Genomic DNA, 71,907 nt, shown 5'->3' on the forward strand with positions numbered 1-71,907 from the left:
AACGGCCTTTAATAATTTCTAACTGCTTTTAATCGCTTTTGTCTCAACTGAGACTTGGACGTCCTTCAACGCTCACATACACTCTCTCACATACAGTATAAATGTATTATCTATTTAACAGTCTTGTTTTAATGTGATTGTATGTTTTGTTAGGTTAGTACATGGTAATAGGTCTGTTTCTGAATTGAATACGTCAATGTAATGTATTAATATTTTCTGGATGGGTTCACGAAGTTCGCGTTCACTATGATTTCTTCTCACTACGGTTTTAAGTTTAGCAATTTGATCTAATTATTTACTGTTATCAATATCGTTAGAAATTTCATGATTTGAAATCCTCACCAGGATTGAAGAAGCATACTCGCGTTGGTTTGCCTTCGAGGTAGATGGTTCGAACTCTCTTTTCGCCTGGTCGTATTGTTTCTGGTTTCTGAAAGTATTAAATGTTATTTCCTAGTTTTAATTTATCGTTGGAGATTTCGTATTGGTACTTCTCTAAACAAGCTAGTCCTATTATTCCACCTTCTATTAGGGGAAAGTCTTCTGGTACTATATAAAATTTATGTTCTTTGCCAAACATTTTGGATCTAATGAATTCGTTAGTGGTATATTTGTCTTGTCCTATGTAGAATATTCGAGGTTCATCAGCTTTGAAAGTTTGAGAGTCTACTTTGTTTTTCTTCAATAGGTTGATTCCTGCTCCTGTCGATGAGGTGTGTTACATGTCCCGTTCTTGTGTTAAACCGTATTGTGAGGAGTTTGCCTGGTGTTAACGCTTGGAATTTTTCTTGATCTTCCGTCGTCTTGTTGTGAGTTTCTGTTTCTATGTAGGTTTGATTCACTCGGTCTGGCGGGAGGTTTCGTTGGCTGGCCGATTGAAAATTTTGGCATTGATTGGCAAGGTGTCCCATTTGGTTGCATTTGAGACACCGTGGTCGGGCTCGTTCTGTTAAGGGTGCACGTTCGGTTTGTCGAAATGCAGTATTTGGTTGTTAAGCGAAAGCATGTTGAATCAGCCTGGGTGGTGTGGACTCGGAATTTGTTACTGGTCGTGGTTTGTATGGTAGTCGATTATTGAGGCGAACGGTCTGTTGCTTGCGCGTTCTGTACTCGTGAAAATATCTTTCGATTTCGATGGCGCGTTTCTCGCCTTCAATAAAATTGTGCGGCGGAGCGGTAAGTAGAATTTGTCCCATTTCTATTTTTAATCCTCAAATAAAGTCTGTTATTGAATCTTTCAGAATTCTGTCGCTCACGGCGCGTCTGTTTCTTTCGTCTAGGTATTCGTTGGTAATGCTGTACTGTAATTCGTTGCACGATTGTCTAAAGCGAGTAATCTAGCTTTGTACGCTTTCGTTAAACCCTTGTCTAGTGTCTCGTAATTGATCTTGGTTTTCACGAACCGAAGTTCGAGTTGCTACGTTCTATGGTAATGCTTGATATAAATGTGCGTATTCTGAGATATGCACATTATATATTGTCATAGCTGCTTTTCCCGAAATTCTCTCAGTCTTAATCATTTTTAACAGTAAATACTACACATTACCCTCATCTCTTTGACTTCTCTAATGAATTCTTCCACTCCTATATCGTTTTCGCCGTTAAGTTGTGGTATACATCTTATTGCGTCTGTAGCTTTAAGCTCTGGTTGTGTAGAACGATCAGGGAAAATTCTGTACTCGAGCGGTTGAGGTGATGTCTGAGGCATTTCATCTATAGTTATTAAAGAACTGGCTCCTGATACATTCCCCGTGGGTGCTCTTGCTGGCCTACCCTCCATTTCGTCTATACGTTGTGTGAGAATCTTAATTCCTTCCTTTTGTTCCCGTATTTCGTCTAATATAGCCTTTAACATTGGGTCTACCCCACTACTAGTTGAAGCGGTGTCAACAGTTTCGGTTTCATTTTCTCGTGGCGTTGCCATTATTATACTAGTTCTACTGTCTGTGGTATCTGTACTTGAATTTTTAGTTGTCTCTTCCCGTTCTGTATTTGGCGAAAGAATCCAGCGTTTGCTCACCTTGATGGTCTAGCCCGTAGGAAAGGTTCCGTTGCAGTGTTCCTTTGTCGACACGTCAATAGTGTCTGCTCTATTGCAGTGATTCGCTGATCCTCAATCTTCAAAGTTGACCGTAGCCCGAAATGCGTAATTTCGTTTTCTTGAAGTTGATGGACCCTGGCAGGATCGCCAAAATGTCATGTAATCTTGAGGGTTAGTTGATAAAACAGGAAGATTGAGTCGTAACACAACTACTGTCTTTATTTTCTAATCAGTTTTATTTATTGGCACAGTACAGGTTTACAATAATTGAGGAAAGCTCGGTGTGGTTGTGCCCTTTTAATTAACAACGCCGTCTCGCTGTTCGCACCTTTCGTTAGGAAAAGTGAAGGTAACGATCCACGATGCCAATTGGTTATAGGCCACGTTAATAAATGAAGGTAGGAGGAAGCCTCTTACCAAGGTGGCTAGTAGGTGATATTGCTTATGGGAAAAACCAGCTTTTTCGTTAGTTACGTATTGGGTTTTTCTCATTAGGTAACTACGTGCTTTCCCCGTAATTGATAAGGACGTATAATAACCTAAGGACTGTTTCAAGGACCATCCATAAACAGATAACCTAAAAAAAAATAAACTTAAGTAGTTTAAGTTTATGGTGGGTTCCTGGGGTAATTGAGGGTACGCGGTGAAACCTGCACACATCCGGACTCTGATATGAATTGACGTTACGTCAAACCCACACTCGCACACCAGTCACACACGGTTTTCATGATCTCAGCTACTCTTCCACTCACGCCTTTATTCTTCTTCACGGCACATGTGATTGCCAGGTCATCTGCAAACGCCTTGAACATCACCCTGTAGTCCAGCCTTTCCAATAAACGGTCATAAACTATATTCCACAGGAATTGTCCCAGCACAGATCCTTGTAGTACCCCAGCCGCAACCAGGTACTCCACTGTACCAAACTGATTGCTGATGATTATCCGTCAGATAATTTTTAACGAATCTAATGATCTTCCACGGCAACTTCCTCTTGGTCAGTTCATCAACAATGTTGTCCCAACCAATGGTGTTGAATGCATTCTTGATGTCCACCGCAATCATCAAGCATATCATCCTTTTCTTCTTGCAGGTGTCTGCAAATTTAATCACCTGTATAATCGCGTCCACCGTACTCCTTCTTTTCCTGAACCCGTATTGTCTCTTGTGAAACGGGTCCACTCCCATGCATCTTTCGATAATCACCTTTACACACTTTTCCCACACATTGCTCAAGGCAGGGAGTACACTTATTGGGCGGTATGCATTAGGGAGCCTAGGGTTCTTACCCTGTTTGCTGAGCAATATTACTCTCGCTGTTTTCCAGCATCTCGGGATACTACCAGAGTCCGTGATACTGTTAATCACCTTAGTGATACGTTCCGTTCGGTTATTTACTAACAACTTAACAATATCACCTGGGACCCCATCTATTCCCACCGCCTTCTTTCCGTTGATTCTTCCGGTGATATACTTAACGTCTTCCTCGTTGAGCTTCATGTTATAGGTGATATCCTCCCTATCCTGTTCTTCGACTTCGCTTAGCTCCGGTCTGTGTCCAATGATAAATAATCCATTTAAAATTTCCCTCACCTTGTTAACAGGCATGTCATTTGGAAGCCCTTTCTTGCTACATCTGTTCATAATCGTGCGATACGGCTTTCTCCACGGGTCCCTTTCTAGTATCTCACAGAATCCGGCCCAGGCTCTCTTTTTACTTTCCGCTATTTCTCTTTTCAACTGTCTTCTTAGCCCCTTATAGCTACTAATAAGGGCTTCGATCCCACTGTCCCCCTTCCTCCTTGCTCTAGTTATTTTCCTTAATACTTTGTGAGCCTGTGTTCTCAATTCTACGATCGCCTCATTCCACCAATGGTTGCTGTACTTCTTGTTTGTCGTACAGCTCACCTTCTTCAGCATCTTGTCACATGTTTCCACCATACATTTCCGTAACATTTCCGCCTTGTCCGCGTCGTCCGTCGTATTAAAATTCTCTACGGTAGCGATCTCATCAAATTTAGTTAAAAATATGTCGGGTGCAAGACCCTTCGTCACGTATTTAAAGAATTTAGTTCGATCACTTACGGTCCGTGTTTTAAAATTGTGAAATATGTATAGGTGGTCCGATGCTGTGAAAGCATTTAAAACCTTACTCCTTACGTGGAGGTCGTTAACTTTGTTTGTTGCACTGATTATATCAGGGCAACTCGTTCTTCCGTTCCTATAAAACGTACACTCATTGTCTAGCCTTATAGGAAACACACCGTAATCGCATTGGGATCCATCAAAATTCTTTCTCGCTCATCTGGGGTTTCTCCTCTCCAGCAAGTGGACTTAGTGTTAACGTCGCCAGCCACAATCAATTTCTTGTTTCTGCTTACACGATTCCTTATCTCCGATGCAAGCTTATTTATATACATCATGAATTCCTGTATCTTGATATTGGGGGAGCAATAACCACTGAAACAGGGGATATTACCTACACCAATACCCACTAGTCCATCCTTCCTGTACAGAAGCGTTTCATCCGGTACTCGACCATTGAATTGCGTGACCCAAATCGAAGCATCACCCTTAGTATCATTATACCAGTAAGGTAACTGCCTGTACGGTTTGGATGTTATTACCACATCCGGTCTGGCCTCGATCGCGCTTTGGCACATTAGACTTTGCGCCATCCTACATCTATTTAAATTAATCTGGAGGATTTTCATCTCCTCCCTTGTCTACCTTGTTGTAACATTTTCCTATAACTGGGGCATGCTAGGGACCCCGTCACATGGCCAAATCTAATACCCGTCTCCTTGCTGTATATCGCACAGCACAGTAAATTGGGGCATCCTACTGTTGTGTGGTCTCTTCCTCCACACTTTCTGCATACCTCCTTTCCTGGGCTTACAGCCTTACACTTGTTTGCAGTATGCCCGAACATGTGACATCCAAAACATTTGGTCACATTGGGCAACACCCTGACCGTGGCTATGGTTAGGCCCGTCCTAATCTTAATATTATCATCGCCTTTATCGATGTACGCTTTCGGCAGAACAATGATCGCCGATTGCGTGCCCCACGGCGCCCTTCTCATCGTCTTGACTTCCAATTTCTCGATCTCTTTAATTTTTAACTCTTTCTTCAGGAACTCGACGAGTTCCTCCTTACTCACCAGGAGATCCACTTCTTTTATCTCCACCGACACCTTGTCTTGTAAAGGCGTCGCTCGCACCTTGTCGCCAATAAGCTCATTTATCTTATTGGCAGCGACTTTCACCTCGCTGCCAGCCCTCATTTCTATCAGGATGTTCCCAGCTCTTGTTCTACGAATGCCCGAGCTTTCCTTAAGAACATCCTTTGCCACCATAAGATCTTTGTATACCTGAAGCCATTCCTTACCCTCTCCTACTTTAATAAGGATGGCCTCCGGCCTTCTACGAGCTCTCAGCATCTTCGGCCCTCGATTCTCGGTAGGCGTCAGCAGCTCTTTGTCATATCCTATCCTTTCTTTTATCCTCCTTTTCTCTTTCCTGCTCATTTGGACCATCCACTCGTCTCCGGATTCGCAGGATTCAACATGTCCAGTGTCCATAGCACTCCTCCTCTTTGAACCACATACCTCTACATAAGAGGTATCGCTTTTTCCTATTCTCTTGTTGATCTCTTTTTCCTTAATTTTCAATGGAGAAACCGTGTTCCTTTTATTTCTGGATTCTGAGGACATCCCTCTTCTGCTGTCCCCATTTCCTCTTCCTGTCTCCTCCATCAAAGGGGAAATTTGTGTGAATACCTCTTCTTCCTCAGGTCTCTCCACTCATCTCTTATCTCTCATTCCTTTCTTATTTACTGTCGTCATAAGCTTGGCCCGTGCTTCATCCGTCTTGCTATTAGCCGCAGAAGCAAGCTCATGAATTTTCAGATCCTTCTTGAGGATGAGGTGTAATCTTCTTACCGCATTCTTTAGATCCTCGTAGGCTCCCCTCATGAGCTCTATCATCTCCTCGAACTCAGCAGGCTTGACAATAACACACTTCTCCACCTTTAGTTCCAGAGTTTTCTCGACCCTCCTTGCAGTTTTGGCGCCAATTTCATTTCTCTCTCAGCCTTTTCAATTTTCCTGCGATCGACGAGGCGCTACAGCTGCTTTCCGACATGGACACATCCCCTTCGGAGAAGTTACCCTCAGCTGTTTCACTCGTTGATTTCGCGGCGATACTGGACCACGTTATCATAAATGTACTTTCTTTACCTTTAACTCCTCTCATTATGGGAGCCAGAAAACTATCTCTTCCTGATGCAACCCCATCACTCTCGATAGCACCCTATCGCTACTTATATTCTGGATGATCCTCCTCCCAGGTCCTTCTTTTCCATCACTTCGTTGAAGTCGTCTTTAAACTCAAGAAGTTTTGTGTTCTTCTTGGGTGATCGAGAACTTCCTTTACTCCCTTCACTCCTCTTCGCGCTGCCACTCGCAACTTCACCGTCACTCTCATTGCAGCTGTTATGGTCCCCGGTCGTATTTACCGAACGAGAAGAGGCCCTGGGGCCGACCTTCCTCCCGTCGTTTGTCCAGTCGTATGATGACCGTTGCGTCGAGCCTGGGACGCTACACGACGAGGCTTGTTGGCTCCGAAACCCCCCGCGCCGTAAGTTTTTTATCTTTACTTAGCTTATCCATGTTATTGTTTCAGTACATAGTCCGTGGATATAGCCGTAGTCGTTATCAGCCTTGCTCAAAAACCGTCCGAATATATCCAATCATAAACCAAAAACTCGCCAAATCGTCAACGAAGCTACCCGTAATATGCATGTTAGTAATTGATATATAGATACATAATAACCCTAATTACATATAACTATAATGTGTTAGAACTAAATAATATTATATAAAACTATAATCTGCATTTCATCAAACTGAACGCCTGTCGTTCTAATAATAGACCTAATGATGCGTGCGTAAATCGCTACATATATAAATAAATAATAAAATAATAAATAAAGGATGATGATAACAAAACTAAATAATAATAAGTAAAACAACATGCAATAATAAATAAATAAATAATCAATAATGAATAATAAATAATCAGATAAGTACGTGAATAAATAGTTAAATAAATAACCAATAAATAAATAAATAAATAAATAAATAAATAGATAATAACTAATAATAAATAACAAAATAATAAATAATAAATAAATAAATAAATAATTAAAAGAATGCACCTAACAGTTGCATTCTCCAACATACTAGTCGCCACGCAACTCAAATAAAATCTTATTTGATTACTTATTTATTTATTATTTATTTACACTTATTTATTTACAAAGGAAGTTCGGCTCGAGTAATAAAATAATTAAAATACAATAAAATAAGGTAATTTATAAATAGAGCTCTAGTCGTGTAAATTCGCACGTTCGTGGGGAGACGCGATCTCGAAGAAGCGCGCCAACGGGAGTCGTAAATTCCCGTTACGATTGACTAATCGACGCCACGAAGCGTTCGATCCCCTATTTCTTGTGGGATAATAAGGGTAGTTAACTTGAATATAACGCTGCTGTTAACAGGTATTATATATTTGCACAATCCAACAACTTCGCTGTAATACAAATGAATGGTTGATATAAACTGACTACGAATGAGTACAACCTGAGACTCTGTTCGTGTTGTCGCGTATGATGTGTTGTGTCGACTGACTCTATTCGACTGTTGAGTGGATCCTTGGTGACGACTGACGTAAGCTAATGTTTTGTGAAGACTGACTAGAACTGATGATGGATCCAGACTGGCTCTTCGTTCTTAGGGTTTGCCGAGGGAAAGCTTGATGTGGGTGTGCCCTTTGAACGAAGAACGCGGATTCGTTATTCACACCTTCGTCAATGAAGTGAGGGTAAACGTCCGCGATGCCGATTGGCTAGACCCATGCTAGTGCAGACGGGGATGAGGAAGTCTCCCAACAAGGTGGGTCGGGGGTGATTTCATTTCTGGGAAAAACCCAGTCGTTTTCGGTGGACATGTGTTGGGTTTTCCCAGTCTACCTGCTTTTTCCATGATTTATAAGAGCCTAATAAACTCAAGGACTTTTCCTAAATCCGGACATAAACCGAAAATACTTCTAGACATTTAGATTGCTTGGCAACATGTGGAAGTAATTAAGCTAGAAGTTGAGGTTTTATGATGGGTCCTTGAGTTTATTGAGGGTCGGGAAGAAGGTAGGTCGGCCGCTGGCTGCCAGGTAACGTCGGCTAGGGTGCGGATGCTCCGTGCGACGTAACAGTCGAACCGACTTTATTCCTTCATAATAGGAACTTACGTTGAGAACATACTCTCGAGCGATGCCCGTAAGGTGGCGACGCCACGCATCGACGCGGCGAACCACCTCACCTGTGCATCGCTCCACGCAAACGCATGCGTCCTAACGCTACCCGTCACGCAAATGGCGTCCATTCTACACACGTGCGCGTCTTAATAGTAAAACTATTTCGCATATTTACCGCTTCACAAAGTGACGTGCCATCGCGAGTGTTATAATAACTCCACAATAATTTAAAAAACAAATCTTACTCGCATATCCGCCCGAACTTGCAATCTCTACGGCGGATAGGGAAGCGTTCCCAGGAAGTGCACGTGTATGTTCGTATTTAGTGAACATCAATTATTACTAAAATCCCATTATCGCTTATGCATTACCCGCAACGCGTGAATATCTTACATTACATGTTACTCAGTGTGCTGTTAGTTCTATAATGACAAAGCGAAATACCCTCCGTAACCCGCGTATATGGTGAGAAAAATGATGACAGCAGAGTCGAACGCAACATGAACGCGTATATTCTAATATTCTCTTAGACCTTTTTATTTCAATTAACATAAATAAAGTAAGAATAGTACTTACAGGTCTCCACATAACCTCCTACAGCCACTGCATTGCCTGACACTTCTCCATCACATTGCGTCCTACTTCTCCATCAGAGTTATAAAATACTGCACCACCTCACGCCCGCCAGCAAATCTCCATTTTATAATCATCCAAATCACCACAGATATCACTTATAATAAACCTCCTGTGTAAGCATTTGCACCGAGTACCAGGCTTTCATTGCAGAGATCTTTACCCTCCGCTAACTTACATAAGCTTTCTACGCAATCATCAACTAGTTTGTCATTGCCTCTAAAGTAAGTACGTCCCCCATATATAATTATAAGTGAGTAGGAAGTAAATATACACATAAATATCTATTTGTCAGGATAACATATAGTCACTATACCTAACTCATCACTATATAATGAAATAGCCTAATCTAAAGATAAACTAAACTACAGTACTATGTGGATGGCCAATTACTACATAAACTAAGTGAGTAAGCAAGTAATATAATCCTCTTCACTAAAACCTTATTCAATACCTATTTACAGACATCAAAATCTCCTTCGCCTGACGCAGGTACACCAGAATCTTTTTTTTGCGCTAGGAGGGGAAAATGCTATTACGCATACCCAGTGACACGCGTCACCAGGTTATGTGGGACTCGGCCAGATGGCACCGTCATACCCACTATGACCTCCCTCTGCTACGGTACTCGAGGTATCAACCCGCTACAGTCATTCGACATTACTTCGGGTTGGCCTCTACACAACGTGCCCAATCTTTATGTATCTTCTCTCCTCGACTCTGGTCCTTCTTCTCCTCCTTCCTTCCCTTCTTCTTGTGACCTCCATCCCCCTTTCTATAGAAATCCGACATTTCATCGCCTTTGTGCAGAATTCATAAAACCTATTCCACAACCGTTCCTCCGCGGTCATCTTCTCAACGACCCGATTCTACAATATCAAATCTTCACCGATCTCGACCTCCAACCCCGTTCTCTCCACCGTCCATCTAGGGCACCAAAAGAGCACATGCTCGGCGTCATCCAGCACCGCACCACAATCCCAACAACTGCTATGCGATTCTTTACCGATCCTATGACGGTATCAGTTAAAGATACCGTATCCCGTAAGGATCTGCATCGTATAATCGTTGATCCTCCTCTTTATTTTGTAGAAGATCAGCGGATCTTCTACCAGTCTCCTAGTCCAATTGTAGGGGTTGTGGAACGCCCACTCCAATCTCCACCTGTCCTCTGCCTCCGTCTCTAAATCCTTCATTCCTTCTTCCCCAACATGTACCATTTCTTCAGAGCTCTCGTTGATCCCCCCCTTCACTCCATACTGCTTCCACCGCAACCATTCCTTGATGTAAATCGGCATGCCACCGGTAAGCACACACAGTGCCCCATGTGACACCGTACGGTAGGCGGTAGACGTACGAATCAGCACCGCCCTTTGTGCCCTTCTCATAATCGCCCTGTTTGTGTCTCTTCCCAGGGAGGAGGCCTCTTCTTTGTTAAGAGGATAACCTCCGTCTTCTCCCTGGCCAGGTGCAATCGTCCCGTCAGTGCACCAGTATTCTCCTCTCAGTCAAAAAGTCCCCTAACAACTCCTGTAGCCGTCCCGGTAGCCGTCTCCTTCGAACCTCCTCCAATATGCTCTCTCACCTTAGCGTGTTGAAGGCATTCTTCACATCAAGGGCGACCAGAACACACACCAGGCCCTTCCTTCTGCACTCTTCAGCAACTGCGACCGTCCTTTCCAGGGCTTCATGAGTCCCCCTCATTCTCCTGAAGCCATACTGGTCCCTATAGAAGGGATCCTGACCAATGCTCCTCACAATGAGCATTTTAAGCGTGTGCTCCCACACCTCGCTCAACGCAGGCAGTATGCTAATCGGCCTATACGCTGATAACATCGCAGGATCATTGCCAGGCTTGGGTATTAGTACCACCCTAGCCTCTTTCCATAACGCCGGTATTTTTCCATAGGTGTTTACTCCGTAGAGCACTGTCAGGTGTACACTAGGTCTTTACTCCGCCAATAACATCACGACAGTGCCAGGATTCCCATCCACTCCAGCCGTCTTCCTGGGATCGCATTTCCCTACGGCCATCCTCAAGTCTACTTCCTCGATGAGTAACCCTCCTTCTTCGCCAGGCAGGATCGATGTCTCTTCCTGCGTAGGCGGTCGCAGTACCTGCCTGGTGACAAAGAGGTCATCCAGGATTCCCTCCACTCTATCTCTTCCAAGGGGCTCCATTGGCGCCAACCGCATCATGTTCTTCCTCACTACACGATACGGCCTGCCTCATGGATCCTGATCTAAGGTGGCGCAGAAACCATTTCAACTCTCCCCCTTGCTACGCCCGATCGCCCTTTTCAGTCGCCTCCTAGCATCATTGAATTCGGCCACCGGGAACTCGACGCCATCTTTGCGGGCGCCACCGCACGCAGAGCTCTTCTTCTAGCTCTTAGAGTTTCGCTCATTAACGTAGCGAGCTCATCGCTCCACCAATAGTTGGCGTACCTCTTCGCACTCGCCGGGTATCTCCTCTTCAAATCCACGGCACACGTATGCTCCAGACACTTCTGCAGTCGTTCGCCGCATGCCGTCTCGTCAAATTTAAAACCATTTTCGTCATAGACTCCGTCAAATTTGTTTAAGAAACCCTCTACGTCCATCTCTTTTGTCAAGTATTTGAAGGCGCCACTGGTCACCCGCTTAATATTTTCTCTAAATTTATGTTCAATATAAAAGTGGTCTAGTCCTGGCGAATTCCTTCCATTTCTCAGGAAGGAATAGTTTCCTGTCGTCCTAATAGGTATATGCTAGTTCCTCGTTATAACGTCCAGCAGGCATGTTCCCCTACATTCCATCTTAGAGCCGCCACCTTCACTAGGATTTCGCATTAAAGTCACCGGCAACTACAACCGCCGGTGCTCTTTTCATCCCTTCCTTTATGATCCCTTTCAGTTCCTTCAAATAATCGTTGAACTGGTCCTTACTCTTATTAGGGGAACAATACCCACTGACGCAAAACACGTTACAAACCCTGACTCCTACAGTCCCCACATTTCTTATCAGGGTCTCGCTCGCCGCATGTTTTCTATTAAACAGAGTGACCCATATCGATGCATCCCCACCCTCGTCATTAAACCGATAAGACAACTGCCTATAGGACTCGGAGATGACCACTATGTCCACCCTGCTTTCGCATACACACTGCATCATCAGGCCTTGCGCAAACCTGCATCTATTTAAGTTTATCTGTAAGACCCTAATTGGGCCCCCGTCTATTCGTAACACCTAAGCGCACCATAGGGCACGCCAACGAACCCGTTATATGTCTTGCATCTATGCCACCATGATTCAAACACATATGCGCATGTCGGCTCTTTATTGGACTCTTTCATGATATGCTCAGCGCTGCCGCACCTCCTACACAACTCTCTGCCAGGACGTGCAACAGTACACCTTGCCGCCACATGCCCCAACATGTGTCACCTATAACAACGCTGAACATTAGTTAACTGCCTAACAAAAGCTATTGTTAGTCCGGTTCTCAGCCTCCTTTCTCTCTCATCACTAGGCACTCTACTCGCGGGAGGACCGCCATCGCCTCTTGCGTGTCCAATGGTGCCGCTGTTATATATTTGAGTTCTACATTAACATTTTCCTTGATTCCCCACTGCGACCTGATATCTTCCACCAGCTCTTCACCGCTTGTGAGGAGATCAATGTTCCGTATTTGTAGGGTCGCCCTGTTCACCAGAGCGGCCACCTCTGTACTATCACTCAAAGCGGCTCTCAATTTGGCCGCCGTCTCGCTAACCACCACCGTCCTGTCGAATTCAGTGAGGGTGTGGCCCGCTCTCGCCCTACGTACCCCCGTGGCTCCCTCCAATGAACTTCCTCACCGCCATTATCCTCTTATAAACAGGGCGCCATTCGCAACCTTCCTCCACCTTAATTAGAATGACTTCCTTCCTCCTCCTGTTTCTTAGTACGCCTCTCTCCTCGGCAGCAACCTGCCGGTTGTTTCCCGGACGCATCATCGGTGTAGCTTGCTCTAAGGGAGCTCTCCTCTCCCTCTCCCTTTCTTCTACCCTCATCCACCCTTCGGAGTCCTCGCTGAAGTCACCCCTTATCGCTCTGATCTTCCTCCCAGACGCCTCAGCGTATGTGACCTCTCCTCTTCGGAGCCTCTTATACTCCTCAACTATGATATTTTCAGCCGGCGATACTATCTTTCTTTTTGGGTATCCGCCCTTAGCTATCGTCACTTCCCTCTTCATCTCTGCCCTGTCTGCCCTTTTTTAACCTCGACAGGCTCTCTCCTTCTCCTTCTTCTTCTTTCCTTGTGATCCCCACACTGCTCCAAGGATGACAGGATGCCTTTCACCAGGCTACCTATCTCCCTTATCCCCTCATCCTTATCTTTGTGCAATTTCAACTTCTTCATCACCACGTTGAACATTTTAACCGCTCCTGCCAGGGTTTGCGTGAGCTCTTTCAACTCAGCCCTGGAAATCAAAACGTCCTCGTCATCAACGTCGCTCGTCTGCGTATCGTCTCTTGCACCATCATCGGCTTCGCTAACCATAGCCGATCTCGTAGATTTCGCGCTGACGTTCCTCTCAACCACCCTCCTGGCTAGCATTCTAGCGTAGGCCAGTCCTTTCCCTGTACCGACGTACTGTGGTCGCTCCCTCTAATTCCAAAGGAGCCCTCCGATTCTTCGACCACTCCTGCCTCCGTCCTTTCACTAATCGTAAGACTCCTCTGAAGTCTCCTTCTCGGTTTAAAGGGGCAGAAATCCTCACTCCCCTCCCCCCCCATCTTTCCTCGGAATAACCGAGATTGTCACACTCTGATTCAATTTTACATCCGAAACCATCCTCGGTTTCTCTCCTCCCAATATCGCCTTCTTCAACTTGCCCTTCTCCTTCTCTTTTTCCTTCTCCTTCTCCTTGTCCCCAATAGCTCTTACCGCACAAGGGGGTGCCTGGGGTTCCACCTCCCCGCCGTTCTTCCAGTAACTTGATGACCGTCTGGTCGAGCCTGGTAAGCCACTCGTGTCCCCGACGGGGCCTGGGGGCTCCGAAACCCCCTGCGCTGTACGTTTGTTAACTTTATTCACCTTGTCCATATTTATATAATTAAATAGTCCATAGACATCGCCAAGTCGTCAACATGCTGCCCATATGCCGTCCGAAAGTATCCAATCGTTGTCCATAAACTCGCCAGGTCGTCAACAAATAAGCCAATCAGATGATAGTAATACTGTGCTAATAGTAATAAATACAGTAATATTGTGCTATCTACGATTCACTTGTCAATCTAACGCCTGCATTCGGCTAAAGACCCGATGATGCGCGCCCAAACGCCACAATATATATAAATACAAAACGATATATACTAAATAATGAACAAGAAGCAATAAATAATAAAATAAATCAATAAAATAAATGAAATAAATAGTCACGTAGGCAGATGAATAAAGAAGTAAATAAATAACCAACAAAGAATAAATAAATAAATGCATAAATATAAAATAATAAATAATAACTAACTAAATAAATAAATAAGTAAGTTAGTAAATAATTTAAAATAATAGATAATAAATAAATAAAACAAATAAAGCAATACTAGTTAATAAATACAAAATTATAAATAAATAAAATAAAATAAATAAAAATATTAAAATATTAAAGTGGTGCATTACATCCAACCGCTACATACTCCAACATACTAATCGCCACGCAACTCCTACAGCCTCCTCATTACACGGCACACCATTACTTATTTATTGATTCCCAAGAACTTAGTTCGGCTCGTGTAAACAAATAAATAAATAAAGTATACAAATATAATATAAGTATAAGAACTGTAGCCGGCCCGACTTTATTCCTTAAAATAGGAACTTACATCGAGCCGACTGTACATGCTCACTGACGTTGCCTGTAAGGTGGCGACGCCGCACGTCAGCGCAGCGATCTACCCCACCTGCGCAACGTTCTTCTCCATCGTCCGCGTCACCAAGACATAATGGCGTCCATTTTATCCACGTGCACGTTACAATAGCACAATTATTACGCATTTAGGGTTTTCGCACGTGTCATGCCATCGCGAGTGCATATAAATCTCTCTACACTAGATGCTATTTCACCCGCTAATAAACCCAACTATAATCTCTACAAAAAATATAGAATCGTCACGCAAAGTGCACGTGTGTGCTCATACTTAACAATATTATTTATTTAATTGTAAATATCCAATATCACGTATGTATATAAGTAACAAATTCCGCGACGCGTGAATATCTGCCATTATAGTCAATGGGGCCTTATCTGATTGTTTATTTGACTTTATCCCAGGTCGCTAATAATGGATAAATTCAAATTAACGATTACTAACCGTTCGTTTCTCGCACACTTCCTATTATATCCTCCACTTACTTATTCTTGTTCAGTGAGGATATTACCACCCAATTACGAACAATCGTCTTGCAGCTCACCCACCCAATCATCATACCCGCCAACTCTATTACCATTGCCACACGCTCACTCTCCCCCACATCACCCAACAATATTCCACTCCCATGCGTTCTCCTGTCACCTCAGTCCACTCATACCCCTAATTTCATTTCACTGCTTCCTTGCAATTATTATTACACTTCTCGTCACATTAACCCATTATAACCTATTAGAATTACACCGAACTAAAACACTCCTACATCCTCGTACATACACCCGGCTAGTGGGAGCAACCCGTCAACACGTCCGCTCTCGAACGCGTCCCGAGTGAGAACCCGACGGGATCTGGGGGCTCCGACACCCCCTGAGTCGTAAGTTCATTATAACCTAACCCCAATCGGCACCTCGAAGCCATTAAGTTTATAGCTCGGGGAGGACACGTAATTCGGAATTTCCTAAAGAACGGATAGGGCCCGTCCGAGCCATAAACAGACAGCCACTCAAAATTCCGAACAGTTTATATTCAGTTGAAATTGCGTCATCAACGAGCTTCTATCGAAATATTCATAGCATTGTTTAAATTATTATATATTATATTTCAGGCTGTTTTTTTTTTCATTTTACGGCTTATTTAACTATACTTAACTTATAAGAACGCCTCAGTGTTACTCTTAAGTGTTGGAAATATAAACTTTATAACCCTGTTAATCGCAGCGTTATACCACCTCAACCACCCCTATTATCTCAACGGAAATCTGGGGATCGATCTATTCGCGACGTCGATTATTATAATCGTAACGGGAATTTACGACTCTCGTTGACGTGTTTCCTCGCGATTGCGTCTCCGGCGATTGGTCGAAAATACACAAACTTCACCTTAAAACAATTTGATGGAACACAAAAAGCCACAGATTGGATATCAGAGTGTGAAACAGAGTGCGAAGAACTAAAAATCCAAAATGAGAAGAAGAAATCAAGTGCTTGGAGATGTATTTGGAAAAAATAGCACTAGAATGCTATCAAACAAAGACGTTAAAGAATAAAGAATACAACTGGGAAGATTGGAAAACTTCATTTCTAAAACTGTGTTTACCAACAAGAGTTCCTTAAGTACGCCATAAAAAAAAGAACGATTAATATTGGAAATAGAGAGAGAGACGGCGGAAAGCACAAGAATAAATTTAATCGTCATTGGGCTACCTATTCAAATTAAAGATAGAATCGACAAAGAAATGATACATTCAACGGATGATTTCATTAGAATGTTGGGGCAGTATGAAGAAGCGTATCATAAGAAAAATTTCAGTAATAAGGAGCAGATGAAAGAAAAAGAAATGCAGAGTAGAAGTGTACGTCCTGTCAGAAATTCAAATCCAATATTCAAGAAACAACCGTACCCGGTTTGCGAAGCGCTGAATTTTCTTGGCCAATCCCACCCCGTGGAAGTATGCAGAAATATAAATAAAAGTGCTCAGAAGAATTTCAAACAAGTAAATTCAACTCAAATATTTACATCCGAAAACGAGGAGTCTATAACACAGAGTGGGAGCGAAAAAATAACTAAATGCCCGGCGAAGTACGAACCACTGATAAAACTCCGAGTTATAATCAATAATCAGAAAGAAGTTTGAAGATGTTTATGACACTGGAGCCAACTCAAGCTATATTAATTAAAAAAAATATCGATGAAATAAAAGCAGATCTAATCGAACATAAGAGTATTTTCAAAACTATCAGTAGCAACGATTTCAAGAGTAGCCGGACGAAACTTAAAATGAAGATAAATAAAATAGAAGAAGAAATAAATGTTTTCGTAGTACGCAACGATAACTTCACATACGACCTTACCCTAGGATTCGATGCCATAAAGAAATTCAAATTAAGACAAGATGAAAACTTAAGTACTACTCAAGAAGTAAATCACAAAGAAGGAGAAATAATATTCAAGAAGAAAGAAGAAAGAAAGAATGATCGGGAGAGAAAAAAGATAAACAACACTGAATACATGTGGACAGACAAATTCGTTGACAACGTTGAAGCAGATTCACTTTCTAGGAACCTTGTTTTAGAAAACTCTGAAAATGAAGGAGATGTTCTGAAAGTGGCAAATCTTATTACAAGGCAAGAAATAATTCAGGATCAGGAAGTAAACCGGAAAAGTATTGGAAATACTAAAAATGTCACACGAAAATCGGAAAACGATTCATGATTTCTTTGGCCACACTGGAAAAAATCATATTTTGAATACAATTTGACCCTTTTACTATTTTACAAATGTGGATCGGATAATCGGCAAATTTTCTAAACTGTTCTCGCGTCTCAACTGGGACCAGCAAAAAAACCTTTCGAAATAATGTCATTCGATACGGTTGCAGGGGTCTCCAATAGAAATTTACTCAAAAAGTACATGCTCGTTCTCATTGATCATTTTTCAAGGGTCGTTTTCATGTCCACGTCAAAAACGCAGCACTCAGAGGATATTATAAAACTCATAAACTCAACGGGAAAGACTGATTCCATAAAAATTATTCTCGCAGACCGATCGCAGTAATTATCATACATCCAAAGAAATCCAAGATTACATGAGAGAGAAAGATATCAGATTAATTTTTACTTCAACAGACTGCCCAACTTCAAATGAACGAGTAAATCAAACCTTGGTAAACCGGATCCGATGTAAAATTAATTCAAATAAAAAGAGAAACTGGACAAAAGTTGCAGATGAATGTGTGGACAAATATAATAACCCCAGACAGTGTCACTGGATTCTCACCGAATCATTTGCTACATGGAAAGGTAATTGAGATCGTCCCTAAAGGAATAATTGAAAATAGGATAAACCTAGAAGATGACAGAAAAGAGGCATTCCAAAATTCAATGAAGAATTTCATAATCAACAAAGAACGATATGATAAGACAAGAAGAGAACACGAATTCAAAATTGAAAATATGGTTTTCGTTCATAATGGTAACAAATTAAACAAAAATAAGTTGGATAAAATTCGGAAAGGCTCTTTCAAAATTCTGGAAAGGATTTGGAACACAATCTATGAAGTGGATGATAATCGTAGATGTGGTGGGAATTGTTTCCATGCGAGCAAATTAGTTCCTTATGGAGATGGTAATCACCAAGAAGGAATTGACACGGGGTGTCAGCACGAGGAGGGCAGGTGTAAATTCCATAGAATTTAGAACACTAACCGACTGTTTGACTTTCCCTGTGTTTACTGGGAGTCGATCGAACGGTATAAATAGAGAAGGACGGGGACTTAGGACAGAGAATAACACAAGGTTTCAAGAAGCGAAGATTGAACAAAGAAGAAGAAAGGCAAGTTAAAAGTTAGAAGGAGAAAGAGAGAAGAAATTAGAAGCGAGGAGTTTTGAGGAGGTGCGGAAGAAGACTTAGAAAATCGATTGAGTTTTCACAAATCGATCGCCTGATTCCAAAATTATTACAACATTACATACATATAGTTTCGCACGGTTTGTGTTTGATGTGAATAATTGTTCTGCGTTTATTAAAATCATATTTAAGCGTTTTCTCCGGTTATATTTATGTTATATTTCAGTGTTCTTATACGTGGTATACACTTAAAGCATTTATCACGTGATTTAGATTTTCCAGTTTTAGTACTCGAGTGTTACCGAAATTTAATGACACGCGTTGAAAAATAAAAGATTTTACTCGTAACGGGAAACTGCACGCCAGTACCGAATTCTCTTCTGGTCTATCACGGAGAAGTGATTCTTATAGTCTAGTGATGAGGATGAGTAATATGGGCAATATTAATATGCTCAGGGAGTAATGACGAGAAAAAAAGGGTCGAAGTTCGGAATGATTCAGGAAGGAGAAACATAGATTAGGGTGTTTGTTACAGGATGAGACTATGATGTTTGTTGCAGTATGAATAAGGAATTGATCGTCCAACAGTTAATTATTCAACGAGAATATGTATATATGTGTATGTAAGTACAAAACTGCCAGCAAATTTTTCGATACATGCAAAGTGCGGGCCCATCGGGAATTAAACCGATGACGCGGAAGCAATTATTTGATATATTGCTGCAACGCACAAATGAAAACATTCATGAAAGAATTTAAGTATCTCGAGAACACTTTGCTCAACCAGGAGAATTCGAAATTATTCGAAAGAAGTACGCCGAGCGTTTCAGCATAAAATATCTTACATAAAATATGAATTTGAACGTAGATGGTTGTTTATAAGTTATAAGGAACAGGTTTTCAAAATAAGATAAGAAAGTTGGCTCTAAGGAAAGTAAAAGTACCCGTTGGCAAATCTTGACCTGAATAGACAACGAAATCTTTCACTAATTTATAGGAACGTGGTAAACGACAAAAGACAGGCCTCCGTGAAAATACAAATATTGGCGAATTAATATTTGTTACCCAAGAAAAGCAAAGATCTCCTGACTAGATGGATGCTTCAATAATATTGAAAGAGATTACAGAATGTCCTGAGCGAGTGACAAGATATAGAAAAAGTTATTGGAGTATTCACCAAGAAAGAAAACAGTTGTCAAGTCTGAAATTTCTCTCGATATTTGTTGATGCGCAACTATGAGAACAACGTGATTAATTATTGGAACAAGCGAAAAGAGACTATAATTATTTACATTCAAATATATCCATATCAAGATGTATTCTTAAAAGCAAAAAAGAAATACTATCCTATGTCAAAGTCATATACGATAATTGCAACCACTGCTGGGGTATATTTACAGATTTGTTAGACCATATAACTGCACACTTATTAATCTATTTGGAGGATGTAGTAAACAATTTGCCTTGAAGTGAGTGTAATGCTTTGGGCTCATTAATAAATGGGAACGTGACGGATTTTAGCAATTCCAATTTAAATAGAAATTTGGAAATAACTATGATTTAGATTTATATGTCGGAGATGAAAGAACACCGGAGTCTTTGGAATTTTGGATAATCCCGCAACATTGTAACCTAGAGTTTACTGTAGCTGTAATTGAACAATTGTAGTTATTCAATCCGATTGTAATTGCTCGAGAGTTGTGATAATGAGCTTGGGCTCGAGGCGACAGTCAGTCGCCGAACGTAGCCGCGGTCACGGGATGAACGCTTTGTCTAACAAAGGCATGGAGTAATTCTATAGCTCTCCTTAAAAAGGAAATAGTTGTAACACTCGACAGTAAACTTTCCAACGGTCTCTGTCCCGTATCTCGCCACACGCAGACCCTATTCTTCGAGTAAGATGATTGCCAGATGTGGATGCGTCTCCGCAGTACATGTTCAGCTAGTCCGAGGGCCCGTTATAAATCTTAAGATTTAGCCAATTAAAGTCCTTCAAACAGACAAACAGTCTTTGTCCCAACTACGGGAAAATAGGGGAGACCTATTTTTCAACGAGCGGCGTCTCCCACTAGCAACTTTCCCTCGAGGACAGCTAACATCTTTTTCTAACCACCGATATGGAGATTGACCAATTAGCAGCAACGCCAATTTCCCTTACTTTCTGAACGAAGGCTTTTCTCGACGAATCCGATGATCTCGTGTCCTTGGACACACCCCATTATAGTTTTCCTCTGTGGCATCATCGGGACGGGAAAGGCATTCTCGCTCGCGATCTCATTGATGAAAGGAGTAACCCTTTACGACCAGTGAATATTACGCGTCCGACTTAGATTTTGTGAGCACGTTCATCTATCATTCCGTCGACCGCGGATTCCTTATTGAACCTGGGATCATTGTCATTAGTTTCTCGAGTACCTAACTATCACGGTTACTTGTCCGGTTCTATGATAATCGTATTTGCACTAGTGAATGTCTTCTCTATTACATAACGACAACGTGTAACCCAAACGAAGATTCGTTTCACGCCCCTAACCCTAATTCTAATGTAAACCCGACATATATATATTCCAAAGTTCATTTGTAGCATTAAGATTTAATCTGCCTGTCGCGTTGCTAGTACTTAGTGGTTCACGACTTTTAAAATGGACTGTATAATAGTCTGTGAGTTCAACTCAGAGATTGAATTTCGATATATCCTGTTCGAGGATTTGCATAACTATCGCCAAGTGTCTAGAGTTTCGAACTTATATCCTTCTTCCACTTTCACAAGGATACTATATTCCTGTCCCGAAAGGTGGCTGAAAGAATTAATTAACTTTATTAACATTGAGGGCATTCAAGTAAAAAATGAAATAGGATATTTGTTAATATTTTTATATTGGAATCTCTTTTACTATTTACTTACATATGTCGATGTTAAGTAATTTTTTATTTCAATCGCAGTTGCAGATTACCTAGAGACATTTATATTTGTAGTTTTGACTTCGGTATCGAGAACGACCAAAGCGATATATTGTCATCTGAATCAATGCTTTGCGGCCAGAATTTTAAACCTCGAATCCAATAATGTATTTAGTACATAAAAATTATTATCTTCAACAGCTCTTGTGTAATAATCCATACAATATATTAGTTGTTGTCGCAAGGTAAATATATTCGAAGGATGTATATAATGGAATTGTTAATTGTTTTTTAATGGCTATTATTTTAGACAAATTTATTTTATCTCTATCAATTTCCTCTGTGAGTATGAAAAATATCACTAAAGTGGGTGCAATTATGCTAAGGGCATTCCACTCTAAATCTGTTAATAATTCAAAATGATAATATTAATGTTGACAAAGTTAATATTGCAGCCCATTGCTGTTCGATTAGTCTATTGAATATTTGATATGTAGAATTCCATCTTGTTGTCACTTCTGTTATCAATTTGGTTGGGCACATTGACAAGATTCTGCATTCTTTGCAATTTGTCTTTTGTTACGGTGCTGCTATATTTGATACATGTCACTAAACTTCGACACATATCACTGGTAATGTTAGGTCGTTCAAGCATTCTGATTGCAGCTTTAATACTCGCTGCGTTATCAGAAACTACAGTTGTTATTTCACTTTACAATTGCCAATTCTGAAATACAGCCTCTAAACTATCCGTATTTATTTTGCCGGAGAGAATTCATATTAATATTCATATTTGTACATAAATCTATAGTGACACAAGGTATTGTTATCTATCCAATTCGCCTTGGATTCTTCGTATTCTGATTAACCATTCTCTTAAAATTACATGGAAGTTTCCATTTAACCGAATTTCATCACAATTAGCAGTCGACGTCGAAGCTCGATCTCGCGGTTGTCGAAAATGTCCTCTCAACTGATCTACTAAAGTTTTTATAAATCACAGGTGGTTAAGTGACCTTTCGTTCTTTTTCTTTTTTACTAATCTATATAGAATATATAAATTAATTAAAGAAATCCCCCCCCCCCACAAAATAACTCGCGCTACCACTTCAATGACTTCCCATAAAACAGTATGTCGCAACATACTGATCAGCCCGATCAACTTCTCCCACGAACTTGATGTAATATTTATAATTACAATAGCTTCTTTGACGACAGTCCAAGTTCCATGGCGGAAAGTTCTTTCCACAATACCCATCTCTGCATTATGCCAATTTGTCAATAATGTGACGATCCTTTTATCCTTCCACGCTAGAATCAAATTATTATTCATGCGATAAGCTGTCATCGGTATTTTTTTCAGATTTAGTTTTTTTATCCCATCTGGCAACTCTTTTCTATTTATCAATATTGCGCCGGTCAAATAACATTTTAATTTATGTAACTCAGTAGCCAAAATGTAACTGGTGTAATAACGGTCTGTAAACATATGATGTCTTTGCGATCTGGGTATTTTATTCAATAACATTATATACAAGTGTAATGGAATTCTAGTGGATACTGGAAGGTCCGGTCTTATCAATGTTTGTGTTGTAAGGCTCTCATAATAAGGCAGAATTCCGCAAATAAAACCCGGGAATATATAAATATTCTCTCTGCAAAGTAAGTGCGGATAGTTTAGAGGCTGTATTTCGGAATTGGTAATTGAAAAGTAAAATAACAACTGTAGTTTCTGATAACGCAGCAAGTATTAGAATCTGCTAATGTATAGATTCATACCCCGTTTTGTTGGGTTTTTTCGGCTTGTACGTGATAAACGAAATTCGACCTTTGAATTGTACATCAAACTCGTCGACGGAAATTTACTCGCTCGTTATAAAATAGTTCAAAAATTTGGAGTTCATATAATCAAGATAACCACTTATTAGCTGCAAACATGTTGTAGAGTTAGCACCTTGTGCTGAAACTATTCTCACATGTAACATCCGAAAAATTTGCGTAAATCTATCTCTTGTGAATGTATCGGAATAAAATGGAATGTGGCTTGCTTGGTGCCTTGACCAATATTCTTGTATATTGGCCACTGGCATCGTCCCCATATTTATAATAACTGCGATGAATGTCCAAAATTCTTCTTTCGTGATTGTTTGTTCCCTCATTTCTGTTAGGATAATAGAGGTGGTTGAGTTAGTATAACACTGAGGTTAACAGGTTATAATATATAGCGGCACATGATTTAGAGAACAATTAAAATCATGTTGTTGTTTTGCTTCGGAGTATCAAGACCATTAGGTTCCAAGTAATGTACGAACAAATAAACTCCGGGCAAAACAATGTCGCCGCTTCGTGCAACCGTCAAACGTAGATGAATTCGAATTTTCCGGTTCTGCCCCGACCAGTATTGTTGAGAATTGTGGATCTTTGAAGCCGAAATAATGTTATAGGAACACTAAATTTACACTGAGAATTCATATTAAAATAGTAATATATTTATTTCATGGACGATTTCTCATATATTCATCGATACACACTTGCACGCGTCTCAGCACTTTCTTCCATACCCGACTGTTAACCGACTGACTAGTTTACACTCATCTGTTTTCAAGACGTCGCGCACACACACACACCTCCACACACCGACACTCACATACAAGCATCTCTACTACACATTTAACCCAGTCCAGCACAGAAAACTATATATATCTCAACAAGTATAAATAAACGGATGCGATCGCAAGGAAATGAGTTACAGTCAGTTGTCGAGCAGTTATCAACCAGTTATCAACGAATTATCAGCGATCTAATTAACGAGTCATTAGCGATCCATTAGCTGACCAACCGCCCTCTACACATAAACATCTACAAATTGGTAACCCCGACGTGAGTTGAACATGAGTAAACAACCTCCACATTGGTGACCCCGACGTGATAGAAAACATTAAGATGGCGACTACGAAAGATGTTAAGGCTACGGGTAGTGTCGCGGTTATAATGCTTCCGCTGTAACCTTCCAACATTACTGTTTGGTTTGCATTGTTGAAAACGCAACTAGACGCGGCGGACGTTACGTTCGATAAGGCGAGGTTCGACGGCCAGCTCCTCCAGCAGGTAGAGGGCGTTATGACGGATCCGCCAGCCACTTGACGGTATGTGAAATTAAAAAATAAACTCATTCGCATCCTTACGGACTCGGATAGCAATGGCGTAAAATAGTTGGTGGAGAGTGAAGAAATGGGCGATAGGAAACCGTCCCAATTTTACCACCATCTGAGGAAGCTCGCCGCCCGCATCAGGCGCATACGATGCGATCAGCGGACCTCATCGCGGAGGAGTTCAAAGGAGATACGGGACATACTTTGCAGGTAGCAACGATAGCGGACCATCCGGCGCACGCGGAACCGGCTGAGGCTCCCTGGCTCGCGCTTTTTAATACGTTTAACGACCAAATGAACCAATTAAGGGCCGAGGTGAGCGCGATGAACATTAACCACCGTCCGCGTCGACACTGGCGGTCAAGAGGTCGGAGCCGTTCCAGGTCGCGAGAAAGAGTGTAGTATGAAAGGAGAGACGTTTAGCACTCCCCTAGATAAGGATGGAACACATATAAATGGTAAGGCACAGGTCGCCTTTCGGAGGCTCTTACCAGATTTTTGTCAGCGCCCGCTTAGCCGCGGTGGAAACGCTAGTTTCCCATCGATCACGAAGGTTAAGCAACGGTCGCTGTGGCACGGACAAGGATGGGTGACCGTTCGGCGGGCGCTGACGAAGAGGAAGGAGGAGGCGCACCGAAGCCATTTTTCTGAGACTATCCAAGGAGCACGAGGCAGGCAGAAGCCCCCGGGACACAGGACTACCCTGGGAAACACCGATGGATCTGATATTTCTTATAGTCGGGTGGCGGCTGGCCGGTGTCCGCGGCACTAGCCAGTTCGCCCATCCGGTGCGGAGAATTTCCGAGAAGTTAGTGGGCCCCACGCCTGTCAGGACCACTCACCACCTCATCACAAGGGGCTCCCTGGCACACCTGCACCAGTTCTGACCGGATCAGGGTGTGAAAAAGAGTGAGCGGCACCAGGACAGGACACATCGTTGACGACCTCGGCTAAAAACCAAAATAAGAAACATGGATATTGAAAACGTAAACAACAAAGTTTACGGTGCAAGGGAGGGATACCCCAGTACCGGCGCAGCCGTGGGTAGTGAAGTGGGGCCCACTGCGTCGACATCTCGCGACCACGGCCGTTCGAGGGTGGACCGCCAGGCCCCCGGACGTGTTTCTACGCCTGGCGATGGAACAGGAGACAGGAGGAGGACAACAGGAGGACAACCGGATAACAACATGATGGAAACGGCGGAGGAATCTCCGAAGAGGGTGACAAGACGCTCGCTAAGAGCCGCGGACAGGCCGGAGGGCGTCTTTCTGGCACCAGCGATGCTGGACGATGGCACGTCACCGATGGCAGGAGGATCACGGGCGCGAGCGAGGTCCGACGACGAGGATTCGGCCGCCTCGATCACCTCGCGCTCGGCTTCGGCGGCATCCAGGGGGAAGAAGAGGAGAATAGCAGCCACAACCCCGGAGGTGTCCAAAGAATTAGGGGCGCAGGTGAGGACGAGCTCCCCGGCAGACATCAGCGCGGGCCTGACGATGCACGTGTCCGAGATAATGCATGTCGCGACGACGTCATCAAACCTCAAGGGGACCTACATTAGATCCCTGAAGAACGCGGCGAGTTACATCACCGCCGCCTGGAACACGGAATCCTCGAGGAGGACGAGGCCAGCTCGAGGCACCGACGACGTAGACACGAGGCTGACCGTGCTGGAGGAGGAGAACGCAGCCCTCCGCCAGGAACTGAGGAGACTGGCTGCTCGCGTCAACGAATGCCCGCGATGCGCCGACGCGACGCCCGAATACGACCGTCCTCCACGAGAAGGCGGAAACGACAGGACACGCCTAGATGCCCTGGGAAGAGTAGTCTGAGAACTAAGACCCTCCATTCTCAGGACCATAGAGGAACGATTCGGGGACACACGATGGCAACACCCCCCCGAAGCACGACCGAGCAAGGACCGCTCCGTCGATTCCCGCGCTGTGCAACCGACGTCGCCCCCAAGGGAACAATTAGTGTAAGCGAATAAGGGCTCGGCTTGGGGCCGACCGCGCCATTCCTGGAGTGTAAAACTCATACTGGCTTCGCTCTATAGATGTTCGGTATTTATTATCCACTTCCTGACGGCCAATGCCCGGGGAACGGCGCGCAGGTGGTCAGCGCGCGACTTGGAAAAACCCTGCCCTCTCCTTTCGGGTCATTGGACAAGTTGAACCTGCCCTTTCGGGCGGCAGCTCGCTTAGCCGGCGCGGCGCGATGCGCGCATCTCGCCGCGCCGTTACCAGCGGGGGCCACGAGGAGGCTGAGCTGCCAGCGTGTTGCTCGGTCCCAGCAGGTTGGCTTCCAGCCGATTATCCCCTGCACCGTCACAGTACTCATTTGCATGAGTACCGCCTGCGCCGACGGTCGCAGGGAATCTGTCCTGGATCTGGATCTTGCTTGCCTTTCCCTTGTCTTGTTCTTTTCTTTTGTGCTATTTCTTGCTTTTGTTCGTTTGTATTGCGTTCCTCTGTCTAGAGTCCGGTGTCTTCATTGGTCTCTGTTTCTGTTTCTCTCAGCGTCGCGGGTTCTTCTTCTTCTTCTTCTTCCTCTTCTCCTTCTCCCCCTCTGCGCTGTAGGGGCGGTCTCCGTGCCAGCCTTGTGCTCCGTCTTGGAGGCCGGTCTGTCGGTCCACTCGGCTGTGGTGCTCCTCTCCCTGAGTTTTGTCCGTGTGGCCGGGGTCCCTCTGACTCTCTCGGAATCCCCCTTTTCTTCTCTTCCTTCCTTCGCAGGACACTCCTTGTGAACTGGAGGAAGTGGGGGTATACGTCCTTCGTTATAAACTCCCACTTTTCTTTTGGCCAGTCTAGCTTTAGTTCGCGTATCGCGTTCCGCAGTGTTTGACGGTCTTCTTCGAAGAGAGGACATTCCTCGAGAATGTGGTTGGGGGTTTCCTCGTTGCCGCAATCGCACGTGTCCACTTCGCTCAGGCCGAACTTCTTGAGTTTGCTGTTAAAGTCCCCATGACCGCTGATGAACTGTGTCATATAGTGGTCGGGTCTCACCCAGCGATTCCCAAGCCTGTCCTTAATGCTGACGAAATACTCATAGGTCGTTCTTCCCTTGCTCGTGGTCTGCCAGCGATCCTGCCACTTCTCTATTGTTTGCCTGGCGATTTCCTTTTCGCTGCTCGCGTGGTCTTGGCCTTTTTTCCATCTGTATTTACTTGTTCGGGCTTCGATGAGGAGGTCGATCGGGATGACTCCGGCGATAACCTGGAGGGCCTCTGTTGATGTTGTTCTATAGGCCTTTGTCACTCGGAGGAGTGCCATTCTCTGCGATCTTATAAGCCTGCTCCTAGCTTTACCTTTCAGCAGGTCGCTCCAGCCGGCTGCGGCGTATGTGGCTATCGGCTCGTACAGCCCTTTGTACAGGGTACGCATGGCCGCGTGTCCGAGTCCCCACTTTGCCTTGGCCAGTCTCGCGAGGCTGTTGAATAGTTTCTGGCATTTTTCCGTGGTCTCGTGTACATGCCTGTTTATTTTCAGGCCGCTTTCTAGGTACACTCCCAGGTACTTGATCGCTTGTTTCATTCTTACGCTTCTGCCATCGATCTTGATGATCGGCGGCCTCTCCGCGTCTAGCTTGCCCTTAACTAGTATCATTTCCGTTTTCTCCGCCGACAGCGTGAGTTTCTTTCTGGCGCACCACGTAGCAACGCGCGTGACTATGTTCTGTCCCTTCTCTTGCAGTTCGGTCCTCGCGTTCCCCGCGACCAGGATCACTATGTCATCCGCATACGCGACCGGTTCACACTCTACCGCGCTTGCCGTAAGTTCGGCTAGCAGGTCGTCGAATATTAGGTTCCAGAAGCTTGGACCCAGTACCGACCCCTGCGGGCATCCCTTCGTGACGGGTTTGCTAACCGTGTCGTTTTTCCCCGCGATTCGCACGGCTCTGTCCGAAAAGTAGCTCCTCGTCAGTCTATATAAGTTGGCGGGGCAGTCTCTTCTTTTTAGTTCGTGCAGCACGTTGGGCCACCACACGTTGTCGAACGCTCCTGATATATCGAGTGCGATTGCGAGTACGTACTTTTCATCGCTCATTCGCTCGACTATCTCGCGGAATTTTGCGATCGCGTCCACTGTAGATCTTCCGGGTCGAAATCCGTACTGCCTGTCCGAGGACAAGGCGTGGTCGTGGAATATGTTTGCCATCCTAGTAGCCATCAGCCTTTCCAGTAACTTGCCCACCATTGATAGTAGGCAAATCGGCCGGTAGGACTTCGGGCTACTCTTATCCCGTTCCGGTCCCTTCGGGATAGTGATGACGTTTCCCAATTTCCAAGCCTTTGGGAAGACTCCCCAGGTGAGGCAGCTGTTCATGAGCCTGAGGAGTTCCTGATGGATACCACCCCAGGCGCGCTGAATCACTTCGGCCTCGACTAAGTCGGGTCCGGGACATTTCCCCTTCGCTAGTCGTTTTACGGCGCCACTAAGTTCCTCGTAGCGGAACTCTGGGGTGTCCTCGACATTCGGAGGTGTCGTACTTTCCCGTCTGATCGCTGTCTGCTCCGGCGTGTCCGTTTCTTCCTCGTCGTCGGGTAGCAGGGCGGCCAGCATCGCCTCCGCGGTCGTTCGCCAGTTGGAGGTTTCCCCTTGTGGCGTCCGCAGAGTCGACACCGTTTCTTCCCTTCTCAGCTTGCCCGTAGCTGTTCGGTAAACAATGCCCCAGGGTTCCGCATTGCCCTCCTTCGTTACAAATTCTCTCCAGCTACGTATCTTGGCCTTGGTGATTGCCCTTACGTACTCTTTCCTGATTTCCCTGTACCGCAGCTTCTCCTGCTCCCTCGTTGCGGGATCCCTGGTCCCTTGGTATTTTCTCCTCGCCCGGTAAACTTCCCTCTTTGCTCGTGTGAGCTCAGGCGTCCACCACGGCACCGATCTGTGATACCATTTCTTCCTCGGAATGGCAGCATCGCAGGCTCTTATGAGGACCTCCTGCATCTGCTCGGCCATTCGTTCAACCTCGCTCGGCTGCCGGGGGGTTGTCTCACGGAGTGTCTCCTTCTCCTCCATGATCACTCTTTGGAAAACCTCCCAGTTGGCAAGCCGAGTGTTGTATCTCCTCTCCTGAAGCTGCGGCGGGGTACTTCCTTTGTTAAAGTCAAGGCGCGTCTCCAGTATCCTGTGATCGCTGGAGGTTCCGTCCTCGTGTACTCTCCATTCCTTCACGAGCGGTATTGCTTCCGGAGTCGCCATTGTCAAGTCTATGTTCGATCGTCCTCTCGTCGTCTCGAACGTGTATGCTTGTCCCGGTTTGTTGAGGATGTGGAGGTTATACTGTGCAATGATAGCCTCCAGGGCCTCACCTCTGTCGTCGAGGTCCCTGCTGCACCACAGCGGTGATTTGGCGTTGGAGTCCAGGCCGATGATGGCTTTCTTCCCTCTGAGCCTGTTTAGTACTTTATCAAGTTGCTCGAGGCCGACTTCAATATTCTCGGACGGCGGAAAGTACTGGCTGACGAAGTATATGTCCGTCTCTCCATCGCCCACTTGTACACAAGCGCAGTGCGTTGTACATAGTCCGGCGATTTCAAGCGGCGTTAACTCCTTCGATTTGACTCCTACCGCCGCCATTGGCGGGTCGCCCTTCGATCCTCGACAGACGATCGAGATTCCTGTTCCGAGTCCGGGTATTTTCCCGTCGATGCTGTATGGCTCTTGCATTAGCAAGATTTCGTCGCCATCAGCCTCCATCTGCGTCCTGATTTCGTGGGGGACGGTTTTGGATCGCTGCATGTTGTGTTGCAGGATCCTTATACCCCTTCTGCCCCCATGTCCACTTCCATTCTTGTTCGGAACTTTACTCATAAGTGGTACGTGAGATGCTTATTTCCAGCGCTTTTTTGTGCATAGGGCAGTCTACGTTAGAGGCCGCGTGATCGCCTTTTTTCCCTGCCTTCTTGCAGTTGACGCAGCCGGCGTTCTTGTTTTTGTTCGGGCACTCCCTAGTGCTATGTCCGCTTTCTGCGCAGTGTGCGCAGATTGCGTAGCCCAAGCGGCAGTATTTTGCCACGTGCCCGTAGCCTTGACACTTGTAGCAACGACTAACGGCTATGTAATCCCGAACCCGACAAGCATTCCACGAGATGAATATCTTGCCGGTTAATAATTTATCTCTTACCTGGGGGGGTACTTCCAGTACCCAGTTGGTGTCCTGGGAGTCCTTGCGGCCTGTTCTGAAGCAGAATTTAATGGCCGCGACGTCTTCGTCCGTTAGTCTCTCCTGGTTCTGCTTCCTGATGCAGCCCGTTACTTCCTTGTCCGGCATTTCCCGTGGTACATCGTACAATATTACCCGGGGCAGCTTCTTCTGCGGTATGCTGGCTTTTAGGCCGGCCTCCTTTAACTTGGCGTTCTCCGTGAACGCTTTTAGGCCTTCAGAGTTCGCCGTTTCCACGACTAGTCCGTTTCCGCTGATCTTCTTCACTGCGGTGATCTGGATACCCCTCTTCCGTGGGTTCACCAGCGTGAAGACTGCCTCCCGCGCTTCCTCGCTCGTTTTTATCTCAGATTCCGACGACTCCGGTCGGATTATCACCGCGTTCGTAGGTGGTTTGACTGCGATTTGTCCCACCATACTGTTCTCATCTTTACCTTATCCGCATAGGAGGGTTGCTTTGGCTCCAACCTTGTTTTGGCTGCCGTTTCAAGCCGCTTGCTTGTTTGTAGCGTCTTGTTGACGGCACTCAGTATCGCCATTCCTTTCTTCTCCGCGGCGGTGCTCTGGTCCAGCTTCCCGGTGAGGTAGCTATTGTGAAGTAGGAGTTCTTCCACTATTCCTCTCATATCTCGAAAGTACCGCATGATGGTTGCGGTGTGCTCTTTGCTAACCTTCTTGTTTGGGTCCAAACAGAAGGCTGATACGCCCTTTTCTATTTCCCCTGCCTGTGCTCTTAAGTCGGGCACAGCGCGGGGTTTGTCTACTGCTGCGGGCGATTGCTGCTGCCTCACCTCTTCTCCTTTTTCTTTCTCCTCTGTTTTCTTCCTTTTCTCCTGGGGTGGGCTTTTCCCCTCCACCTTTTGTATTTTCAGTGGTTGGAGAACCACTCTTGCTTTTGTAGCTGTTGGGGATTGACCCTTCGTAGCCATTTTGATCTTTCTTTTTATTTTTCCTTTTCAGCCTTTTATTCCCGGAGCGTCGGCGCTTCCGCTACTGCCGTTTTCGGTAAGTCCCACCAACGGTAAAAAAAAAAAAAAAAAAAAAAAAGGAAGCCCACCGTTGGTTATCTATCTCACTGTCGCTAGCCCGTCGCGGCGTAACTTCTTCCACCGTCGGTAACGGCACTTGCACTGGCACTTCTGTTGGCACGCGGTTGCAAAGTAGCCCGTGCAGCGACGCTGCAGTCGCGCGTCCCAAGATGTCTTCCACTCTGCACCAACCTCTGCCACGTTTTTCACCGTCCTCGCACGCTTCTGTAAAAGCGATCCCCACTGCACTTTATCGCTACTTTCCTTCCAAAGCACTTCCACTCCACTTTTCCGTTATTTTCTCGCACGATCTCTTCGCTTTTCCACAAGAACTCGAACACTGAGTACAGAGCGACGTGGACGCGTGCACTCAGTATGCCGCCATCTTGTGGACTCGCCCCCAAGGGAACAATTAGTGTGAGCGGATAAGGGCTCGGCTTAGGGCCGACCGCGCCATTCCTGGAGTATAAAACTCATACTGGCTTCGCTAATAGATGTTCGGTATTTAATATCCACTTCCTGACGGCCAATGCCCGGGGAACGGCGCGCAGGTGGTCAGCGCGAGACTTGGAAAGACCCTGCCCTCTCCTTTCGGGTCATTGGACAAGTTGAACCTGCCCTTTCGGGCGGCAGCTCGCTTAGCCGGCGCGGCGCGATGCGCGCATCTCGCCGCGCCGTTACCAGCGGGGGCCACGAGGAGGCGGAGCTGCCAGCGTGTTGCTCGGTCCCAGCAGGTTGGCTTTCCAGCCGATTATCCCCTGCACCGTCACAGTACTCATTTGCGTGAGTACCGCCTGCGCCGACGGTCGCAGGGAATCTGTCCTGGATCTGGATCTTCCTTGCCTTTCCCTTGTCTTGTTCTTTTCTTTTGTACTATTTCTTGCTTTTGTTCGTTTGTATTACTTCCTCTGTCTAAAGTCCGGTGTCTTCATTGGTCTCTGTTTCTCTCAGCGTCACGGGTTCTTCTTCTACTTCTTCTTCCTCATCTCCTTCTCCCCCTCTGCGCTGTAGGGGCGGTCTCCGTGCCAGCCTTGTGCTCCGTCTTGGAGGCCGGTCTGTCGGTCCACTCGGCTGTGGTGCTCCTCTCCCTGAGTTTTGTCCGTGTGGCCGGGGTCCCTCTGACTCTCTCGGAATCCCCCTTTTCTTCTCTTCCTTCCTTCGCAGGACACTCCTTGTGAACTGGAGGAAGTGGGGGTATACGTCCTTCGTTATAAACTCCCACTTTTCTTTTGGCCAGTCTAGCTTTAGTTCGCGTATCGCATTCCGCAGTGTTTGACGGTCTTCTTCGAAGAGAGGACATTCCTCGAGAATGTGGTGGGGGGTTTCCTCGTTGCCGCAATCGCACGTGTCCACTTCGCTCAGGCCGAACTTCTTGAGTTTGCTGTTAAAGTCCCCATGACCGCTGATGAACTGTGTCATATAGTGGTCGGGTCTCACCCAGCGGTTCCCAAGTCTGTCCTTAATGCTGACGAAATACTCATAGGTCGTTCTTCCCTTGCTCGTGGTCTGCCAGCGTTCCTGCCACTTCTCTATTGTTTGCCTGGCGATTTCCTTTTCGCTGGTCGCGTGGTCTTGGCCTTTTTTCCATTTGTATTTCCTTGTTCGGGCCTCGATGAGGAGGTCGATCGGGATGACTCCAGCGATCACCTGGAGGGCCTCGGTTGATGTTGTTCTATAGGCCTTTGTCACTCGGAGGAGTGCCATTCTCTGCGATCTTATAAGCCTGCTCCTAGCTTTACCCTTCAGCAGGTCGCTCCAGCCGGCTGCGGCGTATGTGGCTATCGGCTCGTACAGCCCTTTGTACAGGGTACGCATGGCCGCGTGTCCGAGTCCCCACTTTGCCTTGGCCAGTCTCGCGAGGCTGTTGAATAGTTTCTGGCATTTCTCCGCAGTCTCGTGTACATGCCTGTTTATTTTCAGGCCGCTTTCTAGGTACACTCCCAGGTACTTGATCGCTGGTTTCATTCTTACACCTCTGCCATCGATCCTGATGATCGGCGGCCGCTCCGCATCCAGCTTGCCCTTAACAAGTAACATTTCTGTTTTCTCCGCCGACAGCGTGAGTTTCTTTCTGGCGCACCACGTAGCAACGCGCGTGACTATATTCTGTCCCTTCTCTTGGAGTTCGGTCCTCGCGTTCCCTGCGACCAGGATCACTATGTCGTCCGCATACGCGACCGGTTCACACTCTGCCGCGCTTGCCGTAAGTTCGGCCAGCAGGTCGTCGAATATTAGGTTCCAGAAACTTGGACCCAGTACCGACCCCTGCGGGCATCCCTTCGTGACGGGTTTGCTAACCGTGTCGTTTTTCCCCGCGATTCGCACGGCTCTGTCCGAAAAGTAGCTCCTCGTCAGCCTATATAAGTTGGCGGGGCAGTCTCTTCTTTTTAGTTCGTGCAGCACGTTGGGCCACCACACGTTGTCGAACGCTCCTGATATGTCGAGTGCGATTGCGAGTACGTACTTTTCATCGCTCATTCGCTCGACTATCTCGCGGAATTTTGCGATCGCGTCCACCGTAGATCTTCCGGGTCGAAATCCGAACTGCCTGTCCGAGGACAAGGCGTGGTCGTGGAATATGTTTGCCATCCTAGTAGCCATCAGCCTTTCCAGTAACTTGCCCACCATTGATAGTAGGCAAATCGGCCGGTAGGACTTCGGGCTACTCTTATCTCGTTCCGGTCCCTTTGGGATAGTGATGACATTTCCCAATTTCCAAGCCTTTGGGAAGACTCCCCAGGTGAGGCAGCTGTTCATGAGCCTGAGGAGTTCCTGATGGATACCACCCCAGGCACGCTGAATCACTTCGGCCTCGACTAAGTCGGGTCCGGGACATTTCCCCTTCGCTAGTCGTTTTACGGCGCCGCTAAGTTCCTCGTAGCGGAACTCTGGGGTGTCCTCGACATTCGGAGGTGTCGTACTTTCCCGTCTGATCGCTGTCTGCTCCGGCGTGTCCGTTTCTTCCTCGTCGTCGGGTAGCAGGGCGGCCAGCATCGCCTCCGCGGTCGTTCGCCAGTTGGAGGTTTCCCCTTGTGGCGTCCGCAGAGTCGACACCGTTTCTTCCCTTCTCAGCTTGCCCGTAGCTGTTCGGTAGACAATGCCCCAGGGTTCCGCATTGCCCTTCTTCGTTACGAATTCTCTCCAGCTACGTATCTTGGCCTTGGTGATTGCCCTTACGTACTCTTTCCTGATTTCTCTGTACCGCAGCTTCTCCTGCTCCCTCGTTGCGGGATCCCTGGTCCCTTGGTATTTTCTCCTCGCCCGGTAAACTTCCCTCTTTGCTCGTGTGAGCTCAGGCGTCCACCACGGCACCGATCTGTGATACCATTTCTTCCTCGGAATGGCAGCATCGCAGGCTCTTATGAGGACTTCCTGCATCTGCTCGGCCATTCGTTCAACCTCGCTCGGCTGCCGGGGGGTTGTCTCACGGAGTGTCTCCTTCTCCTCCATGATCACTCTTTGGAAAACCTCCCAGTTGGCAAGCCGAGTGTTGTATCTCCTCTCCTGAAGCTGCGGCGGGGTACTTCCTTTGTTAAAGTCAAGGCGCGTCTCCAGTATCCTGTGATCGCTGGAGGTTCCGTCCTCGTGTACTCTCCATTCCTTCACGAGCGGTATTGCTTCCGGAGTCGCCATAGTCAAGTCTATATTCGATCGTCCTCTCGTCGTCTCGAACGTGTATGCTTGTCCCGGTTTGTTGAGGATGTGGAGGTTATATTGTGCAATGATAGCCTCCAGGGCCTCACCTCTGTCGTCGAGGTCCCTGCTGCACCACAGCGGTGATTTGGCGTTGGAGTCCAGGCCAATGATGGCTTTCTTCCCTCTGAGCCTGCTTAGTACTTTATCAAGTTGCTCGAGGCCGACTTCAATGTTCTCGGACGGCGGAAAGTACTGGCTGACGAAGTATATGTCCGTCTCTCCATCGCCTACTTGTACACAAGCGCAGTGCGTTGTACATAGTCCGGCGATTTCAAGCGGCGTTAACTCCTTCGATTTGACTCCTACTGCCGCCATTGGTGGGTCGCCCTTCGATCCTCGACAGACGATCGAGATTCCTGTTCCGAGTCCGGGTATTTTCCCATCGATGCTGTATGGCTCTTGCATTAGCAAGATTTCGTCGCCATCAGCCTCCATCTGCGTCCTGATTTCGTGGGGGACGGTTTTGGATCGCTGCATGTTGTGTTGCAGGATCCTTATACCCCTTCTGCCCCCATGTCCTCTTCCATTCTTGTTCGGAACTTTACTCATAAGTGGTACGTGAGATGCTTATTTCCAACGCTTTCTTGTGCATAGGGCAGTATACGTTAGAGGCCGCGTGATCGCCTTTTTTCCCTGCCTTCTTGCAGTTGACGCAGCCGGCGTTCTTGTTTTTGTTCGGGCACTCCCTAGTGCTATGTCCGCTTTCTGCGCAGTGTGCGCAGATTGCGTAGCCCAAGCGGCAATATTTTGCCACGTGCCCGTAGCCTTGACACTTGTAGCAGCGGCTGACGGCTATGTAATCCCGAACCCGGCAAGCATTCCACGAGATGAATATCTTGCCGGTTAATAATTTATCTCTTACCTGGGGGGGTACTTCCAGTACCCAGTTGGTGTCCTGGGAGTCCTTGCGGCCTGTTCTGAAGCAGAATTTAATGGCCGCGACGTCTTCGTCCGTTAATCTCTCCTGGTTCTGCTTCCTGATGCAGCTCGTTACTTCCTTGTCCGGCATTTCCCGTGGTACATCGTACAATATTACCCGGGGCAGCCTCTTCTGCGGCGTGCTGGCTTTTAGGCCGGCCTCCTTTAACTTGGCATTCTCCGTGAACGCTTTTAGGCCTTCAGGGTTCGCCGTTTCCACGACTAATCCGTTTCCGCTGATCTTCTTCACTGCGGTGATCTGGATACCCCTCTTCCGTGGGTTCACCAGCGTGAAGACCGCCTCCCGCGCTTCCTCGCTCGTTTTTATTTCAGATTCCGACGACTCCGGTCGGATTATCACCGCGTTAGTAGGTGGTTTGACTGCGATTTGTCCCACCATACTGTTCTTCATCTTTACTTTGTCCGCGTAGGAGGGTTGCTTTGGCTCCAACCTTGTTTTGACTGCCGTTTCAAGCCGCTTGCTCGTTTGTAGCGTCTTGTTGACGGCACTCAGTATCGCCATTCCTTTCTTCTCCGCGGCGGTGCTCTGGTCCAGCTTCCCGGTGAGGTAGCTATTGTGGAGTAGGAGTTCTTCCACTATTCCTCTCATGTCTCGAAAGTACCGCATGATGGTTGCGGTGTGCTCTTTGCTAACCTTCTTGTTTGGGTCCAAACAGAAGGCTGATACGCCCTTTTCTATTTCCCCTGCCTGTGCTCTCAAGTCTGACACAGCGCGGGGTTTGTCTACTGCTGCGGGCGATTGCTGCTGCCTCGCCTCTTCTCCTTTTTCTTTCTCCTCCGTTTTCTTCCTTTTCTCCTGAGGTGGGCTTTTGCCTTCCACCTTTTGTATTTTCAGTGGTTGAAGAACCACTCTTGCTTTCGTAGCTGTTGGGGATTGACCCTTCGTAGCCATTTTTATCTTTTTTCTTTCCTTTTTAGTCTTTTATTCCCGGAGCGTCGGCGCTTGCGCTACCGCCGTTTTCGGTAAGTCCCACCAACGGTAAAAGCCCCGTAGGTTCGATCTCACTGTCTCTAGCCCGTCGCGGCGTAACTTCTTCCACCGTCGGTAACTGGCACTTCTGTTAGCACGCGGTTCCAAAGTAGCCCGCGCGGCGACGCTGCAGTCGCGCGTCCCAAGATGTCTACCACTCGGCACAAACCTCTGCCACGTTTTTCACCGTCCTCACACGCTTCTGTAAAAGCGATCCACACTGCACTTTATCGCCACTTCCCTTCCAAAGCACTTCCACTTCACTTTTTCGTTATTTTCTCGCACGATCTCTTCGATTTTCCACAAAAACTCGAACACTGAGTACGGAGCGACGTGGACACGTGCACTCAGTATGCCGCCATCTTGTGGACTGCCCCCAAGGGAGCAGGAGGATGGGGGCTGGGAACTGGCGGAAACAAAAAGAAAAGAAGGAGAAGGAGGAAGGCGAACGGGACAAGGACAACCGTCGCCGCCGAAGGAGAGGCGGCAAGAAGAGGACCGACCGCGCCACCACCGACGCGGGCACGGCAGCAGCAGCCCCAGCCTGGCAGGACGGCAGGCGCACCGAAACAGAGTGCCCCCGCAACGCAGAAAGGACCACTGAAGACACCCAAGGTGGCCACGCCCCCTCGCGCACCGCGAACATCCGCGGTGACCCTGACGCTGAACGAGGGAGCGAGGATGTCGTACGCCGACGTCCTGGAAGCGGCCAGAACAAGGACCCCGCTTTCGGAGCTCGGAATGGAACGTCTAGAAATGAAAAAGGCGATGACGGGGGCCATCATAATCAAAGTCCCTGGAGACAAGGACAGAGGAAAGGCGACGCTACTGGCGACGCGTCTGGCCGAGGCGCTGGACCCGACGCCGGTGAGAATCGCCACTCCAACCAGGATGGCGGAGCTACGAGTGACCGGGATAGACATCTCGGTCAAGAGGGAGGAACTGCAGGAAGCACTGGCCTCGGCGGCAGGATGCGGCAGCGCGGAGGTACAGGTGGGCGAGATCGGCGCCACCAGAGGCGGCCTAGGGACGGCATGGATCAAGTGTCCGGCAGCAGGAGCCCGCAAGCTGGCCCAGGCAGAGAAGATAGCTACCGGCTGGTCAACCGCGAGGATAAGGGCCATCCCGAAGCGGCCGTTGCAGTGCTTCAGGTGCCTGGAACTGGGACACGTACGCGCCACCTGCGTATCCAGCGAAGACCGAGGGCACCTATGCTACAGGTGCGGCGGAAACGGACACCGCGCCAGAGACTGTCCCGCCTCCACTCCCAAGTGCCCCCTGTGCAAGTCGCTCGGGGCGCCCGCGAACCACAGGATGGGCGGAGAGGCATGCACCCCACCGAAAGTCAAGAGAAAGCGACCGATCCGCCAACCAGCAGCAGCAGCAGCAGCAGCAGGCGCGGAAGGGACACCAGGAAGCGCCGCCGAACCAACAGCGGCGGACGGCCGGGAGGAGGCCATGGAGGTGACCACATAATTCAAGCGCCTCCTGCAATGCAACCTCGGTAGGTCGAGAAGGGCGCAAGATCTGCTCCTTCAGACCATCCGGGAGAACGAGGTCGCCCTGGCGGCGGTGGCCGAACCACATCGCATTCCCGACTCGCCCAACTGGGTCGGGGACCTGGACGGATCCGCAGGGATAACGTGGACGGCAGGCCCGGGCGTCCTGCTGGACAGTGGCAGCGGCTTCGTCGCGGTTGAGTGGCAGGGAGCAGCGGTGGTGGCGGTATACGTCTCCCCAAACATCGACCTGGCCGCGTACGGGGACTTCCTGGATCGAGTAGGCGAGTGCATCGGAAGATGCCTCCCCCGCCAAGTACTCGTCCTCGGGTACTTCAACGCCCACTCGACGCAATGGGGAAATCCCAGGACCAACTCCCGAGGAAGGATGCTCACCGATTGTGCAGCTCTGGTGTCTGGGGCTCCTGCTGGCGAACAGGGGCTCGGCGAGCACCTGCGTGGCGTGGAGAGGATCCTCGGTAGTGGACATCACGTGGGCTACCCCGGAGCTGCTCAGGCGAATCCACGACTGGAGAGTGGCCGAGGGGGTGGAAACGCTGTCCGATCACCTCTACATACTGATGGAGGTGGCCCTGGGGGCCGTAGACGACGTCGGGAGACGACGACGACCGGGAGAAAACCGCCGCCGCCCGCCACCGCGATGGCGTTTCAAGGAAAGGGACAAGGAGATGCTACGGGCGGCCACGATCGTATCCGCCTGGAGCTGGGACGCCCGACGGACAACCGAGCAGGAAAGCATCGACGAGGAGGCGGAGGAGCTCCGAAGATACATGTGCGCGGCGTGCGACGCCTCGATGCCGCGCTCCGTCCCGGGGGGGGGACGCGACCAGGGAGCGTACTGGTGGACTCCGGAGATCGCGGAGATGCGAGAGAACTGCGTTCGGGCCCGCAGAAGATTCCTAAGGGCCCGCCGTCGCAGGCTGACGCGCGACGAGGAAGAGATCTCCAGCTGCTACGAGGAGTACAGAGAGGCGAGACGCACTCTTCAGCGGGAGATCAAAACCGCGAAAGCTCGGTGTTGGACGAAGCTGATCGAGGAGGTCGAATCCGACCCGTGGGGACGACCCTACAAAATAGTCACGAAGAAGCTACGACCCTCGGCGCCCCCGCTGACCTCGAACATGGATCCGGCGTTGCTGGACAACGTCATCGGGACGTTGTTCCCGCCGAAAGACACGGACGCGAGCCAACTAGCGCCATCCTCCCCCTCCGTCGACGACGACTATGACGACGACGAGGAGGCAGCGACAACGACCACAACAGGATGGAGCGAAGAACTGCGAGTGACCGAAGAAGAACTCTTCGAAGCAACCAGGAGGATGGCATCCCGCGACGTGGCACCCGGTCCGGACGGAATACCAGGCCGAGCGTGGGTGGAGACGATCGTCACCATGGCCCCCTGCCTGCGACACCTGTTCACCAGATGCCTAGAGGAGGGCGTTTACCCCCGGACATGGCGGACGGCTAGACTGGTCCTGCTGCGGAAAGAGGGCCGCCCGCCGGACTCGCCGTCCGTGTACAGGCCGATATGCCTGCTGGACGAGGTGGGCAAGATGAAGAGGGTGCAGACCATGGCCGAGGACAAGGTCTCTCGAGAAGGGGTGGCAGTAGCGGTATCGCTCGGCATCACCAACGCCTTCAACTCGATCCCCTGGACCAGAATCATGGAAGCCCTGCGACACTTCGAGGTCCCGGCATACCTAGTAGGGATCATCCGGGCGTACCTGACCGACAGATACATCGTCTACGCCGGGAAGAACGGGGAGGAAAGAAGACGGATCGAGCGCGGCGTTCCGCGCGGTGTTGGGACCGATACTCAGGATCACGGCCTACGACTCCGTCCTCCGATGTCCGATGCCCCCGGGAGCAGGCATGGTGTGCTACGCCGACGACACTCTGGTCCTGGCCGGGGGACGGTGGTGACACGATACGGCTAACCGCACGGAGGACGCCGTGGCGTGCGCGGTACGCGCCATTCGGAAGCTCGGCTTGACGATGTCGCCGGCCAAATCCGAGGCACTGTGGTTCTTCGACCAGCGACGAAGAGGAACACCTCCTCCCGGACTGTCGGTGAACATCGGCGGAGAAGAGGTCTCGGTGAAACGCCAGATGAAGCACCTGGGTCTCGAAAGAAACCGGGAACGAGCCCGCGATCCGTCCAGGACATCGCAGCACCCGAGGAACACAACGCGCCACAGGGGCGCGACGCCGCCACCGGCGCCGCCGCGGCCACCGTAGGAGCACGAAGAACCAGGAAGAGGCGTCAGGGGACGGGATCCCCAGGATGACGCAGCAGGAGCGAGGCGCTAGGGGGCGTGGTCCCCCCCTAGCGGTCCGAGAAGAGCAGGACGCCTCCCTTCGACGAAAGGAGAGATAGACGCCCGGGGGTAACCGGTAGTAATTCGGGAGAGATCCCGGGTGCATCTCGATTCAGGCGTCAGGACAGGCCACCGTGGAGTTTTAGTCGGTAAGAGTCCGACACTACCCGCTAGCGGGTGTCCATGAGGATTTCTCCACGAAAAAAAAAAAGAAAGGTCGCGAGAAAGGACGCATGATTCCGGCCTGTGTTATTATCACGAAGTATTCCGCGTGAACGTGCGAGAAAGTGTTGATCCCCGTGTAAGTGGAAACAGGAAAAGGCGACCAGCCGTCCATAAACGCGGCGAACACCGACCGGCTTAACACTAAACCTACCGACATTTTGTGCTACCTATTCCTACCGGGCGCGGTCAAAATGCCCGCTGATTTGAAAAATAATAGTTTTTATAATTTAACTTAAATAATGGTTAATTTATAACTGAATGTATATAAAATGATGATCTGTCAGGAAATGTCGTCCAAATTTACATTTATTTAATTTCAATTATAGACTTAAATAAAATTGCACTTTAATTTATGTAGAGATATCTTATTCAACCCCGCTGCATTTTTTATAAATTATCTTATTATCAAATGTGCATTTGCCGCATACATATTTCCCGCATGTTGAACAGATTTTTGTAGTTTTGTAACCTTTACAATTTCTCACTTGACAAGTTTTTCGTGATAACGTATCGGAACTTGTTGATAGTTTTATAGCATCATTTTAGCTAATTGGAATAAAAATTCCTGTCTTGTAATATTTTCATCGATTGTTTCTTTATACAAAATCCAGGCATTTATTCCGGCTAGGTCCAAAATGTTGAAAAATACCTGAAGGGGCCACCTACAAGATTTTGACTTCACGCTGTAATTCCTTGACATCTGGTCCAATACATCTACTCCAAATTTTGTATCATTAAATCTAATCGTTTCCGGTATACGTTTATTGCTTTTTTCAATTTCTATCGCTTTATGCATGGAACTTAGCACAAACACTTTTTTTGTTGGTTTGCGTTTATACACCGTAAAAGAAATTTGATTCGAAATATAAAATTTGCTTGAAAACAGAGTCATTTTGTCCTTTCGATCTTTGTCTATCTTTGGCAATTCCCGTTTATTTTCACGGATTGTTCCAACGATTGTAGTTTTTTTTGCGAGTAGCTTTGTAGCCAGTGATGCACTCGTAAAAAAATTATCTGTTGTTAGGTTCCTTCCACATCCTGTGAATGGTTCCATCAGCTTCAGAGCAACGAATTCTCTAAGTGGAATTGAATTTCCTCCCTTCTCATCCTTTTCCAAATAGGGAAATCCATTTATTGTATACTTGCTATTGACACCACACGCCAACCAGAATTTTATGCGGAATATTTCGACCATTCGCGGAGAGACGCGATCGCGAGAAAGCACGTCAACGGGAGTCGTAAATTCCCGTTACGATTAGATAATCGACGCCACGAAATGATGGATCCCCTGATTTCTGTTGCGATAATAGGGGTGGGTGAATTGAATTTACTCTGAATTAACGGATATAATTAATGTTTATTCCAATAACTTGTGGCGGATCGGTATCAATAGGACGCCGACAGGTCGAGGCATCAACGCGGCGCAACACCTCCCGGGCGATCCGCTAGTACCAACCACGAACACTAGAGGGCTACGACGACAACGAGTCTGTCTAACTCGCTAGCGGTCGAATATACGAGCGATTGATACAAATACCGCACCTAGCGAGACTCCCTCTACGTCTAAGGCAGGGACTACCGGGCATAGCCTTACTGACGAGTCCGCCGCTAGTCCCGGGACGAAACGCAAAACTCTTTTCATCCGCCACAAACTTCTTAACTAGAAATGCACAATTAATTCGATTGATAGCTAAAGTAACAAGGTGTTGTACGCGACGCACGCTTAGATGTTGAAGGTTCAAAAATGTTGAGGTTATTCGATGTGTAAACAGAGAAAACACGTGGATAAATTGTAAGGCAGAAAATATATTTAAATAGAAGTGTAATAAGTAAGAATACAATTTGAGCTGGTCTAGATCCGCACGCTAGCTGCGTTACTCAATAACTGAAAAATCCCGAAGCCAACGTCGCCTGTCTACTGTTTATGGCTTGACTTCGTCGCAGTCTTTTGTCTACGCGCTGTCGATGGCGTCAGTGCTTGAGAAAACTAAGAAGACTAGATGTAGAGTTTTCTTACAAGTGGTAACCACTTCAACACACCATTTTCTAAACCGGAACGTATACCATTTGCTGATCGACGACAAGTAAAATGTTTCAAATGTGGTAAATCGGCACACGTGGCACCACAATGTCAAAATTTTCAGTTGGCCAGCCAAAAAACCCTACCAACCACACGAATAAACCAGATCAGAACAGATGAGAACGAGGATCAACAGCAACAGAGAGAAATGACAACGGAAGACCAAGCATATCAAAGGTTAACACAACAACTGGACGGGTACTAACTAATACCATTCAGAGGAATTGCAAGAGAACGAATTCATCTAATTGATACCGGAGCAGGGATAAATTTAATCAAAGAAAATAAATCGGACACTAAGATATTCAAATCAGACGAACCTTAAACTTTTTATATGGGACAAGACAAATATTTCATTGATAGATTTGTTAGAATCATTATTTTAGATAAACCTTATAAATTTTACCTAACGATTTTCCTTTGATTAAAGACGTAATTATAGGATTATCGTGTCTTGAACAATATCAATATGAAATTTCAAATGATGAAATCAGATTGGACAATAACGTCTTGTATTTTCAGAAACCTAGAGTTGTTCAACCAGGAGAAAGGAGAGTTCAAACTATCTACCTCGAAGGCAAACCGACGGGAGTATGCTTCTTCAAGTCTAGTGAGACAAATCAAGTAATCTCTAACGAAATTGGTAATAGTAAAGACCTAGAACAAATTGCTCAATTGAAAAGCGTAGTGAGAACAGATCATATAGAACCCGAACTTTGTATACCGATTGATAAGATTTTGATTCATTATATCGATGTATTCAATTTAGAGACTGATCTTTTATCTCGTACAAATTTGACACAACACACAATAACTTTGAAACAAGACAAAATCATAAATACTAAATCGCGTAGATCCCCGGAATGCCATAAAGCTGAAATCGAGAAACAAATGAAAGAAATGCCAAGTATAAATATTATGGAAGAATCAGATTCGCCTTACAATTCATCTGTTTCGGTAAACCTATTTGACATCCCCCCCGCCCCCCTCCCTCTCATCCCACCCCTCCCCAAAGTTACACAGCACCCAAAAAGCAGACTATCGAAGCGTCCTGTTTTGCGACCAAGTTTTCAGGACAGAAAAAAATAAAAAAAATTCATAAAAAAGCTCCTCTCCCCAGCAGCTTAAACCCAAAAATTGTATTATACACGAAAAATGCAAAGCGCCGACACATAATACAGCATGGCTACGTCGTACCGCCGCGTATCGGTACCTTTGACTAACATATCATTACAAAAATTCACCGTTTATTGTGAATATGTATCTAAAACTGTATCTTGGCCTAAATAAACAAATAAAAGAAAAATCACCTGTTTCGGTAGTACCTAAGAAATCAGACGCCTCAGGCAAACAGAAATGGAGAATTGTGATTGATTTCGGAAGACTAAGCGAACTAACCAATCAAGACGCACATCCTTTACCTGATATCAAAGATATTCTTAGTCAGTTAGGATACGCGAAATTCTTCTCAGTGCTAGATCTGTCATCAGGATTCCACCAAATTCCTGAATCCCAACTCAAAGGAATATACTGCATTCTCCACATCACAAAGCCACTTCCATCATAATCGCATGCCATTTGGACTGAAAAATACACCCGCAACTTTTCAACGAATGATGGACACAGCATTAAAAAGGTTCGTCAATGTTAATTGTTTCGTATATTTAGACGACATTATAATTTACTGAGATACAATTCAAAAACATAATCAAAATTTAGCAAAGATTTAGAGAATTAGGACTCAAGATACAGCCTGATAAATGCAAATTCCTCAAACCAGAGCTTGAATATTTAGGACATTTAGTAGCAGCCGAAGGAGTTAAACCGAACCCGAAGAAAATCAAGCCCGTGAAAGATTTTAGGACGTCTAGGAACCCAATCGAGGTCAAATCATTTTTAGGACTGACCGATTATTATAGAAAATTTATACGTAACTTTTCCAAGATAGCCAAACCATTGACTGACTTAATTAAGAAAGATATTAGCTTTCACTGGACGAACGAACAACAAGACAGTTTTGAAATATTGAAACAAAAATTATGTGAAGCACCGATTTTAACTTATCCAGATTTTACAAAGACCTTCACGCTAACGACCGACGCAAGTAACGAAAGATTAGGAGCAGTTCTCTCACAAGACGGACACCCATGTTGTTTAGTTCAAGAATAGTCAACCCACCTGAATAAAACTACACGTCAACTGAAAAAGAACTTCTAGCAATCGTATTGGCAATAAAAAGGGTAAGACAATATCTGGTAGGACGTAAATTCATAATTAATACAGACCATTAAGCTTTGAAATGGCTAAACAATTGTAAAGATCCTTCATCACGTCTAATGAGATGGAGATTAAAATTAAAAGAATATGAATACGAGATTGAATACGTAAAGGGTAAAGATAACATGGTAGCCGATAGTTCATCCAAAGTTCAAGCGATCACAAAAACAGAAATCCTCAAGAATGAAGTTGTTATAGATCATACAGAACATTTCAATGAATAGAAGCAAGCGGCAGGAATTCTTGAACGACTTGATTTGAAACCAAACGACAATTCCTTTTACCAATTGACCAAAGATGAGATAGGTGAATTTGGCTTAGGAAGATCCATTCGATTATTCAAAATCATACCAACCTTGGAATAGCTGACAACACATTTTCAGAACAACAAAAAATTCAATTGAAACTCATAATTCTTTATTTCCATGATACATACAAAAAATTATCTTTTGCATGGGAACCAATAAAAGAGTTGACAGAAGAAGAGTAAATAGAATTCTATGTCAAAATCATAACGAAATTATAGGACACCTAGGTGTAGAGAAAAGTTATCAAAGTATTGAAGAAAAATATAAAATACCAGGTTTACTGGAATAGGTAGAGACTTTTATCAAAAATTGCGATACAAGTCAAAAGAAAGAGATAACGCGAATTCGACCCAAGGAAATCCCAGTCATTTCCGACACATCTTTGCAACCAAGCGATAAAATAGCAATGGCTATCATTGGACGATTGGAGATGAAAACGAGGAAATCAATTCATACTTTCGATTCACGGTGAACTGGCGAAATATTCGATATTAATACTGTGGCGGATCGGTACCAACAGGACACCGACAGGTTGAGGCATCAACGCGGTCGTAACACCTCCCGGGCGGTCCGCGGGTACCAACCGCCAACACCAGAGGGCTACGACGACAATGAGTCTGTCTATCTCGCTAGCGGTCGAATATACGGGCGCATGATACAAATACCCCGCCTAGCGAGACTCCCTCTACGTCTAAGGCAGGGACTACCGGATATAGCCTTACTGACGAGTCCACCGGTAGTCCCGGGACAAAACGCGCATTCGCTTTTCACCAGGCAGCAACAACTACTGCAGTACCTTTGAAGACCCAACAGACAGAGTCAATTATTAACGCTCTTATGAAACACTACATTTATATTTTCTCAGCACCAAGAACAATTTTGACGGATCAGAGACAGAATTTTGTGAGCGAACTAATGAGTAAGTTTGATGAAGCTTTCAAAATCAAACATATTAAAACCACATCCTTCCACCCTCGATCCAACGGATCTTTAGAAAGAACACATGCTGTAGTGGAAGATTTGGTTCGAATTAGTTTACACCATAACAATAGAGAATGTGATGAAGTTTTGAATTTTATTTGTTTAGGATATAATACTTCGATTCACGAAGCCACAGGCTTCCTGCCATTTGAATTAACTTTCGGTAGGAAGGCTAATTTGCCCACCGCGATAGCCAAAACTACGGGTTTAAGCTATAACGACATGTTTTCACATTGGCAGAAACAATTGAATAAAATTTAAAAATCGTGAGAGATACGGAACTCGGGTCTCGAACGTTCGTAATCTAAGGCGCTAACCACCGTGCCGCTGTCACGTCGGAGACACAAGAAATCACGAAACCGATAGATCGCCGGTGATCACCTCGCGTCGCAGTTCGAACGTTTCAAGAATAAGGTGAAGAAATTGAACTTCGTATAAGATGATGGAAATTTTATTATATAACTTCAACAGAGTGACGCTTCAAAGTGTTACAACAGAAGAAGGTATTGAGCGCTAATTTAGGATGGTTTTTATATTGAGGTTTATATTGAGGGACTAATCCCTTTGGAGCAGTTATCGTCGGATGTATATCAGAGGCGGCTATTCAGTTACTGTTTTGTTATTATTTCGATTTTTGTGGCATACAGGATGTTTCGTCTACTTGATTACTGTGTGACACTGTCGTCGTCCGACGATAATTGTTGTCGAGTGTCGCCACAATATAAAATCATGTTAAGGGACCTGTAGCGTAACATATACGCTAAGTCATTTGAGTTGCTACTACGCACGACCGGAAAAGCGCTCGAACGCAAAGAGTTAAACTATCTTCAATGTAATACGTATCCTAACTTGTAAAACAACACTACATATACATGTAAATTATATATACGATTATAAAATTAAAAAGGGCATTTTTAAATTAATGAGAAAGAAGGGTTTGAAAATAAACTTTCAAAATTAACGGAATATTTTTCAGTAAATATTTTTCAATCGATAAAGCAGAAACAAAAAAATATTCAAAACATTTATCGCTGCTTGACATTGATAGTAGTGCAATTCGCAAAAAGGTAAATTTTAGAGGAGAGGTTTTCTAAAATTTACGAAGAGGTTTTCAACGAGTCATTTTAATAATACTGTGAGACTGACTAAACACAAGATATAGCATTATTCGCGAAAGCAGAATGACCTTCCACTTATAGTATCGCAAACAACTGAAGATATGAAAATATTGTTGTGAAACTAAGGTCAGGGCGATACGTAATAATATTGTCCTGTGGCGCAAAACTGACGGAATTTTAAATTTACCGTTTTATATGACAGAAAGAAAAGCATAATGTAGATTTGCTATTCAATAAAAGCAAATTCGAAATTCTTTTTAGTTGTGCCACCATCAATACCAAGCAGCGATATAAGAAATCTAAAAATCTTGATAATGTTAATACTTTCGATGGAAGTAAAACTGCGTGCGTTTAGAGGTTCTGTTCTACGGAATAACGGACGAAACATCGTGAGTTGTGCTTCTATATTGAAAATGAAATACGGTAGATGATGTTTGCCTTAGTAGAAATGTTTGTTGTATCGTGTATTGTAGTTACATTTTCTCCTAGACCTTTATTTCTTTTCAATAAACTGAGAAATGTAAGAAGAAATATTGCGTTTCAGGTGCCTTTTCGCTCTAATCATTACTTCGACATGTTTAAATGTTTATAATGCAATAACAATATATATCATTTTATTCGGGAGAGTCTACATAATTTTTTCCTCTCAACCGCAACTCAATTGCTGCTACTATGAGAACACAAAATATTTCCAAATTTGAAAATTTGCAATTTTCTTTAAAATTGATTGTTTCGAAAATTGTGAGTTATAGGAAAAATTCGATTCGGTTTGCAAATTCGAGCGTAGCTCGCAAAAGTTTGCAAGAATCGGCTATTAAAGGTTGAAAAATTAGATACGTGACGAACAGTGTTATCAACCGAGCACGAAGAAACTCGATTTTCTTGAAAATGAAGCTTTAGACGAAAAGATTTTGTTCCACATTTTTCTCTTATTTTTTCACGTAGAATAACTTCCGTCTGCTTAGCCGATAACTAGTCAAATTTACATGTTTCAAACAGATTTCCACGTCACGTCCCGCGCCCCGCACGATCCGTAGCGCGAACGTAAAATTGGTCATTTCTTTCAAATCAGGGTAATTTAAAACGTTTATTTGAAACCGTGTTTACAGTATTTGAAGTGAAAGGCAGGTAAAGCCGCTAAAAGCTACATCTTGCGATAAATTTATCTATGTTTTTATAATTACCTAACTATGTTTTTATAACGATATTAAGACAGTTTAAAACTGTAAATAAAGTAGGCAGTTTGAACAAACGTTGGGGACCTTCCCAAACATTTGCAAAAGAAAGACCCCGACGTTTTTTCATCTCCGACAGATATAAGTAAACGTAGCTACTCATAGAAGTCAATATTAATTAATTAAAATTCGTTTATCGAGTAATAATAATTACCGTTCGTCAACCGAATAATTACCATTCATCTACCGAAGAGTTAGTTATCATTTTGTCAACCGAAGAATTTTATATCCGTCTAACTAAATAGAACGTGACGTAAACATTTTCTAATACGAAAAATTAACTAAAAAGAGAAACATCCTTCCGACAAAAGATACAACACGATTATTATATTTGAAAAGAAGAAACTAAATAACGTGAAGTTTCATAGAGTTCAATAATAACGGGATACAATGAGAAAATTGGACGAAGATTAGACGTGTCAACGAGGAAGGAAGAATTTCGTGCAATAAACCCGTCGCCAAAAAGATCATTCGTGGCTAGGAGATAGTAGCGCAATAAAACGAGGAAGGAAGTTAGAAAGTTCTTCCGCGAAATTATATTGAATCTCTGGAAGAGAGGTCAGTGAACTCTGGCACGCGTAACATCGTAACAAGCGTTGTAGGTGTCACGTCAAAGACACAAGAAATCACGAATCCGATAGATCGCCGGTGATCTTGTCACGTAAACTTGAGGGTTGGGTGATACAATAACTATAGCTGAGTCGTAACACAACTATTAATTTTGTTTTAATTGAACGTTATTACAAATTCAGCAATCAAACTGGAATACACACTGAATTAACATAAATCACAATTCACTCCAACCACGTTATGTAAAACTTAGTTACAATGATACGTTAAGTACGCGACTGTTATAAGGGTAGAGACCGATAAAGATATGTTGACTATTCTAAGGATACAGAAGAAGTGAGTTTTACTGACGATGCTGTGTCTGAGGAAAGCTAGGGGTGGGTGTGTCTAAGAACACGGGACTATCGGATTTGTTGATGACAATTTTGGTTAAGGAAGTGAGGGCAGCAGACACTGCATCCGATTGGATAATAAGTCGGTTGGTGGACCAGGAAGAGTTTTAACCGCCCTCGTGAGAAAGTTGCTAACGGAACATACCAGACCTGGGGAAAAACTAACTTTCCGTGTTAACCCATAGTAAACGATAAATTTTTTGTTATTTTATTTATTAAAATTACAATCAATTCTCGCGTTGAGAATTTTCAGTAATTTTCTGGCGTGGCGCAGTGACATGGCTGATTATTTATAATAAGTTAATACTTATTATAGATAAGTACAATTTATAAGTATTATAAATAAGTAAATATTACTTAATTTAGATAACTAATTGAATCTAGCGTTTAGGTCTAACGGGTAGTGCCTCTTCAGCTTGCGAATCTGGTCCGGAAGCGTTGAAGTATTTCAATGTCGGAGTTACTTGCTGTTCCCCATATTTGGATTCCGTAGGTCCAGACAGGTTTTATTACGGTCTTGTAGAGGCTAATTTTGTTCCGTGTGCTTAGGTTGGAGCATCGGCCAGTGAGCCAATAGAATTTCTTGAGTTTGTCCTTGAGTTGCTTTGTTTTGTCTGTGATGTGATTTTTCCAAGTTAGCCTCCTGTCCAGGGTCATGCCCAGATATTTGTCTGAGTCCTTGCTAGGAACTATTGTGTTGTTAGTGGTGACCTGGGGACAGGTTTGTTTTCGGAGCGTGAAGGTTACATGTGTGGATTTTTTTTCGTTGATTTTAAAGCCCCATTTATGAAACCACTTTTCCATGGAGTCGAGACATCGCTGGAGAGTGGATGAAGCAATTACCGCGTCTACGTGGGTAGCTAATAGCGCTGTGTCGTCAGCAAATGTCGCTATTGTTATCCCGTTTAATATAGGTAAGTCGGCAGTGTAGATGGAGTACAGTAGGGGTCCGAGGACACTACCTTGGGGTATGCCGCATTCTATTGGGAATGTTGCGGAAGTGGCGTCTAGGCATTTAACCATGAATTGTCTGTTGGTTAGGTAGGATTTTAGGATGGAGTAGTAGGGGTGAGGTAGGATCTTCTTAAGATTGTATAGTAGCCCTTCATGCCATACTTTGTCGAATGCCTGTTGGATGCTAGGAAAGCCGCTGAGCAATATTTTTTCTTTTCGAGTGTTTGGTTGATCGTATGAGTTAAGCGGTGGATTTGCTCTACTGTTGAATGTTGTTTTCGGAAGCCGAATTGGTGATCTGGGAGTGTTTTCAAGTTCTCTAGGAGTGGAAGGAGTCGGTTCGTGAGCATCTTCTCGAATAGTTTAGACAGGGTAGGTAAAAGGCTGATTGGGTGATAGGAGCTGGTTTCGTATATCGGTTTACCGGGTTTAGAGATGAGGGTAATCAGTGAGATTTTCCAGGCCTTAGGATAGTGTTCAAGGCGAAGGATAGCGTTAAAAATCGATGTGATGAGTGCAATCCCTTTTATGGGAAGTTCCTTGATTGCTTTATTGCCTATTAGGTCGTGCCCTGCTGCTTTTTTGGGATTTAGGCGACTGATTGATTCTATAGTCTCTGCAGAAGTGAAGGGTTCGATAGGAGGGGAGATTTGGAAGGGAAAGTGCATGTATTCAGTAATGTCCGCGGCAGCTTTGGAGGAATGGGGTTTAAATACTTTAGGCAATTATTTAGCAAACAGGTTGGCTTTACCTAAAGCTCTATGCGCCTATCCACCTTGCGGACGGCAGATTGAAGGGATTATTTGCGGGGGGCGCGTGAGTTTCCTGGAAGCCTTCCATAGTGAGTAGTTGGAGTCAGCTGTGGGGGACAAATTGGCGAGATATTTATGAAAACAGTCATTTTTATAATTTTTGATGATTTTGATTAGCTTTCTAGTTGCGTTGTTTAGTTTGTGTATGTCATCCGGTGTTCTATGGGTCTGCCATCTTCTTATTCTACGTATTTCTGCTATTTTTTTAATATGTAATGGGGATATTCACGTTCGCTGATAGAAGTCTTAGTAGGTGTGGAGGAACGGATAGTGTTTATTATGTTCGTGTTTAAGTATTCCGTGGCTGCTTCGATATCTTCATTCATTTTTAGTGAAATTAAGGCTGAAGTTGAGTGATTAAAGACTTCTCTAAAGAGCTGCCAGTTGGTGAGTTGGTTATGAATAAAGCCATTAGGTGTATTCTCGATAATTGTTAAACTGGTACTGTTGCTATTACGGGGGAATGATCAGAAGAGAGGTCAGCCGAGGAGTTGATTTGGACGTATCTTGGCGAGATATTTTTAGTTATGAAGAAGTCAAGTAAGTCAGGTATTTTGTTAGTGTCAGTGGGCCAGTGTGTGGGTTCATATGTGGTGAGGTAGTTGAGATTGTTGGTGATTATGCTGTTTAAGAGACTTCTGCCTCTTACTGTGACCAGTCTGCTGCCCCATTGGGTGTGTTTGGCGTTATAGTCTCCTGCAGCTATGAATCTATTGCCCAGAGTGTCAAGGAAGTTATCAAAGTCTTCTTTGGCGATGGAGTGTCTGGGAGGGCAGTATACTGCTGAAGTGGTGATTGTACTATGACGGTCTTCTATTGCTACGTTTCTTGCTTGGAGGTAGTCTTTCTGGAATGATGGAAGTTCGTAGTGCTTAATGCTTGATTTTATTATGATTCCGGTGCCGCCGTGGGCCTTTCCGCTGGGATGTTGGGTATGGTAGAAATTATAACCATTTATTTTCAGATAGTTTTTGTCGGTGAAGTGGGTTCCAGATACGAGCATTATGTCGATTTGCTGTTGCTTCAGGAAGAGTTCTAGTTCGAATTTGTGTTGAGCTAGACCGTTGGCATTCCAGAAAGCTATGCGTCTTGGTTTTATTTTGCGCCGGGGCGTATTAATTTAACCATGGCGAGTGTTAATAGTGATAGCAAATTATTTATTTGTTCAGATTGTTTTTCTATTAACTTTTCAAGTCTAGTGTCACGTCGATTCGGAATTATTTCACATTCCGCACATAAGGTGAGAGATTCGGATTTCAATTATGATCGTTATTACAAAATTTATTAGAAACTGACAAGGTACCAATACAGAATGTTATAACAGAACAGAATGGAATGTCGAGTACTGACTTGGGTGGTTTTTTTATATCAAGGGTTTGGCTCCTGTGGAGGGGTTATCGCTAAATGCCGGTTACATAGGGATTCTGTTACTGCTTAGTTACTGTTTCAATGGCTAAGGTATGTGAGATATGATTATCCTATCGCTGCATTCCCGGGACCACTGTGACACTAGAGACGTTGTCTGTGTTTTATGGATTGGGGACATTATTTTGAGAATGGCCCCTGTAGTTATTCGGATTATTTTGATTTCCTTGTACTGCTTGGGCAGAGGAGATTGAAGTAGTAGTGAATTTTGGAGGACTAGGTATTTGATTGGTTGTCTCTTTGGTTCTGAGTTTGGGATACTTATTTATATGTCGGAGATGAAAGAACACCGGAGCCTTTGGAATTTTGGATAATCCCGTAACATTGTAACCTAGAGTCTACTATAGCTGTAATTGAACAATTGTAGTTATTCAACCCGATTGTAATTGTTCGAGAGTCGTGATAATGAGCTTGAGCTCGAGGCGACAGTCAGTCGCCGAACGTAGCCGCGGTCACGGGATGAACGCTTTGCCTAACAAAGGTATGGAGTAATTCTATAGCTCTCCTTAAAAGAAATATTCGTGGCGACACGCGACAATAAACATTCCAACGGTTTCTGTCCCGTGGCTGGCCACACGCAGACCCTATTCTTCGAGTAAGATGATTGCCAGATGTCGACGCGTCTCCGCAGTACATGTTCGGCTAGCCCGAGGGCCCGTTATAAATCTTAAGGTTTAGTTAACTAAAGTCCTTCAAACAGACAAACAGTCTTTGTCCCAACTACGGGAAGATAGGGGAGACATATTTTTCAACGAGCGGCGTCTCCCACTAGCAACTTTCCCTCGAGGGCGGCTAGCATCTTTTTCTAACCACCGATATGGAGATTGACCAATTAGCAGCAACGCCAATTTCCCTTACTTTCTGAACGAAGGCTTTTCTCGACGAATCCGATGATCTCGTATCCTTAGACACACCCCATTATAGTTTTCCTCTGTGGCATCATCGGGACGGGAAAGGCATTCTTTCTCGCGATCTCATTGATGAAAGGAGTAATTCTTTACGACCAGTGAATATTACGCGTCCGACTTGGATTTTGTGAGTACGTTCATCTATCATCCCGTCGACCGCGGATTCGTTATTGAACCTAGGATCATTGTCATTAGTATCTCGAGCACCTAACTACCGCGGTTACTTGTCCGGTTCTATAATAATCGTATTTGCACTAGTCAATGTCTTCTCCATTGCATAACGACAACGTGTAACCCAAACGAAGATTCGTTTCACGCCCCTAACCCTAATTCTAATGTAAACCCGACATATATATGTCGAAGATGAAAGGAAAACCGGAGCCTTCCCTTTGCAATTTTGGAAGAGTTCTCTAATGCTTTAGCCTAGATTTTATCATAGTTGTAATTAAGCAATTGTTGTCATTCGATCTGATTGTAATTGTTCGAGATTTGTGATAGCGAAATTGGGTTCGAGGTGACAACTGGTCGCCGAACGTAGCCACAGTCACAGGATGAACGTTTTGCCTGACGGAGATGTGGAGCGATTGTATGATTCTCCCTTGAAATGTGGTTGTGGCGGCATACAGCCTCAAGAACGGGCCTGGCCACATAGGATTGTACTTTGATAGTGTCGATGTAATGGGGCACACGTTTTATTAATAATCAATCTCCAGACAGAAACTGCCTAGCAACGGCGATTCGAACCTTCTCGATGCTTCCAACGAGCATATAACAAACAAATGCAATCGTACAGCGAAAAAGATTTCCATCAGATTATTGTTCGTGTGATCGCCTTGGAAAGTGATACATCGAGCAGTTTACCGAGCGTCTCAGCAATCGTATTTTTGTGCCTAAAATTATTCTACGCATAGTACAGAGTTATCCCGTTGACCGTGGATTCGTTTGAAGCCAAGAACATTGTTAATAGCGTTCATTAAACTCATTCGTTAATCTTATTATTTGTAAAACATATTATTCGTTAATCTCATTATTTTATAAACTTATTATTCGTAAAACATATTATTCGTTAATCTTATTATTCGTTAAACTTATTATTCGTTAAACTTATTATTCGTTAATCTTATCATTCGTTAAACTTATTATTTGTTAATCTTATTATTCATTAAACTCAATACTCATTATACTTATAAGTTTTATCTTAACTACCAAAACCGTTGAACAAATTAGGAGTAAGCGAAAGACATTATGAACGGCTAATGTAGAAGGGGACCTTCAGGAGGAAGCCTCTACGACAGAGGGCGGGTGCGATCTCGTTGAACCATTCATGGCGTCTTTACGCCATGAAAGTAGTGTCAATAGCGAAGAAGTGGTTCGCGAGTGGAAGCAATGCCTTGTCGGTGAGATAGAGAGACAAGCTGAGGTGCCCCCTGTTTTAAGGGACGCATATGCTCGGTTAATAGAAATCTGGGACTTGAGTAGGGATGATATGACTCTATTACGAAAGCTAGGCGATGAGTATGTTTCCATATTTTTATATGGAGCTCTTAGAAATAAGAGTAATAAGAGTAATAAGCCCATAAATCGTAAGAACCACAGACAGGATGATCATAAGAGGAATAAGTCTAAGAATAACAGAAACAGAAAGAGATACTCCTACGCACGTTGCCAGGAGATCTTTCTTGAATGCTCAAGAAAGTTGGCTGATGCCATAGTAAATAACGATTCGGTTTTTCTGAAACCATCCAGAAAGCCACCAGATGCGGACGGTATTAAGCGTTTATATGAAGCTCTGTGGGGTAGAACTGGACCCACGAACTTAGAAATGCCGTTTGAGTCGGCAGGAGCTTCGGAGTTGCCTCTAAATAGCTTTTTCATTCCCGTTACCGTCGAGGAGGTAGAGAGAAAGATAAAGAGTTTAAGGAATAAGACAGCGGCGGGCCCAGACGGCCTGCTAAAAGAAAATTTGTTAATACCTGGTCTGTCTATGATATTAGCGAAACTCTTTAATATATTGCGGTATAGCTCCTGTTTTCCGACCGCATGGAAGAAGAACAGGACTACCCTTATACCAAAAGCCAAGAAGGATTTGAATAAGGTTGAGAACTGGCGACCGATCACGATTAACCCAACTCTGGGTAAAGTTTTCTCTTCGATCCTCGATGGGCGGCTGAGAAGTGGTATAGAACAAAGCCTTAGACAAAAGGGCTTTACATCCAAGAATGGATGTAAAATAAATGTTGATATGTTCAATGCAGCCTTAAACTTTTGTAAAAGGAACCGAGGAGGAGTGTTCACAATCGTGGACATCTCCAAGGCTTTTGATACTATACCCCATGCTGGTATAAGGCCGTGTCTGGCAAAGAAAGGAGTACCGGCCCCTATTATCGACTTAATTTGTGAAATGTATAAAAGTAACAATAAAGGTAACAAAGGGGTCGGAATAAAGATACTCAGAGGAGTTAAGCAGGGAGATCCTCTGTCGCCACTACTTTTCAATGTGTGTATTGAGCCGCTGCTTGAGATAATTGAAGAAAGATCCGGTGGCATAAATATAAACAGTGGAAACAAAGCTTCTATTCTGGCCTTCGCAGACGATATCGTCCCGCTCGGGGAAGATGAGAGGGAGGCACAAAGCCAAGTGGACGAGCTCCACAAGTACTTGACTAGGCTTGGCATGACTGTATCGGCCCAGAAGAGTCAGGCATTCCAGGTGGTGACCAAGAAGGATACCTGGTTTGTCAAGGACCCAGTTATAAAAGTTGGTGAAGAGAGAATACCGGGCGTAGACCCAGACCAGGCCTTCAGGTACTTGAGCGCTAAAATAGGGCCATGGAAAGGCGTCCATTGTGGCATCATAGTGCCAGAGATTCTGAGCATGGTAAGGAGAGTAAGGAAACTTTCCTTAAAGCCGTGCCAGAAGATGAAATTACTCGCCAAATACATATTCCCTCGATACATATATCATCTATTAATCAATCCCCCGGGTGATGACGTATTAAAGATGATGGACAGCAAGGTCAAGCAGGAGGTAAAAGCTATCCTGCACTTAGTGCCGTCAACAGCCACCGGCTTCTTCTACGTTCCTAAGAACTGTGGTGCATTGGGGCTACCGAGGTTTGAGCATATAGTGAAACTCGGTACCCTCAGGAGCGCTCTGAAAATTAAGACCTCTCGTGAGCCAGCAGCGGCCAGTCTAATAGGCGACGATGTTGATTTGAAACTGAAAAAGATGGCTAACTCCTTAAGAATTAATTGGCCAGCCAGCTTGGAGGATATAGATAAAGCCAAAAGGAGACTAAGAGGAGAACATATCAGAGAATGGGCGAATCTTACAAGTCAGGGCCAAGGTGTCGCTGACTTCGCTAGAGAGAAACTGAGCAACGTGTGGCTCAAGGAGTACAATCTGTTGAAGCCATCCCGCTTCATTGATACCTTGCGCATGAGAACAAATACCTTCAGCACCAGGACCACTTTGGCGAGAGCAAATAAAAATATAGAAGTAGCTTGCCGAAGGTGCCATGCCCAGCCGGAAACCCTGGGACCTGTGCTGGGTCTGTGCCAATATACAAAAGGTTTGCGTATAAAGAGGCATGATGAGGTGAAAGACTTTCTGGCTAATAAGATGAGAGAAAGCAATGAGGTGTTTGTTGAACCTACTATTATAGTGAGGGGCAATCGGCACAAACCGGACCTCGTAGTCAAAAACGAGGAACGGCTTCTCGTAGTCCGCTGTCCGCTACGAGAATAGAGATTACCTCCTCAAGGCAAGACAAGAAAAGGTTGACAAGTACCTCCCATGTCTTGAGCATTTAAAGACAGTGCATGGCCTAAAAGAAGGTTCGATCGTGCCGATAGTACTTGGTAGCAGAGGTACTATCACCACCAAAACGAAAGAGAGTCTACTGGAGCTGGGGCTAAACCAAAACGAAATGAAAACAATAATAATGAACGTGCACCGTAGCTCCCTTGAAATGGGAAACATATATTTCTAGACGGCTGATGCTTTTAACTTATATTTATTTATTTAATTTATTATTTTATATTTATTTATTTATTATTATTATTCATTTTAATGAATGAGCAATTTGTATATATTGAGAATTATTGACTTTTGTCAATTTTTAAATAACAAATCCCTACGAGGGCGGTACCTCGGAAGTATGGAGCCTCTTTGGAGGTTCCACAGGTTTTATAATGTGGCGGATGAAAAGAGGGTTGTGTGTTTCGTCCCGGGACTATCGGTGGACTCGTCAGTAAGGCTATGCCCGGTAGTCCCTGCCTTAGACGTAGAGGGAGTCTCGCTAGGTGCGGTATTTGTATCAATCGCTCGTATATTCGACCGCTAGCGAGTTAGACAGACTCGTTGTCGTCGTAGCCCTCTAGTGTTGGCGGTTGGTACTAGCGGATCGCCCGGGAGGTGTTGCGCGGCGTTGATGCCTCGACCTGTCGGCGTCCTGTTGATACCGATCCGCCACAATAAGTTTTGAAGTGTTCGTGCCTGGCTGTTCAAATGGTTCGAATAGAGCATTCGATTTATACGTGTTTTTTAATCTGAAATTCTGTAACTGTATCCTCTTCCTTTGAAAATGGCTGTATTTCATCTTCACCCAATGTCATAGATCTGTTCTGCCGCTTTTTAATTTCTTGTTTCTGAATATTTGCTTGAAACTTTTTCACTTTAGGGAATGACTCATCTTCTTCTTTTAGCTGATGAATCTTCGTGTTTTCACTCTGTGAAAAAGTTCTCTTTCTATTACTATTTCTTGTTGTCATTGAACACTTTTGTGGCTATATTGCATCTTCTCTTATAGAAAGATGATCCTGTGAATGTGTCTGTGAAGTACCCGCGATCTTGCTTGAAATTGTTTCGCTTAAAACACTTTTCTTATTTACTATGTTTTGTAGGGTTTTGTGTTATTTCTTCTTCTGAACTACTTCTAGCACTTTTCCTTTTTTTCAGATCGATTTTCACGTTTCCTCTAGAAATGTAGGATATATTTAACTACGTCATAATAGAATTTATATACAAAATGTACATACATTAAGCGATTAGATTTCAACATATTAATTAACCGATATCAAGCATTATTAGGTACTGTATATAAAGGTTAGTATTGATCAGTAACATGAGATTTGGGGTAAAATTGAAGGTATTAAATTTCATCATAATATGATACAAACATTTATATTACTGTCATCGTCAAGAATTAATGGCCTTCGTAATTTTGCAACAAGTGACATTGACTGTTGGTTTTTTAATATTAATTGCAGCTTTCATTTAACCCTCTCTTTTTGCTCCGCTCTTCAAAACTTTCGGCGCAGTTGAAGTTGAAGGGCCAGGTTGTGGTGTTTGTGCAGTTGAACTATGTAAAGAATCCAAAGTATCTCCAAAATGGTCGTTAACAGATTTTTTAATACCCAAGCAACGTATATTCAATATACGGAGGTAATGGTAATTAGTGCCTTAATCCGATTCTTTGATGTAGTACCGATATTTAAAATCTACAAATAAATTCTTTATAAGTATTTAATATGTACATTAAACTATACTTTTTAATAATACATACCATAATTTAATATTGTAAATTCGCACGTTCGTGGGGAGACGCGATCTCGAAGAAGCGCGCCAACGGGAGTCGTAAATTCCCGTTACGATTGACTAATCGACGTCACGAATCGTTCGATCCCTTATTTCTTGTGGGATAATAAGGGTAGTTAAGTTGAAGAGAACGCTGCTGTTAACAGGTATTATATATTTGCACAATCCAACAACTTCGGTGTAATACAAGTGCATGATTGATATAAACTGACTATGAATGAGTACGAACTGAGACTCTGTTCATGTTGTCGCGTATGATGATGTGTTGTGTCCACTGACTGTATTCGACTGACTTGAGCTGATGTTTGATCGAGACTGACTTGACTCTCCTGATGCTGTAGGAGAAGTAAGGTACATGATATGCTGGAGGGAAGCTAGCGATGGGTGTGTCTAGCGCATGGGACCATCGGATTTGTTCATGACGTTTTTGGTCAGGAAAGTGAGGGCAGTATGCATTGCTTGTGATTGGATAAACGGAGGTTGGTGGGCTAGGAAGTGTCTTAGCTGCCCTCGATAGAAAGTTGCTATTAGAAAGCATCGTACGTGGGAAAAACTAACTTTCCCTTGTCAAGCCGTGGTAGACAATAGTCTTTAGAAAGATTTAGAAAAAGATATTTGTTCGGTCTGAAGGACCTTAGCAAGCAAATTACTGGGATTTATGACGGGTCCTTAAGCTTATTGAGGGTACGTCGTAAGAATGAGCGGACATCTGGTGTCCGTCTGGCCCGCGGTGTATGGCCTGGTCCAGGTAGAGGGTCGCCCGACGTAACAAATATTGTGATTGAAATTATTGTGATTGAAATTAATACAAACACTTAACTTAGAAGCATATGTAAATTATCTTTCAAAAAAAATATTTATATGAAACAATAATAAAATAATGAAGTAACGTTGAGAATAAAATCTAGTTTAATTATATTTGTCGGAAAGGGAAGAACACCGGAACACCTAGAACTTGGGATAGTCCAGCAACAGTGTACTCCAGGGTCTACTATAGCCGTAATCTAACGATGGCAGTTAGCTAATCCGACTGTATTCGTTCGAGACTGGTGATGGTGAGCTTTGGCTCGGGACGACGGCCCGTCGCCCAACGTAGCCGCGGTCGACGGGACGGGCGCTTTGTCTAGCAAAGGTATAGAGCGATAGTATGACCCCCATTACAGGAAGTACCGGGCAGTAAAACATTCCAACGGGTCCCTCAGTCAATGAATATCCAAGGTTGAGGCACTTGCACGACACGAATACCGCTAGCCCGAGGACCCGCCATAAAACCTGGGTCACTTCCGGCAATTAAGAGTTTCCTAACGGACAGGCAGCTTGGTCCCAAAAGCGACCGATCGGGAGCGGTGTCGAAGGACACGAGGGTCGGGCATCCTCAGACACCCCCCCCCCCCTGCGCGTGCTTGGCCGGACGGCATCCTCGGGACGAGCATTCATTCTTTCTGGAGATCTGAGCGACGAAGGACGGAGCGCCTTACGTTCAGCGAGCAGTGCAAGTTTGGGTGCTACTAAGCACATCTAGCACCCCGTCGGCCACGTATTCGTTACCGAACCCGAGATCATCGTCACCAGTGCCGCGAGCATCTAATCGTCGGGTTGATCGCCGGTTCTGTACTCTCCATACTTGTGTTAATAAACGGTGTTCTTGTGATATCGCAACGATGGCTGTCCCTCAGGGCAATTCGCCGGACGCCCCCAACCTGATCCTCAACGCCACCCCGACATATATATATATATATATATATATATATATCCTTTTAACAATTCCGTTCTTATCAATTTTATTAAATTTACAGTGAATCTTACAATTACACTAATGTCAATGAATATTAGCGTATATGTTTATTATTACACCAAATAAAAATGAAAGTACTAAAGAAATGAAAATAAAACAAGTAAATAGCGATGCATTTATTAATATTATTATATAGTACTATATGATATTATTATAATATTTATTAATATTTACTTACCTTTTACGTTTGCATAAAAACTACAAAGTTGTGAATATAAACTTTTATAACAGAGATAAAACAAGTCACAGAAATTAGCGTCTTTCAATGGCAAAATGCGTTAAAGGAAGGGAAACGATAATCTCCGTTTCGCGTCACAAGCGAAACTGTGCCAGTTTTGCTCCTTGAAAGTACATGTAGCGGTACATGAGCTAGAGGACAATTCAAATTATGTTGCTGCTTTTTGCCTCCGAGTATCAATATCGTTAGGACATACATAATGTAGTAATAAATAAACTCTGGACAAAACAATGTCGCCGCTACGTGCAACTGTCTAACGAAGACGAATTTGAATTTTCCGATTCTCCTCCGACCAGTTTATACTGTACCAGTTTAAACGGACGCAATCGTAAAAAGTTCAGTTATCGATCATGTAGTGGATCGTGTGAGGATCAATAACTTAGAGAATACGAGAAATTGCTGCTGCAACCCCTCAAATATATTTAGAATAAATAAAGTAAATAACAATAAATATAAATACCGTCGAGAGACGCTCGTAGAAATGTATTCGCGAAGCTAGGGTATGATCGCTCGCAAAAAACTCGATAAGTATAACTCGGATAATGACTCGGATAATAACTCGTAGATATTGATCGATAATTCGTAGATACTCGGTATATACTAACTCGCTCGCGATCGCGTCCGTTTATTTATACTGGAGGAGGAGGGGAGGGGAGAGTCGGAACATTTGAATTCACCTTAGATCGACGGTTGCCCATAACGGTGACTTTGTTTTGTCCGGAGTTTACCTATCGATATGTTTCGTGCATCAAGGCGATGTCCGTGTTTCGAGGCACAACAACAACATGAGTCGCTCTCGATCCGCCACGTCCTATGACTCATGTGCCGCTACATCACCCCCCTATATGTGATATAACGTTATTATTAGGTGATAACGTTATTATTAGGTCGTATTCATAAAAAAAATTATTTACTCTACTCTGGCAAGTCGTCGCAATTTTAAAAGTTGAACATATACAATATATTCTGTGTCCGACAATTTACGGTTCTTACCCGAAACCTCCCTGAAACCAATCGGGAAAACGGACTCTTCGCCCAGACCGCGTAACGTACGTATTCTTGATGTTTTCTTCCGCGATTCGATTGTTCTTGTTTGCATCGCTTTCGTCGCGGGCGTTAGCTTGTCCTACCGGAATCAGTACGTTACGAGATTCGGCGGTTTTTTCCTCTAAGTCGTCAGGTACTATAAACGCGGGTTCTAATCGGTCTATGGACACGTCGCGATTACTTATTTTAATAATATAATTTTTTTCATCCCTTTTTACAACTTTAAACGGCCCGTCGTACCGCGGCTGTAAAGGGCCTTCTATCGCGTCATGGCTCAAGAAAACATACAGCGATGATTCTAGTTCTTTAAAAATGAAAATTTTCTTTTCGCCATGACGCGTCACTGGGTATGGCCTGACCTTCTCCATCCGTTCTTTTAGTCACTTCGCGTATTCCGAGTTGGCCCACTGCTTGGTTGCTAAGAAACATTCCGCCGACAATCGTATGACGGTGCCGTAAATCATTTCGACTGTCGTTGCATTTAGGTCCTCCTTTATCGCGGTTTGAATGCCTAATAGTACTATCGGCAGAATTTCGACCCAGTTGCTCGTATCGTGACACTCGATTGCCGCTTTCAGTTGTCTGTGTAGGCGCGGGATGATAGGCCGTCGTGCGTTAGTGCTTGACGCCGAACAACCGGCATAACTCCTCAAACAGTCGCGATTCAAATTGTCGTCCTTGGTCGGTCGTTATTTTTAAGGGGACGCCGAAACTAGCTATGCAAGTAGAAAGGGGGGCCGAGGCAACGGTTGGCGCTTCCATATCAGCAATGGGGACGGCTCCGGGCCAACGCGAAAAACGATCGATACACGTTAGACAATATCGATAACCTCGCGAATATTGCATGACGATAATGTCTAAGTGTATGTGTTCGAACCGGCCTGCTAATGTTTCTAACGTTCCGACATGTGAGAATACATGCCTGGTGACATTGCAGCGTTGACACGGTATACATTGTCGCGTCCACGTTCGACAATCATTATTAATGGACGGCCAGACGAAACGCGTCGTCACTAATTTTTTCGTAGCTCGTATCCCCGGATGGGAAAGTCCATGCAGCGACTGAAATACAGTGCGTCGTAACGGTTCCGGTACGTATGGTCGCAGGATTTCGCACGTATCTTGTTGGGCGGATAAACACATATGTTGGCACCAGTGTCCACTAAAAACGAAATGTTCGTCAGCTTGTCCTTGACGCAGATGCGGCGGATTGCCAAACCGTCGTCGTATGCCGCGTTTACGGACGGCTGGTCGCATTTCCCTATTTCCAATTGCACGGGGACCGACATTTTCGCGTGCGTTCTCGGAATGTCTGGTGATAATAGCACAGGCCGGAATCGTAGGTTCTTTCTCGCGACCTCGATCTACTCCGACTCTTCGATTTCGATCGCCGACGCGGATGATGGTTGATACTCGTCGCACACATCTGAGCCATCAGTTGGTTCATCTGATCGCTTAACCGTTGAAAACGGCGAGCCATGCTTGTTTCGATGCTTCATTTTTGTTAGAATTTAATCTTGGAATTAGGATTAATATTCTGTGGAAGACACAATGTTTATGTTGAAATAATACAATGTGATATTTATTAAACAATTATTTCGAGAGTTATAAATGTGCGTTCTGGAATGTAGACATTTGGCTAGTTATTCACAGACTGGCTTGGTGACCCATGGCCCTTGAAAAGGTTTCGATCCCCACTCTCTATGCAGTAATGAGTGTGACCTGTGTGGGTGTCTGTGTGGCGTCACATGTGCCACAGAATCTTCTAGTAGCTTCCCGACGTGCTCGTCTAGAATGTTCCATCCATATCCTCACGCTTCTTCCGGCGTCCTTTTGAAAAAGCATGCACGTGCTAACTGCCGTGGTGCATCTCACGAACGCACGCTGGTGGGGATGGCGCTGGGCAACGAATGGAAGAATCTGTACGCGACTGATCTATCCGCATGCGACTGATATCGTTGTATTCCAACAATTTTGCGCCGGTGGATCGGTTATTGTTGTGACTTTGTTTTGTCCGGAGTTTACTTATCGATATTTTTCGTGTATCAAGGCGGTGTCCGTGTTGCGAGGCACAACAACAGCATGAGTCGCTCTCAATCCGCCTCGTCCTATGACTTTACCGACTATCTACCGAGTATTGTTACTAACGAATTATCAGCGAGCGACTATACACTGTCTTAGCGAAACCGTTAGTACGAGCGTCTTCGCGAACATTATCTGTTCTTATTTATTTAATCATTTAAAAATATACTTGACGGTTTCTTCAACGGGCAATCTCGTCTAATAAATCTCACGATCAACCATCCTCTACACACAAGTCCTCTGGTACTGCCCGAGCTGCCGAGCTAACTGGACGTGCAAAGTAGTGCTTCAGAAAAGTGCGGCAAGTGGGCAAGAGAAAGTTAAAAACGGCTACGTCTATAGCCAAATGGTGAAAACCCGTGTCTTCTATTAAGAAGACTAGCAAACTTACCATGAAAAAAATTACACCAATAATTACCTGACCAAAAATGTCATGAACAAATCCGATGGTCCCGTGCGCTAGACACACCCATCGCTAGCTTTCCTCCGACACAGCATCGTCACTCAACTTTACTTCTTCTACACCACTAGAAAAGTCAACTACTAAGTCCAAATCGAACGCCTAACGTCTAAGTCTAAGCACGAACACTCACTTCCTCTATTAAGTATCCTCTAGTGCTACGTCCACTAACATGCTAAGTTCAATTATAAGAGTCTTGCTCTAGCGTGCATATCTATCTTACCTTTGGGCGACAAGTTGTCATCTAGGAATTATATCTACTCAACAGTGTAACTTAAGTGTCGGAAATAAAACCTTATAATTCTGTGAATTACAGTGTTATACTAACTGAATCACCCCTATTCTCTTAACGGAAATCAGGGGATCGATCAACTCGTGGTGTCGATTATCATAATCGTAACGGGAATTTACGACTCCCGTTGACGTCTCTCCTCGCGATTACGTCTTCCCGCGATTGGTCGAAAATACAGTATGTATGTATGTAATATGTCATATTATATAGATTATGGATCTTTACCATAACTTAAAACAATTATTTGTTTATTATATTTACAATTTGATTACTAGAAACTACATAATATGTTTTAAAATCGGTAATAAAGTTGTATAAATATATGTTTAGTGAATCTTTTGTAGAAAGTTTTATTTAATATTAACGAAGCTGACTAAATTCTATATTTAAATCATTTTGTCAATTTTATTATTCGTCATCACATCAAAGCATGTGTTTTTGTAGATCATATTATAATAATGTTTCCATATATGAGTAAAAGCTTCACTAAAACTTTCTTATAGAAACGCGTACACTTCTCTTAATTATGCTGATATTCCTAAAAATAAACTTTTAGAAAAAATAGCAATTTCTTTAATATGTAAAATTTAAAAATTTATTGTTATTATGAATTAATATTTGTATAATTTACATTACTGTTATTTATAATATAAGACTACAAGCCACTATAAAAGCCTATTAAGTTAATGTTTCTATAGCTTTGTAGAACTTGTAATAGATTGTAATGTAACAGGTTAAAAAGAATTAGTGTAATTTGTACGTTATTATGGTATCGTGAATGAGGGGCCCGTGGGGTTTCGTAAATCGCAGACATGTGCATGTGGTCAGAAGGACAGAAAGCGATTTATCCGAAGAGATTGCTGAAAGGATCAGGGAGAATATTCGCGAGTTTCGAGTGCCATGCTAGGACTTGACATGAGCTGAAGAGAGGCCTGATCAAAGAATTCTCTAAAAAGATTAATAGTCGGCAAGTACACCAGAGACTTAGAGAAACGAAAAAGAGAGTACCGCATGCTTGAAATAGCCAGCCATGTTGATATGGTAGAGGAGGCGAAAGTGGAGTATATTGTAGAAGGAATAGTAGATGAAGAAAACAATAAGTCTACACTATACGGTACTACATCCATTAAAGAATTGAGGAAGAGATTAATCATGTACGAGGAACAGTATTATCGCAGAGCAAAATCGATTGTGAAGCTAGCCAAAACTGAAAGGAGCAGGAAGCCCAGTCAATCTGGAGATATGAAGAAGACGAGATGTTACAATTGCGGCGACGAAGAATATATGTGTGCAGAATGCCCTAATAGGTCGAGAGGACCTGCTTTAAGTGTAGAGAGTACGGACACATCGTATCGAAGTGTGACAACCTGAGCGAGTCCCATAAAGTTGTTTCTAGTACGTGGCAATCGTTGCAGACGAAGCGTGGTAAAGACGTTAAGATCGGAAATTTCGAATTGAGCGCGCTAATAGATACCGACAGCGAACTAACTTTAATGAGAGCGGATCAGCATGTGAAAATTGGGGCGCCCAGATTCAGTTAGAAAATTGTTGAATTTCGCGGTATCGGGTCCGGAAGAAATTGTACACTCGAAGAATTTTCGACGAATATTCTGATAGATGATGAGTCGTACGTTGTAACGATACAGTAGTTTCAGATACCTTGATGCAACACTCGTTAATAATTGGCCCATACTTCCTGAATACTGTCGAGTTAAACATAAAGTACAGAAATGCTTCTATTCGTAAAGTAGAGAAAAAAGATTGTAATAGACACCCGGAGGTGTTTAAAGTAGATATAGAAATACAGCAAGACAAAGTAATTGATCAGTCTCAATCCGACTTTGCAAATCCGATCGTAGTTGAAAAAAGGAACGGATCTCTTCATGTTCCTATCGAGAAGAATAGTAGAGAATGTACGGCAGTTGTAGTTACCATGAGTCCTTGTCTCGAAGACACCGTCGTCATGAACAAAAATTTGTTAGATGAACCGGGGTTCTTTGCGTGAGGAGGGGAAAATGCTATTACGCATACCCAGAGAGATCCGCGTCTCTGGGTTATATAGGACTCGGCAGGTGACATCGCCATACCCACTAAAAACCCCTCGATCCTCTATTTGATTAGACACGGACAATTCCGGCATAGCCGATCAGCATTCATCAGGGTTGTCATTAACCGCGTCTCCGAATATAGGTAACATTGCGTGCTGGTACCGCTTCTCCTGTTCGCTGAACCCATAACTATTTCCATTTCTCTTCTGTAATTTATTATCGATTTGCAGAACGCTTTGAGATTTGTCCAGTATTCGTCCTTGGTAACCACGGTGTCCACCAAGTTGTCCACACTTATCCTGAGACCCAGAAAATGCTCGAGTTCGATCCTTATGTTCATCCATTTAGAACACACGATCAGGGCGTGTTTTGCGTCGTCGTTCGGGTCACTACAATCCCAGCACCTAGTGTCGACCTCCTTACCGATCCTCTATCTGTAGCTGTTGAAGATACCATGCCCCATTAACATGTGCATCGTGAAGTGCCTCTCCTTTTCTTGGCGAATATGGGCGCTTTACCTATCAACTTCCTAGTAAAGTTGTCCTTGTTGTAATTGCTCCATTCCGCTTGCCACTCCATTAGGGCTTTCTTCCTTATGTCATCCAGTTCTTCTTTTAACATGATGTACCTATCGATCACTTCACCTTCAACAGCTAAGCTCTTATAAATCTTCATTCTCTCGTATGATTCTTTCAACATCCTGGCTTTAATGTAGATCGGTAAGTTGCCGGCGAATGCACAAAGCGCCGCATGAGATACAGTGCGGTAGGCTGTAGATGTAATGCACAGGGCAGTACGTTGGGCCCTTTTTATAATCTTCCTGTTCTTCTCATAGTTCATTGCATCAGCCCACACAAGCGCACCTTATGTCACGATGGATTCCCAAACATTGTAATAGAGCCTGCGTGCCAAGCCAGGCGGACCATTGATATTCGGCAGAATTCCTCTGAGTGCTCCTATCCTGATGTCTGCTTTATTGTACACAGTGACAATGTGTTTGTCAAATTTCCTGTGCGAGTCAATCGTGACACCAAGATACTTAACCGCCTCCACCGTATTAGTAGGCAAGCCGCCTACATTAAGGCCAATAACTCGCATACCAATAATTAGAATTACTTCAGTCTTGTCCTTGGCCAGCGTCAAGCCCACACTCGCACACCAGTCACACACGGTTTTCATAATCTCACCTACTTTCCCACTGACACCTTCGTTTTTCTTCGCGGCACATGTGATTGCCAGGTCATCTGCAAACGCGATTGTCTTAAAAAGTACTCTATTGTCCAGCCTTTCCACTAGTTGGTCATAGACGATATTCCACAGGAATGGCCCTAGAAGAGATCCTTGTGGTACACCTGCCGCAACCTCGTACTCCACCGTACCAAACTGAAGGCAGCTTCCTCCTGGTCAATTCTCCAATAATACTATCCCAACTAAGGGTGTTAAATGCATTCTTAATGTCCATCGTAATCATCAAACAGATCACCCTTTTTTTCTTACAGGTGTCTGCGAATTTGATCATCCGAGTAATCGCATCCACCGTGCTCCTTCTTTTCCTGAACCCGTATTGTCTCCTATGGAACGGTTCCGCTCCCATACGTCTTTCCACAATCTCCTTTAAGCACTGCTCCCATAACTCACTCAAGGCTGGGAATATGCTTATTGGTCGGTTTGCGTTGGGGAGCTTAGGGTCCTTACCCGGTTTCCTGAGCAATATTACTCTTGCTGTTTTCCAGCATCTAGGGATCCTTCCAGAGTCCGTAATATTGTTAATCACCTTAGTGAATAGTTTTCTTCTGTTGTTTACCAGCAACTTAACTATTTCTCCTGGGATCCCATCTATTCCCACAGCCTTCTTTCCATTGATTTTTCCGGTGATATACCCCACATCTTCCTTGTCGAGTGTCGTATTATAGGTGATATCCTCCCTGTCACATTCTTCGGCCTTCCTTTGCACTGGTCTGTGTCCAATAATAAATAAACAATTTAGGATCTCTTTGACCTTGTTAATCGGCATGTCATTCGGAAGCCCTTTCTTGTTGCATCTACTCATGATTGTGCGATACGGTTTTCTCCATGAGTCCCTATTTAAGATCTCGCAGAATCCGGCCCAAGCTCTCTTTTTGCTACCAGCTTCTTCAACTGACTCCTTATCTCCTTATAGGCGCTGATAAGAACGTCAATCCCGCTGGCATCCTTCTTCCTCGCTCTGGTTACTCTTCTTAAAACTTTATGAGCCTGTGCTCTCAATTCTGCGATCGTCTCGTTCCACCATTAATTGCTGTACCTCCTATTTGCCGTATAGCTCACCTTCTTTAGCGTCTTTTCGTATGTTCCCACCATACACTTCTGTAAAAGCTTCGACTTGTCTGCATCGTCAATCGTACTAAAATTCTCTGCATTAGTGATCTCGTCAAATTTCGATAAAAATATATCAGGTGTTAAACCCTTCGTGACGTATTTAACAAATTTCGTTACGGTCCTTGTTTTAAAAGAGTGTAATATAATATATACAAGTGGTTCGATGCTGAGAATGCATTTAAAACCTTACTCCTAACGTGGAGTTCGTTCACTTTGTTAGTTACGCTGACTATATCAGGGCAACTCGTCCTTCCATTTCTATAAAAGTATATTTATTATATAATCGTAGTGGGAGTACTCCGTAGTCGCATAGGGTTTCCATCAATATTCTTCCTCGCCCAACGGTAATTACTCCTGCCCAGCAAGTAGACTTAGCGTTGAAGTCGCCAGCCACTAACACGCTCTTATCTCTACTTACACCGTCCTTAATTTCCGATGCAAGCATATTAATAAACATCATGTACTCTTGCTTGTTAATGTTAGGAGAGCAATAACCGCTAAAACAGAGGATATCACCTACACCTATACCCACTAATCCATCCTTCCTATATTGTAGAGTTTCATCCGGTGCTCTACCGTTGAATTGCGTCACCCAGATTGATGCATCACCCTTAGTATCATTGTATCAGTAAGGTAGCTGCCTGTTAGGTTCGGATATTATCACCACATCCGGGCTTAACTCAATTGTGCTTTGGCACATTAATTCCTGCGCCATCCTACATCTATTCAAATTTATCTGCAGGATTTTCATCTTCTCCCTTGTCTTCCTTGTCTTAAAATCCTCCTGTAACTGGGGAAGTATGCGACTCTCGCGTTATGTGTAGACTGTCGCGTTAGGCGTTAGTTTTAGACTGACTGTCGTTCTTTTTCTAATACGGAAGAAAAGTTCGGTGTGGGTGTGCCCCCGTGCCTAAAGAACGCGGATTCGTTGTTCCCACTTTCATTAGGAAGAGTGAGGGTAACGAACCGCGGTGTCGATTGGTCATGACCTGCACTACTGCTCGAAGGGATGAATAGGAAGTCTCCTATCGTGGTGGATATATGACCGTGTTCGTGAGGAAAACCTAGCTTGTTTTATTAGAGGGCTATTCGGTTTTTCCTAATGGGCGCATACCCGCTTTCTCCGTGTTTTAAGTGCGCCTAATAAACCCAAGGACCTCTCTAAAAACCGACTGTGTTTCGAGAATATTTTTAAGCTTTAGAAATTCTTCAAGACAAACGGATTGAAGACACATGGCGAAACAATACAGGGAAGTGAAAGTTATGGTGGGTCCTCAGGTTTATT

At 44.6% G+C, this 71,907-nt stretch overlaps 4 protein-coding genes, 1 non-coding gene and 1 pseudogene across 5 annotated transcripts; 3 read left to right on the plus strand and 3 right to left on the minus strand.

The window, feature by feature from the left end:
• Positions 1–4,751: 4,751 nt before the first annotated feature.
• LOC117239025 lies at positions 4,752–5,756 on the minus strand. The gene has a single exon (XM_033504281.1). It carries the CDS (start codon positions 5,754–5,756, stop codon positions 4,752–4,754), a length of 1,005 nt encoding a protein of 334 aa, XP_033360172.1.
• Positions 5,757–14,114: 8,358 nt separating this feature from the next.
• Positions 14,115–17,041, plus strand: LOC117239026 (annotated as a pseudogene).
• A 5,064-nt stretch (positions 17,042–22,105) lies between these two features.
• Positions 22,106–23,789, minus strand: LOC117239027. Its single transcript, XM_033504282.1, has 3 exons — positions 23,497–23,789; positions 22,777–23,285; positions 22,106–22,323 (listed from the first exon to the last, which is right to left on the minus strand). Exons 1-3 carry the CDS (start codon positions 23,787–23,789, stop codon positions 22,106–22,108), a joined length of 1,020 nt encoding a protein of 339 aa, XP_033360173.1.
• A 1,389-nt stretch (positions 23,790–25,178) lies between these two features.
• On the plus strand, positions 25,179–25,284 carry LOC117239032. Its single transcript, XR_004494333.1, has one exon. It is a non-coding gene; the product is annotated as a U6atac minor spliceosomal RNA (small nuclear RNA).
• Positions 25,285–38,261: 12,977 nt separating this feature from the next.
• On the plus strand, positions 38,262–41,037 carry LOC117239028. Its single transcript, XM_033504284.1, has 3 exons — positions 38,262–39,044; positions 39,120–39,363; positions 39,449–41,037. Exons 1-3 carry the CDS (start codon positions 38,262–38,264, stop codon positions 41,035–41,037), a joined length of 2,616 nt encoding a protein of 871 aa, XP_033360175.1.
• A 28,091-nt stretch (positions 41,038–69,128) lies between these two features.
• LOC117239029 lies at positions 69,129–70,314 on the minus strand. The gene is made up of 2 exons (XM_033504286.1): positions 69,627–70,314; positions 69,129–69,508 (listed from the first exon to the last, which is right to left on the minus strand). The coding sequence occupies exons 1-2, from the start codon at positions 70,312–70,314 to the stop codon at positions 69,129–69,131; spliced, it is 1,068 nt and encodes a 355-aa protein (XP_033360177.1).
• Positions 70,315–71,907: the final 1,593 nt, after the last annotated feature.

The sequence above is a fragment of the Bombus vosnesenskii genome, unplaced genomic scaffold (assembly GCF_011952255.1).
Source record: "Bombus vosnesenskii isolate JDL3184/JDL3185 unplaced genomic scaffold, Bvos_JDL3184-5_v1.1 scf7180000013882, whole genome shotgun sequence".
In the NCBI taxonomy this organism is placed as follows: domain Eukaryota; kingdom Metazoa; phylum Arthropoda; class Insecta; order Hymenoptera; family Apidae; genus Bombus; species Bombus vosnesenskii.

Coding starts and splice junctions, on each gene's coding strand:
- LOC117239028 (XM_033504284.1), top strand. CDS start 38,262: ATGTCGTACGCCGACGTCCTGGAAGCGGCCAGAACAAGGACCCCGCTT. Junction 39,045..39,119: donor GCCGGGAGGAGGCCATGGAG/GTGACCACATAA, acceptor CTGCTCCTTCAG/ACCATCCGGGAGAACGAGGT. Junction 39,364..39,448: donor GGACTTCCTGGATCGAGTAG/GCGAGTGCATCG, acceptor GGGAAATCCCAG/GACCAACTCCCGAGGAAGGA.
- LOC117239029 (XM_033504286.1), bottom strand. CDS start 70,314: ATGAGTAGATGCAACAAGAAAGGGCTTCCGAATGACATGCCGATTAAC. Junction 69,509..69,626: donor TTGGTACGGTGGAGTACGAG/GTTGCGGCAGGT, acceptor TCGCGTTTGCAG/ATGACCTGGCAATCACATGT.
- LOC117239025 (XM_033504281.1), bottom strand. CDS start 5,756: ATGTCCTCAGAATCCAGAAATAAAAGGAACACGGTTTCTCCATTGAAA.
- LOC117239027 (XM_033504282.1), bottom strand. CDS start 23,789: ATGAGGGAACAAACAATCACGAAAGAAGAATTTTGGACATTCATCGCA. Junction 23,286..23,496: donor AACTATTTTATAACGAGCGA/GTAAATTTCCGT, acceptor CTTACTTTGCAG/AGAGAATATTTATATATTCC. Junction 22,324..22,776: donor GAAGTTGATCGGGCTGATCA/GTATGTTGCGAC, acceptor TAACAACTGTAG/TTTCTGATAACGCAGCGAGT.